Source organism: Chenopodium album, chromosome 3, assembly GCF_948465745.1.
Source record: "Chenopodium album chromosome 3, dcCheAlbu1.1, whole genome shotgun sequence".
Taxonomy (NCBI): domain Eukaryota; kingdom Viridiplantae; phylum Streptophyta; class Magnoliopsida; order Caryophyllales; family Amaranthaceae; genus Chenopodium; species Chenopodium album.
Window position 1 is genome coordinate 84,435,015 of NC_137836.1, and position 72,089 is coordinate 84,507,103.

The 72,089-nt window shown below is 33.4% G+C and overlaps 5 protein-coding genes and 2 non-coding genes across 7 annotated transcripts; 6 read left to right on the forward strand and 1 right to left on the reverse strand.

Annotated features, from left to right (window-relative positions):
• Positions 1–4,753: 4,753 nt before the first annotated feature.
• Positions 4,754–14,044, reverse strand: LOC145620924 (asparagine synthetase [glutamine-hydrolyzing] 1-like). The gene is made up of 12 exons (XM_081675667.1): positions 13,965–14,044; positions 7,667–7,805; positions 7,373–7,468; positions 7,111–7,252; positions 6,819–7,009; positions 6,434–6,676; positions 6,023–6,244; positions 5,780–5,914; positions 5,536–5,616; positions 5,360–5,446; positions 5,118–5,225; positions 4,754–5,005 (listed from the first exon to the last, which is right to left on the reverse strand). Exons 1-12 carry the CDS (start codon positions 14,042–14,044, stop codon positions 4,754–4,756), a joined length of 1,776 nt encoding a protein of 591 aa, XP_081531793.1.
• A 5,481-nt stretch (positions 14,045–19,525) lies between these two features.
• Positions 19,526–24,080, forward strand: LOC145620933 (uncharacterized). The gene is made up of 4 exons (XM_081675677.1): positions 19,526–19,988; positions 20,096–20,193; positions 21,072–21,137; positions 21,764–24,080. Exons 1-4 carry the CDS (start codon positions 19,570–19,572, stop codon positions 23,776–23,778), a joined length of 2,598 nt encoding a protein of 865 aa, XP_081531803.1. The 5' UTR covers positions 19,526–19,569; the 3' UTR covers positions 23,779–24,080.
• Positions 24,081–25,186: 1,106 nt separating this feature from the next.
• LOC145625651 (small nucleolar RNA SNORD25) lies at positions 25,187–25,272 on the forward strand. The gene has a single exon (XR_014110562.1). It is a non-coding gene; the product is annotated as a small nucleolar RNA SNORD25 (small nucleolar RNA).
• Positions 25,273–25,350: 78 nt separating this feature from the next.
• On the forward strand, positions 25,351–25,498 carry LOC145625575 (small nucleolar RNA snoR136). Its single transcript, XR_014110508.1, has one exon. It is a non-coding gene; the product is annotated as a small nucleolar RNA snoR136 (small nucleolar RNA).
• A 3,614-nt stretch (positions 25,499–29,112) lies between these two features.
• On the forward strand, positions 29,113–31,497 carry LOC145620944 (putative protein phosphatase 2C 25). Its single transcript, XM_081675688.1, has 4 exons — positions 29,113–29,602; positions 30,226–30,567; positions 30,678–30,857; positions 31,000–31,497. The coding sequence occupies exons 1-4, from the start codon at positions 29,222–29,224 to the stop codon at positions 31,162–31,164; spliced, it is 1,068 nt and encodes a 355-aa protein (XP_081531814.1). The 5' UTR covers positions 29,113–29,221; the 3' UTR covers positions 31,165–31,497.
• Positions 31,498–48,701: 17,204 nt separating this feature from the next.
• Positions 48,702–50,401, forward strand: LOC145625552 (mitogen-activated protein kinase kinase kinase 18-like). Its single transcript, XM_081678560.1, has one exon. It carries the CDS (start codon positions 48,845–48,847, stop codon positions 50,399–50,401), a length of 1,557 nt encoding a protein of 518 aa, XP_081534686.1. The 5' UTR covers positions 48,702–48,844.
• A 5,468-nt stretch (positions 50,402–55,869) lies between these two features.
• Positions 55,870–67,427, forward strand: LOC145624665 (clathrin heavy chain 1-like). Its single transcript, XM_081677754.1, has 30 exons — positions 55,870–56,168; positions 56,780–56,984; positions 57,424–57,512; positions 57,628–57,706; positions 57,799–57,926; positions 58,392–58,490; positions 58,592–58,700; positions 59,200–59,279; positions 59,365–59,592; positions 59,677–59,742; positions 60,466–60,582; positions 60,855–61,052; positions 61,177–61,293; positions 61,756–61,815; positions 61,907–61,993; positions 62,188–62,271; positions 62,370–62,504; positions 62,588–62,650; positions 62,742–62,846; positions 62,927–63,039; positions 63,130–63,382; positions 63,483–63,619; positions 63,702–63,980; positions 64,100–65,102; positions 65,202–65,687; positions 65,777–65,947; positions 66,034–66,219; positions 66,342–66,464; positions 66,560–66,670; positions 66,803–67,427. The coding sequence occupies exons 1-30, from the start codon at positions 56,121–56,123 to the stop codon at positions 66,962–66,964; spliced, it is 5,121 nt and encodes a 1,706-aa protein (XP_081533880.1). The 5' UTR covers positions 55,870–56,120; the 3' UTR covers positions 66,965–67,427.
• The last annotated feature ends 4,662 nt before the right edge of the window (positions 67,428–72,089 follow it).

The following is a 72,089-nucleotide window of genomic DNA, read 5'->3' on the forward strand; positions in this document are numbered from 1 at the left end:
TAAAATTAAATGAAACTGATCAATTTATATTGTGTGAGATAGAGAGTATGTTTGAAATAGTTTTTTGGTACACCCATCGAGACTCCCTTTATCAGTTTTCACGAGACTTTCTCTCTCCTGGCCATCTTCCTCCGCCATTGAACATAATCGATTCAATTTTTGACGCGATTTTACGAATTTGGTGTACCTGCAAACCCTAGGTATTTGTGAAATTTAGAGATCGAAAAAATGAGTTCAATTTGAAGAGTAAATGCTTCAATTGAGTTTAAGAGCTTAAGGTATAAAAATGGTGGAATTGAATTAATAAGAAGTAACTCTAGGAAGAAGAAGATGAAAGAGAAGATGTTATTTCTTACGGAAATTTCATGAAATGCCCCTGAGTTATTTTTTTATTCACCAAATACCCATCAAAACTTTCAAATTCACCAAATACTCCTGAGTTTAAGAAAAATGTCATCAAATGCCCTTAATGACTAACGGCGGTTAACACCGTTAGTCATAATGACTAATATGCCACGTGGCAGCCTCTAAGTGGTTGTTGTACTATTAATTAATTAATTATTAAAAAAAACTTTAAAAATAAATAAAAAAACTTTAAAAATAGAAAAAAAAAATTATAAAAAAAAAAAAAATTACCCCAACCACCCAAGACCCACCCCACCCCACCCCCAACGGCTGACCACCGGCCACCACCCCCAGACTCTGCGCCGGTGGTCCATTTTCGCCGGCGAGGGCAGCCCCCACCCTCCGACACCCCCCTACCCCTAGCCCCTTCTCCCTCCGTTTCCCCTCCCCTTAAACCCTTCCCCCACCTCGAAAAACCCCCCTCCCTTCACGGTCGGCGCCCAAACCCCCACCCCGGCGAACCAATTTCGCCCCACCCCCTTTCCCTCCTAAACCACCAGCCAAAAAACTAAAAAACCCTTTAATCGAAAAAACCCCAAATCGAAATCTAGGGTTTCGATTTGGGGGTTTTTCGGTTTTTAATGTGGTGGTTTAGGGGGGAAAGGGGGTGGGGATGGCGGGGGGTGGGGCGAAAAAGGTTTGCCGGCGCGCGGGGAGGGGGTTTGGACGCCGGCCGCGAAAGGGGGGGGGGGGTTCGAGGGATGGGGAGGGGTTTAAGGGGAGGGGAAACGGAGGGAGAGGGGGTTGGGGGTAGGGGAGGGGGTGTCGAGGGTGGGGGGGCTGGCGTCGCCGGCGACCGGTTCCGGCTGGGAGATGGCGGCCGGCGCCGGCGCCGTCTGCAGGGGTGGTGGGGCGAGGTGGGTCTAGGGGGTGGTGGCCGGTGGGGGTATTTTTTTAAAAAAAATTTTAAGTTTTTTTTTTTTTAAAAAAAGTTTTTTTAATAATTAATTTATTTATATTACAACAACCAATTGGATGCTGCCACGTGGCGTATTAGTCATTAATGACTAACGGTGTTAACCGCCGTTAGTCATTAAGGGCATTTGGTGAAATTTTTTTAAACTCAGGAGTATTTGGTGAATTTGAAAGTTTTGATGGGTATTTGGTGAATAAAAAAATTACTAAGGGGCATTTCATGAAATTTCCGTATTTCTTATTTAACTGCTCTAACATCGATCAGAGGATTTGTAATGTTACCCATTTATTAATACTGTCAAATTTCAAATCGAAACCGTTTAACTACCTGATACCAACCGACTCAAATAAGAACCGAACTGTTTAAAAACCGATTTTTAAAAATCGAAAACACATCCGAACCGTATTTTAGTAAACCCGAAACCGAACCAATCCGAATAAAATTAAACTGTTTAAGAAAAGAACTCGTTAATGAACCGAACCGTATCTAAACCAAACTGAAATCAAACTGAACCGTTTCTAACCCGAAACCGTTTGAATCGGGGTAAAAATCGTTTAAATCGAAATATTAACAATCCGCAACCCGTTTGAACCGAACCGCTATTTATTTTTTGTTGTTTAGTTGACAAAAAATCACATAGTAAATAAATAAATAAAAATTCACGCAAAAATTATAGCGCCAAAACCAGTATAAATATTATATTACAATTTCTAAAACTATTGAACATGCATCATCCACCATTTTCTCCATTTCCTCTCTCATCCTTCTGCATAATATTTGTATTTTCTCTATCATCTAATTGCGTGTAACAATGACAAATCTAGCATCTTTTATGAGTGGGTTCAAATTATAAAAATTAACTTGATTCAACTAAAATAAATTTAATTATATGAATCATTAAAAAAAATATTTAAATGTATTTTTCTAATGACTTACAAAAACAAATATAATTCAGGGAGAAACAACAGCGTATTTTGTTATGAAAATAAGAGCACCATTTTGTTTTATTAATAATAATTATTTCGGTGTAAATAAATATTTTCTATATTCATATAATCAATACGACAACTATAATATATATTTATATAATATTAGATATATTTAATTTAAGTTTGTGTAATCCATCGGTATTATTGTTGAAATAAAATTAGTTGTTAAAATAATATTAAAATTATTTATGCATTAACAAATTACGTGAAATTATTATAAAATAACAAATTATGTTTAACCGTTTAAATAATATATTTTGAACTTAGATCCGCTCATGCAATTAGGAAGTTTTGATAATTTTCAACACATAAAATTTGTTTCGGTTACAAATCTATTGATTGTTGCCGAAATTGTGAGTTTGGGGATAAAATTTGATATGAAATTTATAATTATATTTGGAATTTATTAAGATTATCGATATTTAGCTAGATACTCGATTTCAATAAATTAGGTATGTGAATACCCTCTAATTCTGTAATGTTGAAACAGACAAATTTTTAGCAAGTATAATCCTAATTAATAACTTCTAAAATTGATTTTAGACTTACATCTCATACTAAACTCCCAATTATAATTCAAGCTCGTGAATTGATTCGAAACGAATCGAGTTCGACCATCGAGATTGTTGATGATGGTATGAGATTCATCGTCAAAATTTTCCTAAATGGCAGTGCTGATCAAGTCAATACAGACGAACAATTGATTTCGTCGTTTGCGGATGGGGACCGTGATCTGATTCACAATGATTAATCGTAGGAAATTAAAACCCACGGGCGATACCCAGGTAGTTTATAGACTTTTAAGATAAAATAATTAACTTTTAAATTGAAAATAAAATTCTAAATTAACTTTTTTTTCTACAAAGTCATTATCCAACGTGGTACAATACTTGGCGAAAAATTAAAACGCTAAATGACATTGTCTGTGCCCTAATTATAAATTTACTATTTGGTATTTTATCAAAAATATAACTCTAAACTAATAATCTTATTCTAGAATTCTATCCTAATTTGATTGAAAATAGAACTTTTTATTTAATTTTTTTTTATCTTATTAAATCTATCTAATGTGGCGCGACACTTAAACGATTTTTTATCATATGAGTCTATTTAAATCTATCTAAGGTGGCGCAACACTTGGCGAAAAGTTGGAATGTCAAGTGTCGCAATTTCGTGACCTGGCTAAAAGTTTAGCTTTATATATTTGTTATATGATATGAATATATGATGAATAGCCAATTAGTGGAGAGAGAATAGAGTATGTACTTGGAGGTATTTGATCATAAGGGATGGAGGAAGATTTTTTAGATCATTCGACGGAAGTATCAGTTTTGGTTTAGGTAGTCGTCCTCACTTATGAGATTAAGGCTTTAATTGATTGATTTATGAGGAATTTCAAACAACCACGTGACATGAAGGTTTATAATTAAATTAGTTAGTAATTTTTGTTTGACTTTCCCAAATAAAATTTATTAGGTACACTATTGTAAAGTTTAATGAGCTAGATGATACCACTCTTTGTGTGATCGATTAGGGGCAACTGAACCGTAAAACATTATGGTTGTTAAGTTGTCATATATTTAAATGGCTTATCTAAACAATTAGATTTTTAACTAATTAGTTTTTTTTTACAATTAAAATATGCATTTTATAAAAGTACAATAACTCTCTCTCTCTATATATAAGTAGTTTTAAAATGAACTTTCAAAATTGTCCACATTTGACTAAAGGTAGTTATACTCCTTATGATACTTTAACAGGCACAAAAGGAATAACTTATCTAAATTAAAGGATGTATTCTCTTCAACGTTATTTGATTTACTGAAATTAAATGAAGTTAGGGCATGTTCTCCTATGTTGAAATTCAGTTCAGTTCAGTTCAGCTCAGCTCAGCTCAGTTCAGCTCAGCTCAGTTCAGCTCAGCTCTACTCAGTTCAGTTCAGTTCAGTTCGGCTCCTCTCCTAATTTCCTTCTCTTATAAAATATTCAGTTCAGTTCAGTTCAGTTCAGCTGAGTTCAGTTCAGCTGAGTTCAGTCAATGAAAACAAGTCCTTAATCAACTTATGTTGTTTGAGCTAGAGAGTGTGTTTGAACTAATTTTTTCTTCAATTAGTCAAAACAAATCAAATCTTTTATGTATATACACATTTTAACAAAAAATTGAAATTGAGGCAGAATTCTTTCGCAATCAATTGAAAATTTGAGCTTTTAACAGATTAACATACTTTAATTTATTTGTTTCGCATGCTCAAACACAAACATTTATAGTAGTACCTAAAACCATAAGGTTGACAATTATTGCTAAAAAGTTTATTCAATATGTACATAAAGTACATTTATTAGACAATGCAACATTATTTGTTCACAAAGCAAAATAGAAACAAAAACTCAAAGCCAAATATACATATGTTACTAATAATAGTAATATGTTCAATATGATCAACTAACTCTTAATGGCATGCTTCGAAGCACTAACACCATTCATATGTGGCATGCCATTGATAATCTTAGGCTTATTAGCCGGGATACTATTCTTTGAGGTAGCAGGTTGTTGCTCATAAGCTGCATTGTGGACTCCTAGGGCAGCCCTACCGGATGGATCAAGGTTCGTCGACCAAGCTTGGTCCCACTCAATGGCCTTGGCTGTGCTGCATGCCACACTAGGGCCTCCAGGAACAGTCATCCTAGCAGAGTTCTGCAAGATTATAACAATAAACTTAATTTAAAGAAGAAATATAACATATTTTGTACAAACATATACTAAAACAAGAAAGATAACATTTTTATTTAAGCACAAAAATTATCACCTGTGGAAATAACCTCTCAAAGATCATCCTGTAATAATAAGCTTCTTTTGTGTTTGGAGTGTTATGTGGGAAAATATATTCAGCATGCTGCATCATCTTATCTGTCACCTGCACAAACCATAAATTAAACCATTTCCAATTGTTAAATTTAAGTATCATTCATTTGACGACATTTTAGTTTGATGCTTTGATCACATAAGAATATAAGTTGTGTATGTATGTTGGACTTCTAGGAAATGTACATGTTGTTCAGCATGCGCTTTGAGTCCGTCGATCCAACTGTATCCTACACCATCACTGAATTGCTCCTTCTGCCGGTACAAAATGTGCTGCACCAAAAATGTCTCAAGTTAAAGGTGTAAGCAGAAAAAAATCAACAATCTTATAGCCATTTTTTGCTTTGAATTAAAATCGTTACCTTTGGCAAGTACGGCTGCCTCTCATCATCAAAAGCTTTCCTAAGGATCCATTTCTCCATACGTCGTTCCTCTGGCTTAATCTTAAACAAAGGCAATAAAAAAAATTAGAATCCCAAATTACAAAAAGTTTGTTTTAGTCATGCTGGATCTCATATTAGTAATTCCATTCTTCGATAGTAACAAATAGTTTTAATCATTAAAATTAAGTCTTGTAGTTTATATGTAAAGTGTGATGCTAAGTACCATCTTCCAATCAGGATCAATAGACATGGCCACATCGATGAATTCCTTATCAAGGAACGGAACCCGAGCCTCCAAACCCCAAGCAGAGGTCGACTTGTTGGCTCTTAAGCAATCATATAGGTGAAGGGCTTTTATCTGGAAACATTATATAGTAGCAGTACTGTTAGATAGGAAACTCTGCTTGCACAAAATATTTTCATTAAGCTAATTCCTAAGGAAAGTTAGAGCACAAATTGTGATTACTTTACGACATGTTTCTTGGTGAAACTCATCCTTGTTTGGTGCCTTGTGAAAGTAGAGGTACCCGCCGAAGATCTCATCAGACCCTTCCCCTGAAATAACCATTTTCACCCCAAGCGACTTGATCTTTCGTGACATGAGGAACATAGGTGTGCTAGCTCTAATGGTTGTGACATCGTAAGTCTCAACGTGGTAGATTACATCGTCAATAGCATCAATACCATCCTGCCATACATTAGTGGTTAATTACTTGATCTAAGAATCTGTTAATTTTAGACAGAATAGAGTGTGTAGTTTGTATTAGCATATGCGCAAGTATATATACAACCTATAGAGAGATTAGGGCTCGTAACATAATAATGGCCCATTAACTATACATATTATATGGCCTAACAGAATTTACATCAATTTTACCTGGACAGTGAAATGAAATTCATGATGGACAGTACCCAAGTAATCAGCTACCTCTCGAGCAGCCACCAAATCGGGTGATCCCTCTAGGCCAACACAGAAGGAATGTAGTTGTGATCCCCATTGCCTAGCACCCTTTGAGTTGGCTAAGTGACGTGAAGTAACCGAGGCAACCAACGATGAATCTAAGCCTCCAGATAACAACACTCCAAAGGGCACGTCAGTCATAAGCCTCTTGATAACAGCCTGCATATATAGTATGTAGGCAAATAGCCACATAAATTAAACAACATATTGTAACAAACCAATTACTTAAGCAAAACATCACTAATAAACTTGGTGAAAAGTCTTATGACAAGTATAGAAATGAAGCTGAAAACAAACTTACATCTTCAAAGGCGCGTCTAAGGACTAGAAGGTCATATGGGGTGGAAGGAGTAGCCTCCGAGAACCAAAGAGGGTTGTACCAACGACGAAAACTACCAGTTTTGCTAGAGTACATATGACCAGGAGGAAATGTTTCAAAATGTTCACAGTCATCATGCAAGCCTTTAAGCTCTGATGAAATCCAAACTGACCCTGAATTCCCAAAAACAAGGCTCAAATTTACTAAAAAAAATAGACAAAAAAAATATAATTTGATTTAATTTGTGTATATTCCGGGAAAATAAATGCATTACCATCAAGACCCCAACCAATATATAGGGATGTAACACCAATTGCATCGCGAGCTGCAATATAACTATTGTCTCGCGTGTCCAACAACACGAAAGAAAACACTCCATCCAACATGTCAATGAAGTTTTCTCCATGCTCCTCGTACTAATCACACACATATATATTTAGCAAAATGTGAATTTACATTATTACTATGTATAACTCTGTATATGATACTTATACGAACAAAAAACAAAAGGAACATAAAATTGTTACGAGACTTACCAGATGTGCAATAACATCACAATCACTCCCAGTTCGAAATTTGTGATTTGGAAGAAGCTTCCTTAATTTCTCATGGTTGTAAATTTCACCATTAACCTGTTTGATCAAAATGACAAATCATTTCTAAGTACGTACCAAAAAAATAAATATTTAATCCGAAAAACATATTAGGATACCATCTTCACAAGGAAGATCAGACACCTAATGAAACACTAAGGACTAACGTTAGCTATCCAATAAGCTTTGTAAAATTGGCTAGTACACGTGACGTATGTTACAATTTGATGGACTTACTGTTACAACAATAGTTTTATTGTGATTGTAAAGAGGCTGATCACCCGAAGCAGGGTCAATAATAGCAAGGCGTTGATGAGATAAATAATAGCCTCCATTTTGATAGATCCCGCTCCAGTCAGGACCACGATGCTTCAATCTAACACGTTTTTGTAACCAAACATACACTATATTATTTATTACACCTTTTGTAAGTACAAAATATATGATATTAGCTGCTTAGATAAATCAGTAAATATTGCGCAATTGTAAACGTAGTAATTTTTTTTTAAAATTACCCTTATTGACTAATGATCCACAATTAAAATGAACTACTCCTTAATAAACATATGACGATATAGTTGCACAAGTAGTATTTAATACGGCAAAAGAAAAAGCACATAAAATGATAAAATTACCCTTTTTGACTCTTGTAAACAAGAATAGCAATTCGGTTTATTATAAGCAAGTAAAATGACTAAAATACCCTTTTGTACTCTAGTTGACGGTTAATAATAAGCTTGTTAAATGACTAAAATACCCTTATTTACCTTTATAATCGAAGCCGTTAGTGTAATGTTTACCTTGTTTATTAGGAGTTTCCATTATATTATATTTTATATTTTTGGTTTCTGCATAAGACCTTGTTGGATAAGATCGAAATTCATCTTATCATATTAAGTAGTGGTACTACATTATGAATGCAATGCAAAGAAATAGATAGGGTACAACATATATGGATAGATTTTCAAAGCTAATTAAAACATGAAAATTTCATAATCGATGAACATTTTTATCTATCAATATTAATAAAAGACTATCATCCAACTAAAGAAATGATATATGCGACAACTAATTCTAAACGGGAGTAATAAGTAATGAGATCGACTAATGAGTAATGAAAACCATAACATGATTACATGAATGAGGTTAAGGAAACGTGAGAAATGGCATACTTTACATTAAACTAAACAAGAGTGTTAGTGTGTTACCTGTTGGAAGTTCTTGATGTTAAACAAAGAAAGTCACATTAATGATTAATTGTGTGTGGCTGTTGAGATTGCTCTTAATAGCCGGTAATTATGCTCCCTTGAATTACCCTTTTATTAGCTCTTTTAATGGCTAGTTAATGTTGATTAAGTATGGCATTTATGCCTTTAATGGCTGATGGTTTTACCCATTGTTGATGGCTTCCGTTTCACACCTTCCCATGCTTTATAAGCTATGCTCCAACCTCTTAAAACATACATACATATATTCATGTTTCTTTGCTTCCATAAGACACACAAAAATCAGCTATCTTTTACCCTCTCTAAATTTATCCCTTCGGTTTTTGGGCAAGTATTCTGGTTCCAGTCGGGTTTGTGAGTGCACACAAATTCCGGCGCTGTGCTTATCCTGGAGGGCGACCGCTTGATGTCTACTGCACCCGGGTAGCGCGGAATCGTCTTTTAGGTCAGTGGTTTACCACGACGCGGCAATTGTCAATTGGTCTACACAACATTGAGATAAGTTTTTCCGTTTAATTTGCTTATATACTAACAATCTAAAAGACGATTTATTTATTCCAATTGTATGATCGCTTATGTGTCGAAATTGCAAATTCTTTATTCTAAGAATTATGAGCTTTCACATGTTAGTTAGGATGCGGTTTTATTTGGATCAATTTTGTGTTGTGTACTTGTGTACTAATTCTATGATGAATAATTTCATGGAATAGAATTTATTAAATTGATGGTTGTCAGTTACTGTGAGAAGGGCTATAATGTGAATAATGTATAATGGAAAGTTTGGTCTTGATTTTGCAGTTGACTAATCTGAAAGAAATTTTCCGTTATTCCTTATTTGTTGAATCATTTAAATTATCATATAAGGTTTTGGTTTTACTTGGACCATATTTTGCTCATTTGTTGCGTATGTGACGAGATGAGTTGCATTGAAAAAATAACCATCTTCTTGTTATTAGTTATCATGTGTTTATAGAGTATTTGTTCTATACTTCGGTTTATAATTTTCTCTGATTTGGTTGATCTTCCTCCAATTTCTAATTAGTGGGTAATGCTAAAGCTTGTAGAGTATATTGCTTTATGTCCATGTGATATTATGAATGTTAATTTTATTTGCAATGAGTAATATAATGGCAAATGTGTTGGTCATTGACTTATTAGTTATTATATATGTCCACTTGGTTACTCATGAGCATGTGAGAGTATACTACGAAGTATATGATAATACCTTATGTTATTTAATTGGACCTTTATATTTTGTTATCAGTTCTCCACTTTTCTTAATGGAAATTTTGTTTGGTTTATTATTATCGTTATTCAATTTTGTAGTTATACTGTATACTATCCTTTGTGAAGATGCATTTTGCAAATAATAGTTTATTGAGGATTGTGAATTTATTGAATGAGAAAATTTTGTAGTTGTACTGTTCTTAGTGTTTTAACACTTGTGATTATTTCGAGTATTTTAGTTTTTACTCATTTGTGAAAATATGACCTTACGAATATAGTAATATGGGTTATTTTAATTTTTTGATTGGCTAATATTATGTTGTTGTATATATGCATAACTTGTTGCATTCTTATATGATAACATGAGGGAGTATTATGATGTTTCCTAAATCTCATTGTTTTGTGGAGTTTTGGTTGAAATTTTCTAATGCTTTTGATTTATATTTTTGAGTTTTAGGACTTGTTCGATATCCGCGGATTTTCGAGAGCAGTCCCAAAGATGACCCCCGATCAAAGGCCGTCCTTGGTCGGTTTGGGTTGAATTTTGGGAGTGAGCTTGGGGCACATGAGGCTTATTTTTCAACGGTTGGATTCTCATTAGCTGCTCAGATTAGTGAGTTATGATGACATCTTGAGGCCCTTATTTACAACAAGGATGGTTGGACATCTCATAGAGGTCTCACACATGTCACTTGATTTAATTCAAGGGAGGTTCATTCTAAACCAAGTCTCATGTTATTATGTTTATCATTTGGTTTAATCCCTAGTAATCATCTTAACAGATATATGCTTTTGTGAGTATTGACAAAGAATGTTCAATTTGTCAACTAAATATTTGTTGAATGATTAGTAGAAAGTAAAAGTTATAATTTCGATATTTATGAGTATGACATTATATTGCATATAATCAGTTACCTCTAATTTGTTGGTTCTACTTTTTGTGGATTGAATTTGGTCTTTAGAGATAACTTTACTGGTTTAAATATTTATTTGGTGGAACGATTTGAGCAATGTAGTTTAACATGTTATTGAGGTGCATGTATGTACTCCAAGTACTACTTTTATCATGATTCATGTATGTGTTGAGCATGGAGTTGAGATGTATTATGTCAATTTCTTAAATTCATGATATGAAATACTCGTATTGAGAAGCTTTGTTCATAACTCATTTGATTCATTACCTTATTTTCGGTATTTCATTAACATGTGTAAAATATATAATTCTCAAACTAGTTGAGTTTTGTAAAGGGAAATTATGTGATAATCTTTCTGCAAGGATATTATATGACTTTCTCTTTGGAGAATTTTCAAGTGAAGTTTTTTTGGGAATTAGACTACATTTTTTCAATTTTTATGATGACACATGTTACCGCCTATGACTCTTTATTGTGTTATAGTTCTTTATGAATATTGCATGAGTAATTTGTAATGGCTTGAATTTCATATATGGTGGCATGAGAATTAATATATTGAAGTGTTATTGAATTATTATTATTTTTTTAATTAATTCAATGTTTCAAATAAAGTTTTCTTCTCTTGTCCACTTTATATGGTATTAGTTTATTACACCATGACACACTTATGAATTTTCTTCCCAACCATGTATTTGACTATGCTTTATTTTGAGATTTGGACCTTATGTTTTCATGTGGGGGTTATAAGTTTTTGAACTTATAAAATTTCTATATAAGGAGTTTATGTCATTACAGACCCCATATGAATTTTGGAGGGTGTTTCATTCATTGAGAAACGTGGGTTTTAGGCGTGTTGCTAAGGGCTTTGAATAGGACTTTGTCGTCCAATGTGGGGGGAGTAATAAAGTATTAGTGTTGGACTCAAAGTCTTGGCTCTATTTTTGCTTGATATTTGCATTTCGTTCATGACTTTGTAGGCGAGTCTTGGAGTAATTTTGTCTTGAGTCTTTCTTAATTATTGATTCTTTATTGAATAAATTGTCTTTGAGCATATATGTGTATTATTACTCATGACTTTAGAATTTTCAATTGTTTAATGCAAAGCCTTAAAGTGATTAATTGTGCTAAAGACGGTTTTTGATGGTGTTTGCCTTACAAGTTTGTTTTGGTATCTTTATGTCTTTAGAGTATCAACTTTAAACTAGTGAAATGTCATGAGTGATTGTTTCCGTGGAAGAAGTCGTTGACTATGAGTTAGGTTATGTCTAACTATGTGTAGAATTCTACAATCTTTTTCTTGGGATTGTAATGCATGATATTTCTTCTATGGATTTTTGTTGCTATTTCATTGAGTTTTGTTGAAAGTTTGTATGGCTAAACTTGGGATGGATGAGTCATTGCTACAATATAAAGATTTTGAATTTTCTTGATCATATGTGAGCATTTAATTTGTGTCTATTTGGTATTGCTATGTTTCTTGGGAGCTATTCTTAGTTTGACATTGCTTATTATGTAAGTAGATTAAGAAAGTATACTCTTAACTCGAGCAATGATCTTTATATCGTTTTGAGGAGGTTGCATAGGTACTTGAAAAGTACACAAGATTAGAGTTTGCACTATTGCAAGTTTCCATGAGTGATTGGAGTTCGACGATGAGTTCAAACTCAAGCGGTTATGTCTGCACCACTAAGTGGTGGAGCTATGTTTTGAATTTGTGCTAAGCAACCTTGTTTTGCTATGTTTGTTTTGGAATAATCTAAATTTATTGCTCTTGAATTGACAGGTTATTATGAGGCAAGATGGTCAAGAGTATATGGCTCTTATGAGCAAATGTGCTTGCAAATATCCCATTGTAGGGGAATTCGTTGTCATTTGCAAGTTGAAGTTACTTTTGATTGAACCATGCCTATAATGGTTGATGTTAGAGATAAATTGTCGAATAGGGTGATATCACTAGACTAGAAAAAGTCTAAAAGGAATGTTACGGATCCGTTAACTAATAAAGGCCTTGTACAAAACTAGTTTTGGTAACATCGGAAGGGATGGGACTAAAGCCCAAAGTATGAATTACAAGTAATCAACTCCTACTCATCATGAGTTCAAAGGGGAACATTATGGAATAATTCGGAAGCACAAAATTTTATTTTGTCCATCCCTAGATGTTTGATGTGTGCTTGCTACAAATGGAAAGAGGTTGAGCACATGGCTCTTAATGAACCCATATCCATATTTTTGGTGGTGTGATGTAGCTCACACTTGATGGGATTCACCTACTTAGGTGTGGAAGTGTGGCCGCTTCCTATGAGTATTGGGTGGGCTAATACTCTAGAGCACCTATGAGCATCCAGGCTGGACGTATGGCCAGTATAATGCGTCACTTTTATTCGCGGAATTTCAGAATATTATACATGTTCAATTGTGTGGCTCAATGTGACGGATCCCTAACTCCCTATTAAGTTCAAGACGAAGGTCACTTGGTAGGTGAGGGATCATAGCTTGATGTCCACTATGTGTTAATTCAAGTCGCGAGACATTGACACTTATGCAATTGTTTTGTTTTGCCCAAAACCAATTTTCTTTCTTTCTTTTCACATCTTCGAACCTGTGGGGGATTGTTGGAAGTTCTTGATGTTAAACAAAGAAAGTCACATTAATGATTAATTGTGTGTGGCTGTTGAGATTGCTCTTAATAGCCGGTAATTATGCTCCCTTGAATTACCCTTTTATTAGCTCTTTTAATGGCTAGTTAATGTTGATTAAGTATGGCATTTATGCCTTTAATGGCTGATGGTTTTACCCATTGTTGATGGCTTCCGTTTCACACCTTCCCATGCTTTATAAGCTATGCTCCAACCTCTTAAAACATACATACATATATTCATGTTTCTTTGCTTCCATAAGACACACAAAAATCAGCTATCTTTTACCCTCTCTAAATTTATCCCTTCGGTTTTTGGGCAAGTATTCTGGTTCCAGTCGGGTTTGTGAGTGCACACAAATTCCGGCGCTGTGCTTATCCTGGAGGGCGACCGCTTGATGTCTACTGCACCCGGGTAGCGCGGAATCGTCTTTTAGGTCAGTGGTTTACCACGACGCGGCAATTGTCAATTGGTCTACACAACATTGAGATAAGTTTTTCCGTTTAATTTGCTTATATACTAACATTACCTGCGAGAAAGCTCAAGAACACGGCTTCTCTTAGCCTGAGAATCATCAGAACAACCAAGAACTGCAAGTATTCCGCACATTTTATAAATATATTAAGAAATGTAGATGAAATAATTCAAGGATTTTTTTTTTTTTTTTTTATATTAAGAAATGTAGATGAAATAATTCAAGGATTTTTTTTTAGGAATAACTTTGTTGGAATAAGGTACGTATTTATAAGAACTTTACTTGGGGTGACGTGGTTCCCATAATAAAGGAGATCACTATCTCCAACCGAATACCGAATAGACGACGTCGTTTTTACTCATTTCGTACGTGTATTTATTTATGATTTTTTTTAAGATTGTAGATGCGTAGGTATGATTTTACGTAAATGCATGATAATTTAGTTTTAACAAATTATATATTTCCAATCTTACCCCTATTTTAATCTATCCTCGTTTCACTCCATACCTATTTAGAGCGTGTTCGACAAAATATAGTTGTAAAGCTAGTTACTAGCTGTGTAAGTAGCTTTTAGCTGTCAATAAGTTGTAGCTGTGAAGATAGATAATTTAGGTATGAGTGTTTGGTAAAGTAGCGGTTGACTAGCTGTTACATATAAAAATCAATATTTTATATTAAAAACTATTGATTAAATTTTCAGCCGCCACCTCAAAAACTACCTTTACTTTCAAAAGCTAATATTTCTAATTTTTCATAAAAGCTACATACCTCTACCACTAAAAGTCATGCTAATCACTACTTTGCCAAACACTCACATTTTTACCACTAAAAGCTACGAGTACCTAAAACCTAATCAAACACTAGCATCGAACACGCCCTTAATCACCCCTTATATTTTACTTGTAAACATATTTCAAATCTGTTTGAACTTTGTAAGGTTTGATAGACGACGATGCTGAACGTCATTTTAACGATTTTCTAAGGTACTTGCTTTTATAAGGCTATTGGACAAATCTAACTTCCGTAAAATATTTTTGGAGACCTTCATTTTTTTTTTATCTTGATTTAATTTCTATAAAATATTGTCGAGATATGGCGTTCATCATACTATGATTTTCGGGACCTTCAGTTTACTACCGGATTAAATTTTCAAGGCCCTTTACTGAATTACCGGTTATAGTTTTGGGGGCTCTTCATTTTTTACCGATTGAATTTCAGCTTCACTGTATTGCATGACAATAAAATCAAATTCATTGTTCAATACTTCAAAGTTCCAACCTTAAAAATCCAAAACACAAAGAAGATGCACATAGTTTTGGGGGTTAAATATGTCTTTTCCATTCATAAAAGAAACGCATGTAACCCTTCATTGATATTTGTTTAACTGAGGAATTAACTGAAGTGTCCTTTTATGAATGCTGTATTTAGATTATTTTGTATTAGATTTAGTACTTGTGTTAAAAAATTATAATAACCTTCTCAAAATAGTTGCTACCACTCCTCATATTGATAATAAAAATTTAAATAAAAATCTACTTCGTATAATTACATTTATTATTTCTCTGCTTTAAGCTTGTTTCATATATCCTAGTAATCCTACATGAAATTGTTTTAGACATGAACCTTTTTTAAAAAACCTCAGATTAATCAGTGTGTTTTCACTACTCACTTCTAAGGATTTCTTCTTTCCTTTATTCTTTTGATGTGAACTTGGATTGAATTGTTTACCTCAACACCCGTTAGAAACATAGCATAGGTAACCCCCTCCCCCCACAACTACCATCATTTTTTATACTACGTACGTTGTTCTTCAAAATTTAGAAATAATACATAATTACTCATTTTAGTAGAGTGTAAATTAATGTATCGTATTTCTAATTTTACACTTTTCATATACTCGTATACAGATACACTTTCTTTTGATTATCTTTTGTCAAACATTTGTATTAGTTACTCTTATACAAGTTATATCTATTGACTAATGATCTACATAGCTTGTTTCTAATGTTCTCTTATGTTTACCTTATTTACAAAAATAAAAAAATAAAAAAAAAAACCTATCGAACCACCGACGATCATTACAAGTTTAATTACAACGTGGTCAATGTGTTCCAAAGGTAAATGGTTAATAATCTCTTACTTGTCATCCTATACAAGTGTACTCACTCAATCAAGGCCTCACAAACTTCTTTTGTTAGCTAGTTCAAGCATGGCATTTAGCATGTTTCTCCCATTCGTACCTTTCTTTCACCAAAGTTATGTAGGCGTATTAGTTCAAATTAAAAAAAAAAAAAAAAAAAAAAAAAAAAAAAAAAAACGTTTGGTATATTAGATCATTAGATAAATATATAGATGCACTTTCTTAAAAAAAAAGTTGAATAGATGCACATACTTGTTTCCATTATTATTATGTTACTACTAAATTTAGCAATGCACTTTTTCGGTTTTTATGTAACTAATGACGTTGAAAGTGAGACTTAAAACTTTATTCTTTTACATCAATGTGACAATGTTCACTTACTAGATAACTAATCCATCAATCTCTGGCAAAATCTCATTAACTTAAGAAAAAGACTATCTAAGCGACTTTCTAGCTATCAACGTTAATATGTTGTATACAGAATTGGACATGCCATTGGATGCCATATCATGTCATGTCCACTATTGAAGTATAAAGCTATGTCCTACTTCTTTTTTTTTTTTTTTTTTTTAATCCCTTTAGTCAACTCTACAACTCTATAATTTTCAAACTCTAGAGGATCTCAACTCGATAATTAATATCCTAGCTAGCTAGTAACCATATACTCCGTAATTTAGTAATTTAATAATTAATATACATATATTCGTATGTAAGTTGTCTAACATATTGATAATATTTGAAAATTCAACAATTTTGTTAATTTAAAATTGATTTCTTTAATCACCCAATTTCATGGTAGCATCACCCTGTCCAAGCTCAATGCTCATTGTATCATTTGTATGTTACAAAAAGGTGTAAATTTTTAAACAACTTTTAGTCAAAGAATTAACTGACAAATCTTTATTAGTATATGTATGAATGAAACACATTGCTAGTTATAAAATATGTCCCATCTGATAGAACATAACATATGATGGGAATCGTGGCTTTACAATGATATGAAAGGGTGATTTTAATTTGCAACATATAGTCCACAAATATTTTCCATGTGATTTAAATGTTTTATTCACATTGATAATGACTATATTTTGACCTGCATTACATTAAATATTTTACATTACCCTAATACTGCATTCACAATTATATTCTATGGAACGAACCTATAATAATAGTTAGGCATATATTTTGACAGTTTACTCACCTTATTTCATACTTCCTCCGTTTCTATTTGGTTGACGCGTTTGATTTAGGCACACATATTAAGGAGAGAGAGAGAGAGTGAGAGAGAATGAAAAAGCAAGTGGAGTAGCTTGTAAGTTGTAAATGCAATGTTAAAAATTTACCCTAAAAGGAAACGTGTCAACTAAAATAAAAACTTCTTAAAAAGGAATACGTGTCAACTAAAAAGAAACGGAAGTAGTATAATATATATGGTCAAACACTCAAACCCAACACTATACCTACACATATATATATTTATATTATTATTATATATTGAGATAGGAAAGGAGTTGGGTCTGGGTCACCCTCTTTGTCGGGCTGCATGCACACTCTACATTAGTATGATATTGTCCGCTTTAGGCTTAGTCCGCACAGATTTGTTTTGGAACACCTTCTCAAAATACCTCATATTATTGGAATATGCTCTCACTTATAACTTTAAGGAGTTCTTCACTTCCTTAATTAATCTTTCCATGTGAGACTTGAGATAAACACCCCAGAAGAGGATAGATCATTTGATCCATTGTCGACATTCTACTCTTCTAGAACTCTAATAAGGGTTCGAATCTAACCATAACGTAGCCAAGCTAATTACTCCGTACTCATCTGATAACGCGTATGACACGCAAGAAAGACATGTCTTTACCATCCTACAATAATCATAGGGAAGTGACATGTGACTCGAAATGCTTGTGGAGACTCGTGAAGCATAAGGATATAGGATATTGCTAGATCTTGGACCATATCAAGATTGTCTGCCTAAAAACGTCGATGCGAGTAAGAACTCATCACTCGCTAGATTAGTACGAGTAGTCACAGAGTCACGTACCTACTGCTGCCAAATATGAAGCACACAATGTTATAGGTCATATTTAACGCCTTTCGTCCGGAAACTAAGAAATTAATAGGTAATGCTGCCAAATAATCTTCCTTTACGTACAATGAAAGGGACTTTATGCTTATCGTTCAACATCCACGTAGTATTTTGGATATGTAAACTTCTTGTACTCTTAACATTTTGGTTGTCGTTTCAAAACATTCAAATTACGGAGTATATGGAATTCTAATTTCCAAGGCTTGCTTTGATTTTTAGTTGCGCAAGAAGCCAATAAGAGGAGAGAGTTGCATTAGTTGATTTTTTGGGTTAATTTTGTTACCATTTGAGAGTTTGTAATTTGAGACTTGAGAGTTTGATGAATTGTTCATAGTCATTTTTTAAAAAGGCAAATAAGTTTTCTCCTTTTATAAGCAAACATATGGTATACCTTCTTATTTTATCTCTTTAATACCATATTGATAGGAGTATAATTTATACTTGGCCTTATAAATGTAATTTAATTTAGAGATAGATTGATAGTACTACATTTTTTTTTATGAGTTGGATTAGAGAAGGGTAATAAGCTCATGTGTTTCTTTGAAAATGATTTTCCCATTTCCTTTGTTTAATTTGTGAAGGGGTGAATAGAAAATTTCATCCCTAGTGGTGGAAAATATTCTCCTTCACAAAACAAAAAAAGCCACAAGCCATATTTATTTTCCTCTCTTCTTCTAATCTCCTTTTTTACTTTCAGTAACAAGGATTGATCTCACGACCTCCACCACATGCCAACAAACACTATCATAACCTACTAAAACCAATTAAGCAACCCAACTTAATTGTTTATTTGAGTTGACATTTACATTTATTGAGAAACTTATGGGTGCCAACAATATAAAAATCAAGGCTGCCATGATGGGCCGAGGAGGTAGGCCCTCCACCAGCCCCCCCCCCCCCCCCCCCCCCCCCCCCCCCCGCGGTACCTCCACCCTTGCAAGTGTGGTTTTTCTTAAGAATGTTTTACATCAAATCATTATGGACCTTACAAGAAAACAGAGAAAGTATAATTCTATCATAATTCACCCAACTTTTACCTTCCCCATATACTGTATAATTATCTTACACAATCAAGATTTTGAGACAATTGCTTTTAAATTGGACTTTATTATTACCTCTATTAATTTTAGTTGCAATACAAGAGTTTTTTTTTTTTATTTTTTTTTATTTTTTTTTATTTATGTATCACAAATAATATCCATTGTTGCAACTAAAAATTAACGAGATAGTATAATCGAGAAAGAACTTGTGGATAGGGCCATATTGGATGGGTCAGCCCAAACCAACGTAGTGAACTACGAGTACCAAATTCCAATCTCCCAAATCCGTCAAAACCCAACTACAATCCCTTCATTTTCAACTTCCAGGTTTATGCAGGGTTTTAGGGAGGAGAGAGAAACTAGAGAGAGAAAGTATAATCAACAATGGCGATTTACTCTCATAGACGCCTAATTCTCTCTCTTCGTCAACCATTTCATTCCAATTTCAATTTCAATTCCTCCACTTCTCGTTTCAATTCATCTTCTCTTCATACCTATAACCTAAATTTTCGATCATCTCCATTTTCTTCAACCTCGGTACTTCGGAAATTCCTGTCGTCTTTCAATTCGTCTCCATTGATAAACAATTTGAGCTTCAGAAGTAGCTTTAATGGCGTTCGAAGCTTCTCCACTCGGTTTTCCGAGTCGTCTTCGAGAAATAATGGACAGCCGAAGGAGACGATTATGCTCGAAGGTTGCGATTTTGAGCATTGGCTTGTTGTTGTGGAACCTCCTGATCCTCAGCTCACTCGCGATGATATTATCGATGTTTATATCAAAACCCTAGCTCACATTATTGGAAGGTTTCTCTTCAATCTCTTTTACTCTAATTTGATTTCTGTGTATTTCGTTGAATTTAGGTTTACATTTCTGGAATTTTGTGAGTTTGATTGATTTTTTATTTGTGCAGTGAAGAAGAAGCTAGAATGAAGATTTATTCGGTTTCTACACGCCATTATTTTGCTTTTGGTGCTTTAGTTTCAGAGGAGCTTAGTTATAAGCTTAAAGGTGTGTCAAATTATGCTATTTGTTTTGATGATGTCATAATTGCTTAATCTTTGTCTAATTATTTGAATAATTGAAGAATGTTAAGTTCACAGAACTCTTAAAAGTTGATATTATTTTTAGTATGCACATTTTCCAGAAATTTGCCTGTCATTACACTTTGCATATTCTATTTTGAGATGTCGAAGATAGTTGTTACCTTTACTAGAATAATAATCAATCACGGTTGGTTTCCTCGAATATGCCATACAGAATTGAGTGAATAAGGATGAGAGGCGAAGAGGTACATAACTATTAACTACTGTAATGTATAAAGTTTATGAGCAAATGATATTGTGATCATGTCGAATACTTGAAAATGAGTGTGATGTGATTTACATTATCAACTCCACATTCTTTGATCACTTCATATTTTATAATTTCTTATGTCACTTGGTGGTCTAAAATGAGGACGATTTATTGAATTATAGTTAGAAATTAAGAGCGAATTATAGCTTTGTTTTGCTATTTTCATCATTGGTTTAACTGCTTTTATGTACTTTTCAAATATATGTGTTTGACAATTTGTTTATTTCTTATGTTATTTCTTCAAAACTTTCATCATTATTTTCTTTGGATTATGTTTCTCTTGCAGATATATGGTTATTCTATTGCATTCAAATATTCAATGATAAATTGATGGAAACTAACTTGTATTCAGTTATAGTGGAGGCTACTCTTTTAATTGCACATCCTCTGATTATTTCACTTTTGTAGCACCTGGCAATGCAATAGGAGTCGTGTTTGCTAGTTTCTTTGAAATATCTAGTTTGTGTGTGTGTGTGTGTGTGTTTTGTATGACTGCTAAATGCTAATGCTGTGTTAAATTTCATTTGGATCAGAGCTACCAAATGTTCGATGGGTTCTCCCAGATTCCTACATGGATGTTAAGAACAAAACCTATGCTGGTAAGATTAGATTTTGTTGTTGTGGAGTTTTATGTCATGTAATGATAGTATCTTTATTTCTTGTTTTCATTGTTTGTTTTATTGCCCCTTTGCTTGTTGTTTAGAGTGTAGGACTATATGTCATGGTATTGCCCTAGGGAATTTTATTTGATCAAATTGTTTTGTAAACTGGTGTGTAGAATTATTGGATGCAGTTAATGCATTAGGTAGTCATTTATATCCACTGCATATGCCAATGTATGCCCTGTAACTCACTCGTTGCCTGGGATGCTGGGACCTTAGGCCACCCTTTGGTCCCTGGTTATGTAATATTTTCTCGTTGGAAGGTCTCTGTTTCCTACCTAAATCTGTACGTTGTTCTTGTGGACAATGTCTGCTTTCCACCCCTATCTGCCTCTTCGGGGGCCTAGTGTATTGCCATGATAAACTTATGATTCCACATGGTTTTGACTTTTGACACAGTTCATAAGTATGGCATCAACTTCTCTAACCCTGTTCCCACAAAACCAAACCAAAAGAGCCTAAACAAGGGGATTGTTGCTCTAGAGATGAAGTCGTTAGTATAATAGTATCTTTTATGTTACATGGTTTTTCCCTTTCTTTCTCTTCTGATTTGCTATTTACAGGCGAGCCTTTCATCAATGGACAGCCAGTTCCGTATGACCCAAAATATCATGAGATATGGGTTCGAAACCATGCAGAATCCCAGCGAAGTAGAAACAGAAGTTCAAGAAGGCAAAAGGATCCAATCTCACGATCAAAACAACTTAAATCTTCATCAGTATGTGATGATTCGAATCAAAACTGGATATCTACACCTAATCATCTTAATCCGGCCCTACAGACATCAACCACGCAAAATCAGCCTTCTCAGCCTTCATCTTTTTCAGATCCTGGTAACTACAAGCAGAGTCAGATACGTTCGACTGATTCTTCAAATGAAGCTGTACAATCCTCTCAAATGCAGATACCTTACCACTTGCGAAACCAGGATCAGGCTCCTCCAGCATATTCTCAGGATCAGGCTCCTCCAACCTTTACTAAGAAAAATGCTCCTCCAGCCAATAATCAAAATCAGGGTCCACCAACTTATTCTCAGAATCATACTCCTCCAACCTACTCTCAAAATCAAGCTCCTCCAAGCTACTCTCAAAATCAGGCTCTTCCAAACTACTCTCAAAATCAAGATCCTCCAACCTATTCTCAGAATCAAGCTCCTCCAACCTACTCCCAAAATCAAGTGCGTCCAAACTATTCTCAAAACCAGGCCCCTCCAAGGGATCTAACCTACTCTCAGAATCAGCCGCCTCCAACCTACACTCCAAATCAAGCGCGTCCAAACTATTCTCAAGATCAAGCTCCTCTAACCTACTTTCAGAATCAGGCTCCTCCAACCTACTCACAAAATCAAATGTATCCAAACTATTATCAAAATCAAGCTCTTCCGACATATTCACAAAATCAAGCTCCTCCAACCTACTCTCAGAGTCAGGCTCCCCCATCATACTCTCAAAATCAATCGCATCCAAACTACTCTCAGTATCAGGCTCCTCCAACCTACTTTCAAAATCAAGCACGTCCAAAAGGTTATCAAAATGAAGCTCCTCCAACCTACTCTCAGAATATGGCTCCTCAACCCCCCCACATGCAAAATCATTCAACGCCCTGGACCCCAACTCCTCCACCTCAGCATTCAGGTACAATGGATCCCAATTCCCAAGGCTGGGGAAGCCGAAGCCATAGCTGGGCGCCTCCCGGAGGATCTGAAAATCAAGCCCACCCTCCACCCACAACCCGAAACAACAATTTCTCATATAACAATATGTCACCTTCAGCTCATGCAAGTAATGTTCCATATCAAGGCCAGGCCTGGGGCTCTTCCTCACAATACCAAAGTCGGCCCTCACAGCCCCAAATTTCAAATAATTACTCATACGGCAATTTTCAACCCTCAGCCCCAGCCAGGGACATGCCATCGCACTTGCAAAACACGAACTTCCGTGGAGGAAGCATGCCATCTCACGCTCAACAAAATGAGAACCTTTACAAGGATAGTCCACATCATGTTCAAAGTGCCGGTACCTCAAATGACTATCCTTCAGAGTCTTTACAACAGCTACAATACCAGGACAGTTACAGAACTTACATAGACATGCAGAGTTCAACGTCAATGGTAACTCCTCAAAGTACACAAAACTTTCAAAATGCGAATGTGGTAGCTCCAGCTCTTGCACAGGACATGGCCTCTCACACTTGTAACCCAAATTTCTCAAGACGGGATGCTTATACATATGAAAATCAACAGTACCAGAACAGCACTAGAGGACTCCAAAGTTCAAGTGCCACAGAAATATCTCAGAATTGGAACCACCAGAGCATACCCCCGTCCATGCAGAACAGTGTCTCCCCTGACGTGCTGATGTCTCATGGAGCTCTGACTCATCAGTACCAGAATAAAGATATGCCTAGGGTAAACCAGAACAGCGAATCTCAGCAGAACATGGGATCAGCTTCTCAAAATTTTGATCAAATTGGTGGAGGGAAAATGCCTAATGACACAAGCATGGATACTGTGCAGACTAGAGACTACCAGGAACGTGACAATCCCACCGATGATTATGTTTATGCATCAAAAGGGTAGTAAAATCTCGGTTGCTCTCGGGTGGACAACAAGCATAGATAGAAATAGAGTACTGATGTAAAATTATTGTGTATGATATGAAAGTGCTTTTTTTGTACTTGTATAAAGGTGTATTTTCATTGAGGCTTTACTAAGCTGCCTTATTTATCACTCATCAGTGCTAAATGTAGATTCCGGTTGTTAATTCTCACCTTCGAAATAGGATAAACACTAAACAGGGTACTGGGAAAATTAGACTAGAATGTGATATCAGAAAGAAATAAAATTGCAATGCAATGCCTTCAAGTTGGCTTTTTAATTTACTTTTTCTGTTTTTTATCAATTTACTCAATTCCTTTCTCTTATCTAATATATTGATGTGCTATGAAATAGTCTTGGTTTTATGATGGTAATGATAACAAAAAAAATGGATCATTGTTTCTCTAAGAAGGATTATTGCAAAAAGGAAAGAGCAACTTACACTAATTTGGGGTCGAGTACAAATTTTATTTGGATTTTATACAAATTGTTCCAAATTCAAACATCTTTTAACTACAATTTTTATCAGTATGGAGAAAGGAAGTATTTATGACATGAATTCAAAATCTGCTCTCATCATACTTTTTAATAAACGCCAAGTAATATTTAGTTTAATGGTAAACATTTGAAATTTTGAATCACATAATCTTCGAATCCTAGTTTTTATGAGATTGACATTCTATAAACTTGCAATGTACCACTTTAACCATTAATAATATTAATAATTATAACACCTTAGTCTCACACGCTTATCTTGTTTTATATTTATAATCACAGAAGTCAAAATGGAATGATGTAAACAAAAATGTCCAAATTATAGTATACAACACAGCTAAATAAACCGGGGAATTGACCATTAATTAGGGCTTTTTTTTTGTTAGATTGGAGTTCATATACATCTCCAAAAAAAAAAAAAAAAAAAAAAAACGGGATTGGACTTGAATCGACAAAGGCCCTTTTTAAGCCCAACTGATAAAACCCAATAACCTAATTGATTTAGAAGCGGCGATCCAACTCAACTAAAAACCCCTAATTTTACCAACCTTATATAAACTCATCAATCTCTTTCTCTCAATCATAAGTCGCCTTTCTCTCTTCTCCCTTCCCCAATTTCCAATCTAGGGTTCATCTTTATCCCCAATTTCCTTTGTTTTTGTTTTGTTTTTGTTTTTTTAATTCTGAAAAATTGATCTAAAATTTTTGAAGGCTTCATTTGTTGGTTGATGCGGATAATATATATTCCCTTTGACTCGTTCCCTTGAAGCAACATCAATTTGTGCTGTTTTCTCTTTTTTTTCTTGTTCGATTATTTTTCATCGATTAAGATTTAACTGAAAACAGCTAAATTTCTCCTATAATTTATGTAATTTTTTCATTTTGTGGCAAGGAAATTTGCGGTGATGAGTCAATACAGACCTGTAATGATATGCGGAAATGATCGCAATTCATTGTGAACATCTAAGGGACTGAGTTCTTTTCTTGCCGTTTTGTTAACAAAAATTTCTGTTTTTTGGTTTGATTAATGGTTAATTAAGTAATTAATTTATTAATAATTAGGGTTCACTTTGGTTAGGCCTAAAAATGGTGCTAATTATATAAATGGGCATTGTTTTGTAAATGTGAATCCTAAATTAATTTGTTCCCCTCGCTATCCGGTGTAGATTTTTTCCGTGCTACATTTGGACGTTGGGTAACTACATTTTTTTTACCAATTTGTATTTATAAAAAAAATTAAAATTGTTTAATAACAAGAATTTGGATTAGGTAAAATAAATTATCATTTCAAAAAAAAAATTATAAATAATAAATGAATTTGTATGTGAAAAACATAAATGAGTTTGGGCTTTTTTTAAAGGTCTCATGATGAGGCTAATTGGAAACAGATGTTTTGGCCCATATACATTAGGACTGTGTTACATTGTTAGTTGTTACCCATCATAGCGAAAATCGATTGGACACTTTAATCATTTCAACATTATATAATGACGTTAATCCTAATTCATTACTAATTTATACGGAGTAATAATTTATTAATCTTTTACTACGTAAATAATATGGCTAGAGAATTGAGTTCTTTGCTCCTTTGGAAAATGGCCAAAGGCCCAAAACCACTGATGATATCACACTTCGTAGTCTAATACATTGAACGACTTACGAGTTACGAAGTTACGAAGGAGTACATCTTCATGAAAAGTCGATATTTATGAGCATCTAGGGGTGTAAATGAGCCAAATAGTTTGCAAACATAAATAAATGAGCTGTTTATGAATTTATTTAAACGAGCATGTTTATTTTCGCGTTCAAACTCGTACCGTTTATCAAATAAACGAATATGAACAAGCTTCAATTGAGTTTGAAGCCGAGTATTTTATTGATCGGCTTACTTTATCTTTATGATAAATTAATCCGACCGAAGAATCCCTCGAGTAACCTCGATCACACACATGGAAGCAAATTGAACCCTTGTTGCTAGCCTTGTTGAGTAAAATCACTTTTTTCTACTAAACTTGTGCTCCAACACTTAAACATTATTAATTATGACAATGGGAATACACAACTACTACGTAGTATATGTCTACATCGACTCGGTTTGAAGTCAAATTAACATAGGTAAACTCCAAAATTTATTAGTTTTGCAATTGCAAAAGTGGGTGAAGATGGGCCTCAACTAAGGTCTCTAACAACTTTTAAAAAAATAATTCTCAAATAATTGATGGAGCCAAAAATAATGACATGTTTTACTAAGATTTTGCGGCCCAATGTCTTATTTTAATCTTGAGTTGAACAAATTGAGTACGTTTTATGATTTTAATCCAAACCCTTCGATACTTCAGTACTCAACAGCTAACATGCTATAGCCAAGAAATTTCCTATGCAATAAAACCTTAGCTACCAAGTACCAAGTACCAAGTACGGAGTACTAAGTCTTATTATGTCATATACAATTTGTACACTTTAGTTAGTTATATATTACCTCCGTTACATATTATTTGCAACGATTAGACATTTTTTTTCTCTACTTTATGTCAAATCGTTGCAAATAATATGTAACGGATGTAGTAATTGTATTTCATTAAATTAGAAATCTATGATTATAGATAATTATTAATGTTTGACTTGACCTAAAATACATATGAACCTTTAATCATTATTCCAAATTTCTTACTTGTTTGTCTGTTTTATCAGGTCTGGTTAACTACCACAATAACTCTGTTTGATAATTAGCTGGTAGCTGATTGATATAGTTGATTGTATTAGCTGATTTAACTAACTAATTATGTTAGTTGGTTTGAGTAGCGGATTATAATTAGCTTATTGTGTAAAAGTATTTGGTAAATAGCTGTAAGTTATTAGCTGTTTTAGTGTATTTAAGATATAAAAGGCTAATTGTTCAATTAGTTAATTTTAAAAAGCTCTTATAATGAGCTTTTTAGGCTCAAAAAACTCTTTTAGAAAAATCTCTTTTAATAAGCTATTTGTCAAATACCCAAGTTTGCTTTCTTTTTTAGTTGGTTAAACTTCTAGTTGGGAAAAAAAAAAGTTAAAAACTCTTTGAAAAACTCTTTATCAAACAAGGCCAATATCAAAATAAATGTACGAAAACATGCCCTTAGTCATTACTAATTCACTCGTTTACCATTCTTCAAATAATCAGTCTCCAAAGTCCTATTTATATCAACTAATCCCGTGTTAGGGGTTAAGCCCATATACAAAGACAAATTAGTAAAGATGTAAACGCAACGGTCAATAAAATATCAACCCAAAAAGGATAACACAAAAGCTTAGGCAGAGTCTGAATTTTATAACGGTAAGTTCGTAGCAATTTCTAGGACTTAGTCCAATCATAATCATGGAGGAATCTAATAAAAACAAAAAACATAAATTTGACAACAGGTTTTTGCCAGCAAACAAACAATAATTTGTTTATATTCTCTCTCCTACTACAAGTATTATTCTTACTCGTATTTGTATATCTTCACTCTTTCTTTAAGACTTTAGTTTCCTAGGATGTGTGTTCACTACACTATTTAACGTGTTTGACCCTCTATTTTAGCCGTTGCTTTCAAAGTGTTGTCATTTAACTACCTTATTTTTGTTGCTTATTATTATGCCTCTCCTCTTTCTTCTCATTTAGCCCTTATTTATGAAATTATGATATATTGGCTTTGTTTAATTTGATTAAATTATTTTGAAGGCAAAGAAAACCAATGTACGGCTGTGATTTTAGTGTTTTTTAGTTTCAATGTACGGAGTATAAAAAGAAATTAATTAGTAATTGTCGACTTATTGTGACTATTGAAGATAATTTAAACATTGATGATGGTTATTTGCCACTTGATAGAAGGACAATTTATCAAGTTGTACGAGTATCTGTATCCAAGTGTGATTCTTAAAGAATTTTAACATTTCGTGTAACATAGTATTGTTGAAATTGATCTCTTAAAATTATCATGTTTTGAGGGTATGTTTCTTCTACCAAATCTCAAATCTAATGTGATATGAAAATATATTGTCTATTCCATAAATAATTGTATAATTGATGAATCTAAAGGTAAGGAATCATACAATGACATAAAGCAATTTGTAATGTAGATTATGCAAGCAGAGGAAAGAGTTTGTGACAAAGCAATCTATAATGATATAAAAAATTGAGCACACTTAGGGTCTGTTCACATTTACTGAATTGAGCTGAAATGAAGTGAAATGAATATTTTATGAGAGAGGGAAATTAAGAGTTGGACTGAATTGATTGGAGCTGAACGGAACTGAAATTAAGTAAACGCGAACAGGTCCTTAACAATAAAAAAAAATCTATAACATACACTTCAAATTTAAACAACTTGAAAAGTTGTCCAAGTAATTTAGTTGAGGCATATACAACATCAAAAGATTCATTAAATCTAGCTAAATCCATTTAGATATAAAGACGATGGAGTTCATACTTCAAAACAACATCCACAATATGATGTTAAATACTACTACAATTGCTCATCATCATAGAAGTCAATTACCAAAGATACACTTGATAAAATATAAATCTTTTACTTAATCCTTAAACCCCCTTATACACTTTCCTAAGTTATTAGTCATATATCCAAGAACAAATAGAGGAAACTTCATACACCCAAACAAAATAGGTGTTGATATTTAATTAATCAATCAATAAATTTTGGTCAAATTTTCAAAATCAGCATCTTAAAACACACCATCAACACGGACACAATTACAACTTGACCCCACTATTGACTTCCTTTATTCTTCTTTCCCTTAAATACACCCTTAATTCTCTCACTTCTTTTTCTCACACAACAATTACATTCATTTTCTCTCTCAAACAACAACCATTTTACAACATTATTTGAGTATTATCATTAAAACAACAAAAAAATTAAAACCCCAATTCCCCAAAAAAATAAAATCAATAATGTCAGTAGTAGTGTCAAATTCCCCTGTTTTTTCATCATCCCATCACAAATCAATCTTCTCAAGCTCAACACTTTCTCCTCGATCTCGTGTTTCTCCATCATCGAACAGTTTCAGGCAGAGTTATGGCGGAGATGGGGCGGCGTCGACGTCGGGATCTTCGCCGGCGACGGCCGTTATGAAGAGGAAAAGGCCGGCGAGATTGGATATTCCGATGATGAATATGGGTTTTGGAGCTCCGGCAACCCCTAGACCTGTGCAGGAATCAATGGTTGAAGATGATTTTGATGGGTTTTACTCTGTTTGTTGTAAGAAAGGTAGGAGAGCTGTTATGGAGGATCGATTTTCTGCTGTGCTTGATATTCAGGGTGATTCTAAACAGGTAATTATTTGATTTAATTTGTGGGATTTTTTGGGGATTAATTGGGATTTTTTTAAAAAATATATTTTTTATAGTGATTAATTGATGGGATATGATGTATTTTATTATGGAACATAATTGGGAAAATCTGGGTTTACATGATTTTGGGTGGAAAATTTTGATTTTTGGACTTGTATGCTAAAAATATTTAATTTTCTTGGTATTGTGGAACTTAATTGAAATCTGGGTTTATATGAATTTGGATGGAAAACCCTGAAATTTTGGATGTTTATTGATTAAAACTTATCAAAGTTTGTGACTTTCTGAATTTTGGGTGCTGGGTGTTAGGAATTTGGTAAAGTTTTTGAGGAAAAATATGGAAGAAAAACTCAGTTTGTAAATTTGATGATAAATTAAGATAAATAGGAATTTATGAAAATTTTGATTGTTTATGAACATGAATTGATTCCTTGAATTAATAATTCTAAGAAAAGTATAATACAGCACCTTAATTATTTATGGTATATTGTAATCTTTTAGATGGATGCTAAGTTAGTTATTTGAATCATGGCTTGTTATTAAGCTCTTGAATTAGTAATTGAGTAAAATCTGACATGTTTTGCTGCATTTTATGTGTTGTGTAGGCATTCTTTGGTGTATTTGATGGTCATGGTGGTGTTAAAGCTGCTGAATATGTAGCAGAAAACCTAAACAAAAATATAATGGCAGAAGTAGTTAGGAAGGACGAGGAGAACACCGTTGAGGAGGCTGTTAAACACGGCTACTTGAAAACAGATTCCGACTTTTTGGAACAAGAGTTACTCGGTGGTTCGTGCTGTGTAACCGCCTTGATCACCAAGGGTGACCTTATTGTGTCTAATGCTGGTGATTGTCGGGCTGTCTTAAGCCGCGGTGGTGTGGCTGAGGCGCTCACTACTGACCATAGACCCTCGAGGCAAGACGAGAAGGATAGAATTGAAGCCTTGGTAAGAATTCTTAATCCATTCAATCATTACTTTGCTTGAATTTATCTCCTTGGCACTAAACTTTATGTGAATAATTGACTTATGGATGTGAAATTGATTGTGTTTGATAGGGTGGATACATTGATTCTTACAATGGTGTTTGGAGAATCCAAGGATCCCTTGCCGTGTCTAGAGGAATCGGAGACAGGCAGCTCAAGCAATGGGTGATTGCTGAACCTGAAACGAAGGTTCTCAAAATCAAATCCGATGATGAGTTCTTGATCCTAGCATCCGACGGTTTATGGGATAAGGTACTGCGTCTCAAACTTATTACTCATGTCAAATTCTGCGTTGTCAATCAATCAGGCTGGTTCTTTTTTGATAATTTATCTGGCTTTAAGAACTATTGTTGTTTCATTTACTAATATCTCGTTCTTTATTCAATTGTTACAGGTTACTAATCAAGAAGCTGTAGACCTTGCCCGACCTTTGTGCACTGCAAGTGACAAAATTCAGCCACTAGCAGCTTGTAAGAAACTGATTGAGTTATCTGTTTCGCGAGGCTCTTTAGATGACATTAGCGTAATGATAATCCAATTGCCGCAATACATGAACTAGCTCACTAGCTCACCCTGACTAGAATAACAAGGCAAGCAAACTCGATAACAAAGTTGAGATATACAAATAGCTGGATTATACGTTGCTTATAGACTTGTAGTATAGCTTTGTAGCAAGATTTCACAATCTGTTTCTCAGTTGAGATTATATAGATAATGCTTTTATAAGTGATTAGTAGGTAGGAAGTTCATAGTTAATCTAATTACAGTACTATTCTTTAGGGGAATTCATGCCCTTCCAGATGTAGGCATAAATTACCATATTCTTTGCATAATTCATTGTAATAACAACTTAATAAAGTTGCACTAACAGATTCTTTTGACACATACAAAATTCTGCTTCTCCTGAACTATCTTTTATTATGTTCTGTCAATATATATTGTCATTGTATTACCTTCCATCCATGCACGGCGATGGCTTATCTTTATTTCTCAGCAATATTCATATACCAAATCGAGGTGTACAACTCTAGTATGATGGATTGTACCATAGAATCCCGAGGTGTTTCTCGGTGTTATAAAGTGAACACTCTGCATTGTACTTCCATAGTTTTTTTTTTTGTAATGAGTGTATATTTTGACAGCTTACCTGTGTTATTAAGCTCCCAATCAAATATAGGCTTGTTGTGAGCAAATTTATACAAGGAAATATTATACTGCAAGATCTTAAACAATAAGCTGGTGTAAGAAAAATTAAAAGCAATAAAAGAGCAACAGGAAGAATGAACATGGATAACGAATATTCACGATATAAGATAAAGCAAATTCATTGTGGACGAATATGAACATGGATAACATCTATGTCTTTTTTGAATGTTAATGCTACTAACCCTGCAGTAAGTCAGCTAAATTGGTAGAATCAACATGGATAACGAATATTAATGATATAAGATAAAGCACGTTCATTGTGGACGAATATGGGTTGATCTGAGCACGAGTGAAGTGGGATTGTGCATTACAGAGCGCAGGACCAAAGAGCTAGCTAAAACTCAAATGGTAACTCTCTCTCTGCCCTTTTTTTTACTCTAATCCTAAGCACGCTGCAGATGGCTATAAGAGTCTGTCTCTGTCTTTGTTTAGAGGCTTGTTTTGATTAACTTTTCTTAGTTCTTAAGGGTGTTGAGGACATTAAGCACTGATATGACAATTGTATATCAGTAATCCCGTGTTTTCTTGTGTCTTTGTTTAGAGGCTTGTTTTGATTAACTTTTCTTAGTTCTTAAGGGTGTTGAGGACATTAAGCACTGATATGACAATTGTATATCAGTAATCCCGTGTTTTCTTGTAGTGTATATGCTATCTTGCTCAAGGATAGCATAGGTGTGCTGCACCACACAAGCTGAATTGTAAGTTTTGCACAATAGGATTGATATTGCTTTTAACTTCTCCATCAAATGTTATGGAAACCTTGTCGCTTTAGTATAGCAGCCTTGAGTACTCAACTTATGATAAAAGATAATATCAGACTGTAATGTATGAGATTGATTCAGATAATCCAGTGATGATGTGATGCTGACAGAAGATGGTTCGTAAACTCTATCAAAATTTCTTGTTTCTGTGCCTTTAGTATGCTCTCAGCTCTTATGATCGAGTATACTTAAATTGTTGATGACAACTTTCATCCAAAACCAAGTGTTACTCTGTTAGTTTTGATGCTTTGCAGCCTTGCAGGGTACCAGGAGTTTGAGGAAGATTTTAGGATTGATCGCTGTATCCGTTACATGGCAGGTTTGGCAGACAAGCTTACCTAGTCCAGGTAGGGTGAATCTGTATTATCATCATATTATGAAATTCAAAGTATTTCATATGTAATTGTTTTGAATTGTTAGTCACTTATATCTTTAGTACGAAGTATATGTTTCAATATTAATGATGTTCTATTTGTTAATCATGTATTCATGTCTATATACATTTTGTTTCAAATTCAAAGCAGACTTAGCTGTTGTTGATTTATCGATGATAACTTACTTGTACTAGGCATTGGTGTAGCTGAGTTGCAGGGCAGGGCTGAGTTTAATGATATAACAGTCAAGCTTCTAAGGTATTTAGTAGGCGATTATTTGTTACATCATCCAAGTACATAACTGATAGTCTGATAGATACATGGCTTAGGCTTTAGTGATCCGAGCTGAGCTTTTGGTACTACCTCTTTAAGCTGAATGGTTTTTTCTCAGTTAGTTGTACACAAGGGAAAGTTGCGTTGTACTGCGTATATATCATACGAGTTTGAGTCATCGAACACAGTAGGATGTTGGTTAGAATGAAGTCATGAACCATGTCCCTAGATTATGAAGCACCCAACCAAATGAACCTATTATCAACAACTGAAGATAAGTTGCTTTACTTGATTTCCAATTATATTAGTATTTGAGGGTCTACTATTGCAAGTTTTACTATATAATCTGTTGCCAAACCTTAGCGCAGACTATGAGTACATTTTAAGGGCTGGTCATCTTTGAGACGGAGTATAAAAAAAGAACGTCACAAACTCTACCAAGCGTAAAATCTACATCTTACTTTACAACGCATAATTCAAGTTGATTACTTCTCCTAATGTCTTATATGCTTAAGAAAGAAATCTTATTATGAACGTGTTGGAATTACTATGAAGCCAATAGCTTAGAGTACTCTCTAGGCCAACAATAAGAGTTACGGAGTATTTTAAAGTTTTCCGTCTATCCTACCCTCGACACAAATTATTATTTTTATTTTCGTTCTCACAAACATATCAATTATATACATAGTATTAGCTTTGATTTATCCTTCTTTTATCTTTTTTTATTAAGCCTAGAATCCTAAATTAACAATATAATTATTCCCAAATGAGTAGTTAAAATATAATAATTTATTAAAATTCCCCAATAAGTAAGTTAACGAGTTAAAATAATTTCTCAATCTAACTTCCAGATATTTGGAAAGTTCTATTTTAGTAATAGTATGTTTTCTCTAGACATTAAGACACATGCTATAATGAAATTGCAACAAGTGTCATAAATAAGAAAATTAAATTATACACTAATGAAATTACAACAAGTGTCACAATAATGTCATCATTGGTGCCAATACATGACATAATACAGTAGCTTATCTTCTTAGAGGAGTAAAGATGTTACGGTGTACACGTTTATCATTCCAAAATGTTGTTGAAGATTATGATTATGTTCACATCACCCTTTTAGATGTTTCTGGAAATTTTAGGTTAGCTGTTCTCAAGGGAAAACCATTTATTTGGTGCACAATAATTGGTATCATATGAAGTATGATCGGGTCAACTTCTTTTATTTCATGAATGTTTTTTCGTCTACAAATACATTACGAGATATACAAACTACACATGCCTCATTATTTATAGAATTATAGAAATAGTATACGTATGTGTACACATTAGAGCGGACGGTCAATTTGACTTTGTAATATATTGTACTTGATGATTGTTCTACACATGACGTGACCCTCATGCACCTACATTTATGGTAATGTGTGTATTAAATTGCAAGTATAATTCTAATTTTATAAAGAAGATTGGTCTGATTTTTAAAATTTTATTTAGATGATTGTATTAACTAATTAATTGAATTGTCATATTATATATATTGGTTGTTATATGATTTTGTCAAAGTAAATGGTAAATAACTAGTGTAATTAGCTGGTGCCTTTCAAAAAAAATGTAATTAGTTGGTAAAAACATTATCATGTACAAAGTAAAATGAACAGTATATATATTTAACTTAACGATAAAATAGTTACCACTACCTTAAAAATGGGACAATTTGTATACATTGACTAAATTTTTTATATTTTGTCCTATATTAAATCAATAATGTAAATTTAAACTTGATTACGTATAAACTTAAAATTATAGTGTCATGGTGTGAGGTGTCCTTCAAAAGTGTGAAAGCGTTAATAGAGGAGAGCATAGTCATAATTTGACTGATGACTGAATTCTAAATACAAGTTTAACAATAAGCTAAGTAAATAAGTTTGGTGCAATTAATCAACGGATACAAATTAAATAAATTAAGTTTTAGACATTCGTTAACACATTCATACCAAACCAACTAACGGGTTTGTTGATGAATTGATTATGAATTACGTTGCAAGAATCACAAGTCACATTTTCAATAATATATACTTTCTTTGTTCCATAAATATTGCAATAAGAATGAAATTACGCTATTTATTACATATTTTATATGTTAAATATTTATAATTATATATTAGTAAAAATTAAGTATAAAAAAGTTGACATATACATGACTATATATATTTTACTTTACGTATAAATCATAATATGTGGTCAAACAAGCATGATGATTGATGAATAGTGTAAAAATCCATTTGTTGCAATATTACTATAACGAAGCAAAGTATATGTTTGAAAATCTTAAATACAGTATTTGATTTATATTCTTGTTAATTAGAAAAAAAAAAATGATCAACCTATATGCTTGTTATGTGCTGGAGGTAGATTTATTTTATTTTATTTTGCAATGTTTTTGGAAGATCATGTAGGTCTATCCGTCTATGTGTTATACAACCTTTTTTTTCAACAACATAATAGGTCACATTTTATTTTAGTTTTTTCTCAATAAATTTGCCAACAACTTTGTCCCCTTTCATAATAATAACCTTCAACTTCTAGAACGAACATAAAGACCGAAAATTAACTACAAACTTGGAGATATAATAAACTTCTTTATTTTGGTAGTCATTTGTCAATGCTATGTACTTTTTTTTTTTTTTGAATAGCTCAGTGCTACGTACTTAATAACGTCAAATTCATACTTAAATTATTCTCTCCATCTATTAATTAATAATCTATTTAATATTTATGATATTTAATATTTGGTATTAAAATGAGAAAATAATCTTTAAAATACACTGGATTAGAATAATTGACACTTATATCAAAAGTAAAGATAGATGGGGCATGTGCTAATAACTTGTAGAAATGCATAATAACTGATATTTTGAGAAGTCAAACACAAAAAAGGTCGATATAAAGAATTGATCAACAACTCAATAGCCAATGAGAAGCTATTATTATCGAGATAAGAGTAGGAAGATAAGGTAAGCTATACATAACCAATAATTCAAAGTTACTTTATTTTGAAAAACAATTTAATAAAACTCAAAAGTCAAAATAAATAATTTAATAATAAAAGTCAAAGTTGACCTTAACCAATCTTATACTTGTAGTAGACCATATCAACCGCACTGTTAATGGAAGCTAATAAGGATTCCTCACCTTTCGTCCTCTTTTGCATGTTTGGTGGTTAGTTGTTTTTATTGACCTTTTCTAATAATTTAATTAGTTAAGCAACTTTCTTTTTATATTAACATATAATCATTAACGTAATTGATATGATGATTACTTTCTATGGATTAGAGTGAACTTCTACTCTGATTTTTTCAAGATGAAATTGAGTCTCTTGGGTGAGGAATGAGTATAAGTAAGAGGAACCATTCATCAACCCTACATCGTTAAGTCGTTAGTTAGTCATTACTCGTAAACTCAATATCGAGTTTATTATCCCTAATAATAATATACTAAGTAGTTAGTAATTTTTCACCGAATTGTCATAGTATTTTAATATAAATTCCCTTTAATTTTAAAAAGTATGACACATATATGTATTGTACGCAGGTTACAATGTTGCATTAATAATATAATTCGAGTAGTGTTACTAATTATTACTATTGAATAATACCAATATAAAATATAATGTATGGATTTCATCATCATTAATTTCAATATATTTTAATGTAAAAGGTTTATGAAAATACTTTTAAGTTTTAAAGTTTTGAAAGGTCAAGTATAAATATAGAACATGCAATTTAAGGACAAGTAAGGTCATTATGTTAAGGAAGTGTTGAATGTATAAATGGCCCACATGTATAAGGTCTCTTCTCTTTCAGTTGGTCCATTGGCAGCCCATGTGATGAAATTGGTGGTGCCTCCTTGGCTCTATCGAAATTAAACAAGTATGTTTAGCCACCAAATGACCATATTTTGCTCATGTTTATTGGCTTTGAGTCACTCTCACTCAGTTACTAGCTACTTACCTATTGTACTACTTGTATTATTTTAGTACTTTAGTTGTTATTTGCTTTGATTTTGTGTTTATTGGTACACCAAACCTTGCATACTCTATACATCTACCATTTTGAAATAGTGAGACATGAAGGCGTAAGAAGAATATTTTTTATCGGATCAGATTTGTGTAAATGTGTTATTTTTTTCCATTCTTTCAATATAGGGATCAGATAGACGGTAATTTTTTTTAAAAAAAAAAAATATTACAATATTAAATACTTGTATTAAACCTTAAAGATGGAAGGTGCAATTCTTAGTTTCTTACCAATGGGGTCGGACTGAAGTTGGATTTTCTCATGGAGCGCCTTAGGGCCTGTTCATATTTACTGAACTGAGCTGAACTGAATTGAACTGAACTGAACTGAACTGATTGGAGCTGAACTGAACTGAACTAAGCTGAAATGAATATTTTATGAGAGAGGGAAATTAAGAGCTGAACTGAACTGATTGAAGCTGAACTGAACTGAACTGAACTGATTGGAGCTGAATTGAACTGAACTGAACTGAAAATAAGTAAATATGAACGGGCCCTTAATTGCAAGTGTCAAACATGGTCAAGGCTAATTGCCTTAGACTAGATATTTACTTGTTCCAGGAGATCACTATATTGCTGTCCATATTAATAACAAGATTCATAATTTTAGTGTACAGCTATTGTGGAATATGCTGTCATCAATGTGTCATAACTCATAATAAGTGCTCCATAACTTAGCTAATTAACAAAGATGGCTTTAGTAATTAAGGAACAAGGAAAAAAAAATTAAAAACATTGTTAATTAATGGCTTTTATCATTGTATATGCATCCATATAATAAATTAATAAGTTAAATAATTCGGAGTAGATCAAGCACACTTAAACAAATTAATAATAAAAATTTTTTAAAAAAAATGACCAACATTTTGGTAATTTTAATTATAATAATAATAATAATAATAATAATAATAATAATAATAATAATAATAATAATAATAAATAAATAAATAAATAAATAAAAGAAAGAAAGAAAGAAAAAGAGAGAAATGAGATGGAAAATGGTGGAGGCTGCTGGTTGCCTACTTTCAATTCGTCCCCACAGATCCAGGAATCGAATCTCAAAGATCACATTTTTTTAATATCATTATTCCTCATCTTCACATTTTATCTTTGGGCCCCATTTTACACAATTTATAAACTTCACTACTCCACAAATTAAATCTCTTGTATTTCTATCATTATTTCAACAATTAGATGCCGTACAATTCAAGTATATTACCTAAAATTACATAATTCAAATAAATAAAATATAAAGTGTTATAGTATATAGTATATACTACTAATAATAGTATAGTATATTACAGCTATCTCGATTGAGTGATGTTCTTTAATATGATACGTATTTTTACAACTAGCAAAAAAGATTCTATTAGACCAAACTACGTGAAAGAGTGGTGAACAAATTACAATTACAATTACAATTTTTAAGGAGGTGTGTTTTGCATGTCATTTCTTGTTTTTTGCCATGCTTTAAGTTTCTCACGTTTACATTGTCGGTCTTTTGTTTCTTCTTCTTCCTTTTGTGTTTTTTCTCTAGGGGTGTTATATGCATGTTATAGGATTAGGTGTCGTCGTGTCGATCTTACCGTCAAATGCTACCTGCTATCTTAAATGCTATTGTCGAATAAAGTATATATCAAATGAGTTTGAAAAACTAAATTAACGATATTATCTATATAATATGTTTGAATAAAACGGTAAGTATATAGTACTTGAGGTATGATTTATTTATACATTATTGTCACCAGCTTGACCTAAATTTTCAATTTATCATAGATATATATTATATAGGGAGAGACTAAGAAGTAAGAAACCTGGGTCGGGTTGGAATTTGAGTTGAGATCAGATAAGGTATAATCCGAACACCCAATTAATTACATGGTCACGTATGTTTAATTCTTTGATGTGAAACATCATTATTTTAGAGTTAGATCTTGTGAACCATACAATTCATTAGTTAAAAATCATAGTATAATTAATACTTGATAATTAATTTCAATCCATGTGGGGCAGCTCATGTACAAAGTGAAAGTTTTACTCTTGTTCATGAAAATTATGTTTTTCCAATAATCTGTTATATTTATAGTAATTTAGGTAGCAAAATCATTGTAAGCTTGTCATTCTTGCACGGGACAACAAACAAATCTATTGGAACAGACCCCTAACTTCTTGCTTAATCATCTAACCTCACTTGAATTTAATTAATTAATTGCCTTGTTTTAATTTATTTTTTCTTCTTAACTTTGGGACCAAATTTTGTTGAACATGATATGGTCCCACTACCCCTATATATTAGTCCAATTTTTATGAATGCCCACTAAATAAAGTCACTAACATACTAGTAGTAAAGTTAATTGTGGTAGGTAATAATTTGAGTATATATGGTCTTTAATTAATTTTCAAGCCACTGAATTTTGTATCTATTCATGTTGATTTAAAGCTTAATTGACGGTTGGATCAAATGTTAGCATCTAATTAATTAGTGGTTTGTTGTCTATGAGATAAAGTGGATGGGATTCGTTGCAAGTTAGTGAATTCATGTTGGTGAGTTAGTATGGATGTTAACCACAATTTAAGCTAGATTGTTGACAAATGTTAATTCTTGTGTATGCTTTGGGTGGGTTCGGAAATTATATATGTATAACTATATGCATGACACGTACGATGTGTCATCATGTGGTAAATATCTAGTCGATACACAGTGGCGGATCCAGGAATCTGAACTAGGGATAGCACTAGATAATAATAATAATAATAATAATAATAATAATAATAATAATAACAACATTGTTGTAACGTATCATAATATATAATCAGCCAAACATGGATATAATGCGTTGTGTAGTCGTATAATAATTAACAATCAAGTTTAGACATTTATATTGACAAGTTCAATTATATTGTGTCTCGTCAAAAAAAAAAAAGTTCAATTATATTGTGGATATCGATTATAATATTATAAACTTTCTACCTGTTTATTTTTTATTTTGTCAAAGTTACATATGAATTTATAACGAAAACTTTGGTATAAATTTTTCCTTGTGCACATATGCTAACGTAAAACTTTGAATGAAAATATCTTTAATAATTAATCTTATAATAATTGAATATTAAAGTAATAAATTTGACGATTCCAACAAGTACCCACATGAATTTATTTATTGTTATGTATAAATCACAAAATATTAGCTAAACTGAATTAGATAAATTGTACAAAAAGTCAAAAAGTTTCATTTATTTAAACACAGTTGGAGTATGATTTTTTATATTTATTTCAGTGTAAATTTTCATACGATTATAAATAACATTTAATAATGGCCAAATAAATGCAATAATATTATGTAATGAATATGAGAAGAATATAACAGAGAGAGTATTTCATCTCAAACCCTGAACTTCTTAAACAAAGATTGTTCACCCATCCAACTCCCTAACCACTGAAGCAATGCTAGAGTCATTTAACATTATTACAAATTATAATATATATACAGATGTAAGGGACACTTTTCCAGTTTTTTTTTTTTTTTTTTTTTCGTGGGGGTAGCACGTGCCCCCCCGGGCGTCAACGTGGATCCGCCACTGTAGATACATGTAGAATTGTAGACTTAAGTGTGTATATAAATAAGACGGAGGAAGATGAATGAATTACCAACCTAATACGTACAGAAAAATGAGAGTCGTAAAGTTAATTAAAATATAATAAATTTGAGATCAATGTAAATGTAAACAATATAAGTATATGGAAATTAAATATATAAAAACACTTTGTATGAGCATATGATTTATGTTTCACACTTACAACAAATGCTTGCTTAAAGCGATAAATACGAACATTCAAATGAAAAGTGTAGCGCTTTTCATGCTTTAATTTCACTTTTGATGAATACGTAGCATCAATTTATATTTTAGTATCATCCCATGTTGATTGTGATAAAATTCCTTTGCCAAGAACACTTGACCTAGAGAAATTAAAGTGTACAAATCAAGCAATCTAATGTGCTAAGGAATATACTGTAATAAATTTTGTGGTAGCAAATTAAAGAGTGTTGAGTGTATTTTGTACAATCTAATCCATTGCGAAGAGGAATTAATGTGCATCTTCGCGTGCCATGTACAATACACACATTGATTTTTGTGATGCTTGTTTCATTCCATAATTGTATATTCATGCATTATAATGTGTGCTTGTATTAAGCTGCAAAGAGGAAAAATAATATGTAACTTAGGACTTGTTCTCTTCAACTTAATTTCAGTTCAGTTCAGTTCAGTATTTCCTTCTCGATCTCATAAACAATTCAGTTCAACTGAGTTCCGTTCAGCTCTGTTTAGTAAACCAGAACATACCCTTAGTAAAATTGTCGTAACATAACAACCATCGATCATTTTATCAATCAACTAATTAAATCTTACGGAGTAACATCTTTACCTGTGTATCAATTTATCATCAATCATTAATGATGTTACTATTTTCCATTTAATAAGATGGAATATGAACGTAAAATCAAATTAAATAATAGATGATATTTGATTGTTCTTTTTTTTTTTTTTTTTTTTTTTTTTTTTTTTTTTTTTTTTTTTTGGATTAGAATATATGATATTTGTGTAATGACCCACCAAATGATTATTTTAGAATAAGACCAACTTGGACTTATATATTGTCCATATTTACCACACCGAAATTCCCTAAATTTAGCTAAGCTCCACAGAAATTTCGCAATTCCGATAAGTCGATAACAACAAACGAAAAATAAGAAGAAGGAAATTAAAATAGAAAATGTGATACGTCAATAGTTTTGTGGTTGTAGAGCATCTGAGATCTCATAACTTGAGTTTTCATGTGCTCTTGAATGTGACTCTTCATAATTTTTGAGATTTTTTTTTATAAAAACAAAAACAAAAAATCTTTTCATAAATGTTGTTAGACAAAAAAAATGTCAGAAACTTATTGTTTTGTTGGTTGCTCTTAAAGCCAATTGCATGTGTTTTAGTTTCCAATCTTGGCTGTCCAAAGCTTCAAAAATTGTGGCTATATTTCACCATATATGTGGAGAATTGAATCATCTAAATTTCGCCCATCACTTTCTCTATAATTCTCCCTATCAAATGATTTATATTCATACAATCATACCTATCTCAAACTTTTCTCATTACATACTTTCAACAACATATTATAATACACTTTTACATAACACAGGTCTGACAAAATAAAACCAACATATGCTTAATGGTGTCCTGAAAAACTTCTATACATGTTGCGTGCGTATTACTGAATAATTGGCGTGGATAGATAGATAATATAAATTCTTATTCGTATCCTAGGAAAGACAAATGTGTGGATATATAATAAGAACATAAAAATCATAATCTATCTATATAAGTTAATCTTTATTATGGATGAGAAAAATTCCTTAAAAAGGTAAAATCTCCAAATATATATATAATGTTCATTTAAAAAGTTAGATAGCTAAGTAAGCTAACCCTTTGAAGTTTGAAGTATCAAAAGATCGAACAATTTGTCCGATCCACAAGTGATGGAGAGGACTAAAATGGCCCCTTATCCAATTATCAACAACTTTTAATTTTGTTGCTTGCTTTTTGGTTGGCGTACGAGCTCACCCTTTTGGTATTATTGTTCTAGATAAAATATACGTATGTACCATTAATTCTTTCATGATAAATTGGAGGAAAAACAAAAACAAAAAAGAGGAAATTTCTTGTTTGCTAAGGTTTACGAAGTATTATTTAGTTTTTTGTTAGGTACGGAAAATTAGATACGGTATATAGTGTATGTCGATGTTAATGGTCCATTTTTTGTATAAGAACGAATATCTTTCCATTCCTTTTTAATATAATCCATAGTAGTAATTTCAAAAACAAAATAAAACTGTCCTAATTATACATAATAGTTTGTTTAGCTAACAAGTGTCACAACGTCTTGAATGACAACACGCGGAAACTTGTTCAAATATGATGATTTTGACTATTAGAAAAATTTCCAAGAAACTAACACATATTAATTTTTGCCGACTGTTATACCACTAGCTTTATTTCTTTCGATATGTTCATACGGCGTTAATAGCTAAAGGCACCATGAACTATGACCTAGCTTCCTATTTTTGTCAACTACAAGTTGGCTCTTCCAAAACTCTCTGATGTTGACAAAAGAATGAAGTCTATTTTTTGCTTCAATTTCCTTGACATAAGTCACATACGTGTCCAATGTCTTACCTTGGGGAAATATTGATTTGTCCGTGTGGAAACTAGCTACGAATCCTAAAATAGATCACGACCTTTAATTGAAAATGTGCAAAATCTTGATTATGTATTTCCAATCTAGGTTGAAGTGTAGTTTTTTTTTTTTCTTCATATTCGTTCCACGTACTTGCACCAAACAAGTTCTTGCATGTATTTTTGTTGATTGTATCTGATTTTTACAAATTGAAATTGAATATTTCCTTAACTAATTGAAAATTGTTTATAACGAATTTATTGTTTCTCAAAGCGAAATGATCAAAGAATGCCTAATCCTTGGATGACATACCAAATATTGCATCATTACTCATACAATAAATGACGCAATTATGTGCGCTATCATGAAAGGTATGGTAGTCCTTTAAACAGTTCGGTATATGCAAAATCATAAGTTGAATAACACACAAATATAATTAAATTCAAATTATCCTGAAAAAAAAGCTAAACCTCAAAAACAATGCAAATTTGGTAAGCTTCACCATAGTGTGATCCTTCACATGCCTTATCCACATAAGTAGTGGGCAATTAGGCAAAGGTCCTGCCAATTGCCACCACCAAGTGTCACGCTTCCCTAGGCTTACACTAAAAAACAAATCATTAAATTTAGTTTTAGTTCCTGTAATTTTTTTTTAAAAAAAATAAAAATATTGATTTTATTTGCAAACTTCTAATGATTAATTATACTGGGGGCCATATTCTGATAGATTGAATTGAGCTGAACTGAATTTATTAGAGCTGAGCTGAGCTGAATTGAACTAAATATTTTATAAGAGAAGGAAATTAGGAGCTGAACTGAACTAAACTTATTAGAGTTAAACTGCACTGAATTGAACTTATTAGAACTGAAATGAACTGGAAATAATCGTATCAGAACAGGCCCTAGGTTCATTTTATAATTTATGAATAAGTGAATAATTGACACATTTTGACCAGTTATATTTATCGATGTGTAAATTACAGAGATTATATGAAATATAACAATATTTTACTTGATTATGTATCAGTAAAATAATTAGTTAAAGTTAATAAATAAATAGTGTAAAAGTCACACTGTGTTAATAATAATAAAAAAAAAAAAAATACGAAAGTAGTTTGATTTGAATATTCTATGGAATTCTAGGACATGTCATGAAACCGCATGTTTACGACAAGGTAAGCCACATCCACGCAACCAAACACCCAAGCACATAACATTTGATTTTGATATTAATTATTACTTTGTATTTGTATCGTTTCTGGTTGGTGTTAATCTTAATACTTAATTAATTAGTTAATTAGGTTTAGTGGCCAAGTACTTTGAACAGTGACTTAATTTTTTTTGTTTACTACCTGAGCTTAATTTGTCGTGCATGCATACATACATTCATGCTTTATTCGTATACTATTAATTTAACCTTCAAGTTTAATTGTTTAATTAATAATCTAATATAAATGTTATGCTATGGTACAAAGTATAATATTTTTCATATAATGTATCACCAAATAATTGGTACAACCGTACAAGGGAAGGGGAGAAGTGCTTGAGCAATAATTATAGTAAGATGATCAAAGATGTCCTATTTTATGAAAGTAGAAAAAGGAAAACTTTCTTTCTAATATAAGCAATATCGAAACCAATAATATGTTGTTCACAACTTTTCACCACCGGCTACTTTTGTTTTCTCCAAATTTTCTATATGTCGTAATCACTTGGTTTATTTGATCTTACCGTAATTTATTAGAGGTTACTTAAATACTCTTAAGTTCATTATGTATAGTACTCTGTACAATAAAGATTAGTTCGAGACACAAAGCAACTTATACAAAATTAGATAAAAATACAGAGTAACACATTCTGCTCTAGATGTTTTAACTTCTTTGTCAAGTATGTCACACCCAGTCCATCAGAGCTTAGTTTCGACTATACTCGAATTCAACCAAGGTCGCACATTTAGCTTATATCGATTGAGCTCGAACTCGAGACCCGTTTAAGTGACATCAATCAATCTACTTAGTACTTACTCCGTACCAACTTAAGCCAGAGTGTTTTAACTTACAAGTACGGCTTATTGGCATAAGAGAATATAAATTGACAGATGTGAGATAAGTATATAAAATAAATGTATTAAGCCAGAGTGTAAAAATGTGAGTGTGACAAATGTTATTAATCATATTTAAATTTAGGCAGGGTGGAAGGGGATTATGTGGTAGTATAAGGAAGTGACAAATGGCAAAAGATAAAAAAGATTAAAAAAGAAATAAGGTAATGAAGTGGTGCACGTCAACGGCAGCGTAGAAGTACTCACTACGAGCTCACTTCCCAACCAATCACATTTTTCAGATACTTTCTCTCTCCTCTTCTTAGCCTCGTATTTTGTGCTACTCCTCTTTAACCAATCATATTCTTCCACCTCATCTTTTTTTCTACCCTTTAAAATAAAAAATGAAATTATGAAAAAAATGACCTTTGCTTTAGTATAATTTGCCCCTATGCTGTGGTTTATGTCAACCCGTTTATGTGGACCCCATTATTTAGTTTTATGAGCTGCTGTTTTTCCAGATCAGATTAAACTTGTTGGATCTACTTGCCGTTTTATTTTTAATTTTCCAGCCAAAAAGATTTATTAAAGTAAATTTGACAAGTGGCTAACTACTTGCTTATTTACTGCGTAATGGATGAACGCATCCTAAAGTTTGAGGGTTCCATTTCCTTCCTACTTGAACCCCTCTCAATTTTCAATACTAGTACTCCCGTCTCGTTCTACTGAGAAGTGTCAAAAACTAATCTGATATATTCTACATATTCTGAACTAATCTTAAAATAAAGATTTTATTTTTATATATGTGAGCACAATTAACAATCTCAGACTCATATTTTATGTAGGCCTGACCAAATTTGACTCGGTGACTCTAATAATTGATACTTCTATTGTCTTCGTCTCAGTATCGCTTTGTTACTCTTAAAGAATTGTAAGTAAATTTGTTTCGTGTAATAGAACATGTTAGATAGGATAACGTTTGACAACGTGAAAAATATAGTGAACCGGCTCATATGTTACTACAAGCCATCTTTTTGTGTTAAATTCTTGGGGAATTGGACTACTGTTGACTGTTGAGCATTGTGGATGTGTATGTGGCGTAATGGGTGACAAATTCAAGTAATCTAAGTCACTCAAATGTGATAAGCTTCAATTATGCATGGTTATCACCATTCTGTTCCTAGTTTTGATTCCTTGACGCATTTGTAATGCATGCATCTTCAGGTTATAGTGTATATTATGATCTTGTCTTGCTACCTAGTACTACTACTACGTATAGATCATTGGTTGGGCACTCCAAGTAATTAATAAAAGCCTTTAACCTTTTCTTTTAAAAAATATGTTAATGGTTATGAACGAATCCGATCTAAAATTGAATCGGTTACATATTTTGACTAAAATTGAATCGGTGACTGAAATTTTTGGCTCTATTTATGTTAGATATCCTTTAATTCTTTAATTTAACTTGTCAAATAAATATAATTCATTAATTTGTTTATAAAACACGATCAATCCAAACTAAATCTTAAACCATGTACGCCATACATTTATTTTTGCTAGTCCCCACTGGTCTAGTTTAAATGCTTTATTAAACTAGTTCAAAATAGACTGTATTGTAAATAAAATACTGAGAGGATATCAATCCGCTCCATTGTGTTAATTATGAAATATTTATTTACTAACGAAAAAGCATCTTTATTAATGAAAAAGGCATATGGTGTCAAGCTTAAGATCAAGATCCATTTTGTTTTTAAAAAAATATCTTTATTGACTTATCTATAGAGATTAAAAATGTAAACAAATCTTATGAACAATTAGTTTAGCAAAATATTCAAACAAAAAGGACAAAATAGAGGAGTAATGACATGTAGTGTATAACATATCATTCACCATAATTTCACGTTTCAAAACTACTCATCCCAAATAGGAATCCTAACCTTATAATTGCGATATATAATTCAATGTTTTAGAAGATATGCGATCTCTTTCGTGCTTGTAGTAAATCTTTTATATTACAACCCTCAAGATCATATTCTTGTTGCTTCTCAACAAGCAATAACATGATCTAATATTATATTCGAAAATATGATTACATGCATTCAATATTTAATAGTACTCGTAGACTTGGTATTAGTATAAAGATTATAATAATCTCATATTGTTAAATAATTATAGTTTTAAATTTTAATTGTACGGTATTAATGAGAAACAGAGGATGAACAGAGCAAAGATTTATAATTATGTCACTCAAAATATTCATACAATCTCAAAAAAATTGTATTTGTTTGCAAACAAAAAAAAATTGACATAAATATCTTCTAGTAAATCCGAAGTGATTTTGCTAGCTTGGTTGTTGTTCGAGAACCTATCTAACTTTCCTAGAACCATCCCCTTTCAACCCACGTGTCCAATTTTATTCAAGAAATGTTAACTAAAGTTTACCAACCAACCAATATTGACTTCCTCTAATTCTCCTTATACTTCCGGTAAAAACCCTCATCTACATACTCTAGAAACAAATCTAATTAATTAAGTTCATACAATTCCACTACTTAATTATGGAGTATTCCGTAATATCTAATGTAATCTGACATATCTGATGTAGATATCATATGAGATATTAGAGATTAGGAAAAGATACTCTATGAATCCCATAAGATAATATGAGTAGTTCATATCATATCAGATATACTTAAGTTTAAGATATTTTATTTTTTTTAGAAATTAACCACGAGTAGTGAATTTTACTAGTGACATTTGGCCTATCCGAAATATTTAGTGATATATTTACGGTGATTTTAGGAAACTAATACATTGAATAAAATTTTATCTTATCTAAAATTAACTAACATTTAGAATCTTATCGAGCTAAAACTAGGGTTACATCGCTAATGTGATATAGTCGTAGTCCAAGTGTACAACAGTTATTTGACAAGTAGGCAGATGCAACTAATGAAACAACAGTAGAAATACCGAGTCGGTTAATAATAAGGGGATTTACGAGTATGATTTTCCTTTTACGTCAACGAAAGTTCTTAACCAACTTTGGTGAGAAATTTCCTTACGTCATATCTCAATAAACTTTCCTTTTTTTTAATTTCCTTAATTTTCACACCTCTATATATACCACACGCCTTTCTCTCTCTTTTTGGTCCATGTCAATAATCCACAACTTTCAAGAAAAAAAAAAAAAAAACCCTTCAGAAAAAACAGAGCAAAAAAACAGAGGAAATTTAATCAATTCAAAAATTAAATAGCAAAGCTTAAGATCGAAGCTAAAATGGAAGTCGAAAACTCGAAGTGGGTTCGAGGCAAGATGATCGGAAAGGGAAGCTACGGCTCAGTTAGCGTTGGTTTAAGGGAATCCGACGGCAGTCGTTTCGCGGTGAAATCAGCTTCAAAACAATCTCTTCAAAGCTTGGAATGTTTAGAGAACGAGATTAAAATCCTCCGTTCTCTATCCTTGTCTTCTCCGTTTATCGTCGAGTATTACGGAGACGACGAAACGACGTCGCACAGGAATCTACACTTGGAGTATCTCCCAGAAGGTGACGTGGCAAGAATCGGCGGTGTCGACGTGGAGTTAATCCGATCGTACGCGTGGTGCTTGGTGAAGGCGTTGATGGAGGTTCATTCAAAAGGTGTTGTTCATTGTGATATCAAGGGTAGTAACGTTTTAGTGGGGTCCACTCATGGTGTCGTGAAACTCGCTGATTTTGGCTCGTCAAAATTTGTCAATGATCAAGATCAAAGTTGTAAGATTGTGCCACGTGGGAGTCCGCTCTGGATGGCACCCGAGGCCGTCCGGGGAGAAGCGCAAGGGTTCGAGTCTGACATATGGTCAATTGGCTGTACTGTGATTGAGATGTTCACCGGAGTGCCAGCGTGGCAAGATAATGGCGCCCGTACTTTGTTCAAAATCGGGTATTCGAACGAATTACCCGAATATCCGAAGAACATCTCCGAACTCGGAAGGGATTTCTTGGATAAATGCTTGAATCGCAACCCGGAACAACGCTGGAGCTGTGATCAGCTACTCCAACACCCATTTTTAGTCCCTGTAACTGTTTCCAAGGTTACAGAGTCTACTCCTAGAAGTATTCTTGATTGGAACAATCTTGATTTCTCTGATGATGATGAAGTATCAACACCTTCGTCATCAACACCTTTGTCGCCGTTGTCGTCTTGGTGTGATGGATTATTCGAAGGGGTATCATCGGCGAGGGATAGGGTGGGTAAATTAGCGGGCACGATGAGGGTAAATTGGGAAAGTGACGGTTGGGAGGAGGTAAGATGTTTAAGGAGCAAGAAAGAAGAGGAGGTTTCGGAAGGGACAAGTTCGGAATATTCTGATTTTGAAGGGGCAAATTGGACAATTCCAACGTGGGTAAATTTAAGTTCAAGTAGTTCTAATGATGATAATGATGAGAAAATTAGTAGTGTTAGCGGTGCGGACGGCGGCGGTGGACGGTGCGGTCACGGTGATTCATGTGGTGGTGGGGATATGATTGAGAATAATAATATTCATGAAAGAGTAGAAATATTGTTATTTTTAAAGTCACTATTATTTTTATTAGTTGTATTGTATTCTTTTACAAGAAATAATAAAATTATGAGTAAATATGATTACTTGTTTGTTATTTTTATTTTCTTGTCAAGTTGGAATAATGGCCCAAGTAGTAGTAATATTTTTTGTTATAATTTTAACATGGTTTACTTTGAATGCTTAAATGAGTTTACTAATCAAAAAGTCAATACCAAGTCAAAGTCTATCATATTGGTGTGCTGCATATTGCCTCATTTGGATAATTCCTACCTTCTATTTACAACGTGTTGATTTTCTTTATTGAAGAGAAAAAAAAAGACTTATGTGTTAATTTAACTAGTCAACTCAAAGCAATATAATTAGAATTCAACAAACTCTTGTTGTACGGAATATTAACGACATATTAAAATCACGTAGTTTGATTATTGATACTCATCTTAAAGGATTACTTTGTTCGGGTATTTAATATATATATTGATGAGCTGAAAATTACCCATTTTATATTAACGACCTGAAATATATGTATGGCAAAGATTTATCAACTTTGATTGAGAAATAAGGATCCATGGGGGTAATAAGTTTCATGATTTGATTAGTATGTGTAAATTTGAAATTAAGTGATGATTAGAGAAGTTCAAACCCAATAACTTCTCATGACACGACACATTAGTTGAGTTAGTTCATTGCCTTAAAAAAGTAAAGGGTAAGTATTAAGTTGGCAATAATATAAATTTTAAAAAGATAACAGTTATTTGATTAAGATGGCATCAATTAGGTGTGCATGTATAAGATGTGGGTTGCTACTAATATGGATATTAGGTATGCTACTACTCTAAAAGAAGCCATGTAATATTATAAGTACTATTTATTTATCTTTTATTAAAATGGAATTATGAAAATGAATGGTACAACGAACCTACCTAAGCCAAGTCAAACAACAATGAACTTGACCAAGTTGGATATTTATCTAGTTGCCCAAATTGCATGTAATCAAATACTTGGTACTAGGTTAATTAGGAATATTTTTAAGTGACAAAGAAAGCAACGAGTAGCCATTTATGACCATTAATTAAGATAAGCTTAAGAGAAAGTTGGAAAAAAACAATTTTGTAGAATTAAGGCCAAGGGAGTAAGCTATGTACATATAGTATCCTATCGACTTATTTGTCCTTATTTAACTTTAACTTTTTTTTTTTATTTTTTATTTTTCTGATTTATTGTGCATGCACTAATCATTCCCAATTGCGTCGATTTAAAAAGTTATTCTTCTATATTTTACTATACTGTATATTAAGATGAAACGAATACCAGCTAAGTCATACACTATATAATGTTTTGATGCGATATTTACGATTTTGATTTATGGTCAAAACTCTATAAATTTTAGGTTAAAATAAAGTCAGACAAGTTAATTATTCTGAAACGGATAAAGTATTTAAGTAAGGATTAAGTATATTATACTATAATCTTTTATACTCCGTATTATTTATATTTTTGAGGCAACAAGTTTATCAATCGATCTTTCTTGAAATTATGCGGTTGACAAATAATAAAATAAGTAATTTACATAAAATAAGTGGATAATGTAAAAAAAAAAAAAAGACTTTAGGAGCGAAGTAAAGGCGTTGGGCTATTGGGAAGAACGAGAAGGTCCGAGGCAAAGACGGCAAGTGCACAGGCAAAGAGGAAAGAGCACAAGTAGGCATGAAAAAGACGGGTTCAATAAACAACCACACAATAAGAAATTGGTATGATATGATCTGACTTGGATTTTATCTCTTTATTATTTACATAAACTTTGAATTCTATTCAATTTTATCTCAATGTTATGGCTAATCACGTGTAGTGTAGTGTAGTCAAGTGTAGATAATAGTTACGATATACTCGGTTGTCTTACAGTTAAATATGGTTCATCAACAGCTAGCCACTTTTAATATATGGAAGTTTTTGCTTCATATATTTCACATGCTTTTGGTTCCCTTCTAATTCCTTATCTCACATGCTTTGCTTTCTTACTATCTTTTGTCAAATCCAACTCGGTTCTTTCCTTTTTTTGTTACCTTTAAAGAATTAATAATGACAAGTTTTTTTGTTTTTTACATTTATGTTTTGTTCTTTCTTACTGATTTTTACTTGATTGCAGCCACTAAACAGAAGGATATTGAAATCTTATATGATTAATATGAGTGAGATTGAGTAACACAGGTTAGAATATAAAAGGAATTGTAAACTATTATTTGAATTCGGAAACCAATTCAATGTTTAAACTTGGTAAGTGGGCTAAAAATTGAGCCAAGGGCTAATTTATTTTAGATTGATAATTGGGTAGAGTCAATGTAATCGAGTAAAAGAATTATTGTTGATAGACCGTGGATTATAACATATCAAAGAGGTCCAATATGATGTTAGTGCGTATCATTTTAGATCAAATAGTTAAATAAAAAGTCGATCACATAATATGTTACGAATGAACTTATTAAGGATTAGTATACTAGTAGAGACAACGAACCCGGACAATCTTTGACATGCCTTAAAGTGGGTATGTTTTTCCAATTGGGGTCTCAACAATTCCATCACAACCCTCATTGATGAACAATATAGTTTGAAGAAACAAAGGATTATTGCTTGATTTGGATGGTTGCTTCTTTGTTGGGATATAGTCAAGAAACAAAGAAACACTTGGTTGGTCGTATCTTCGGCTGGTTTCCTAAGCATACACATATTCTTATCCTATCTCCTAATCCATACTAATTCTTTGTATATATATCTCCTTAATTACTTATGCAAATTGCAACTTAGGTTATAAATATATTCCATTCATATCAAAAACTTTACCCAATTGCGTCTTTATATTGATGTGCATTGTTTCATTAAGAAGATATTTGTTTTAGGCGGGTATAAAGGTTCTTGTAAAAGTAATTTACATCATGGTGGTTGATCTGTTGGATTATAACTTATAAAGCTAGTGAAAACATAAAAGTTAGATTAGAAAAGTGGTTAGTCCTAGTACTCTAGCAGTAGTTTGAATACTTTATTTTTATGTAATGAGGATTAATTTTATAATTAGCTTTTAACTTTGTCATGTTGTCTAGAATAATAGATCCCTATATGCATGAGAATATGCCATATTTGATCTATTTAGAGTTGAAATTATCTAGATCAACTTGATTGGCTATTGTTCACATAAATGATAAACAACTTGTATTCATATATGCAATCTTCTTGGGGTGATAACAAATAGTACATGTGATTGAATTCGATAATATCATTTCCCTTTGCGACCTTATTGTTTCTACTAATTATTTCAATAAATAAATAATTAAATAAATATTACGACCATTAGTAAGAAACATTTCGATCAATTTAACCCGAGTTTATATATTGTATGTGTATACATGTCGGTACTTTTTCAAGGTGGATAAGCCGGTGTCATTTATATCCTTTTATGCATTGAGAAGTTGTATCAAAATTCTTTTTCAGACAGGTTATACTTTTTTTGATAGTCATGTTGGACGAAATTGATTACACAATGTTTAGGACTACTATATATAGTTGACCAGCTAGACTACATGAAATCCACTCGCAAGGATCGAGAATAGTTTAGAACTACGTGCTATAGTCCTATAGTGACCAATGTATTGTGTATTATGACTGAGAATATCATAAACACTTTGATATACTTAACAATTAACTCTGAGCATTTGTCAAATAAGATATTCATCACATATAAAAGGAAGCCAATAGAGCCGCAAGTTGGATAGCAAATGTAGCATATTGATCGTTGTAGTAGCTTGTAACTGCTCTCGATTCTAACTAGTACGAGTATGTCGTTAGGTGTAACCCCTTGAGGAGAACGTTCAATGTATACTCTTCTTACCTCTATTAATTTTTTTCAAAAAAATACTCATTTCTATAGTTCTGAGCTCAAATATGTTGTTTCCTTGAAAACAAAAGAAGAAGCTCAAATATGTTGGGCCGCATGGAATGTGATGGATTTGGAGACTTGGTGTGTTTGTATTAAAGCATTTTGAGCTAATTTTCTTTTTAATTTAATGGGCCTGTGTAGCAAAACATGGATTATACAACTCACAAATTGATATGGGCCTTTTTCCAATGGACAGCAAGAAAGCAATGCTTTTTAGCTGTTGGCAGCTTGGCAGAAGGAAGGCAGAATTTATAAGCTAGACCCATTAACATACAACAAATAAAATGTCCCGTCAAAAAAAAAAAAAACAAATAAAATGAACATATTGTTGCAACATGATGAAAAAAAATATATCTTCATGTTCTCACTAATCCATTTGATGAACTACTTGAAGTATATTCAAAAAAAAAAACTACTTGAAGTATATAATATATTAGTATTGTTCATCGAAATATTCTAATACGAAGTACTATGTTAATGTATACATTTAGATAATATTCGAAATACTATTTTCGTTTTAAATCAAATGTCCCGTTTTGATTTTTTGCATATTCACACACCATTTTGACCTCTGTTTGTGCTTTTAAGTTTTTATAGTCGTACATAATAATGTTGATATTTATTATAATCGTCTCAATACATACTTTTCATATATTAACTTTATATTCTTAGAGATAGTTAAATACTAAGTATATCATTAGTCAAAGTTCCACAAATGTGCCGATTAAAGTGGGGTATTTATTCCGAAGCAATGGACTATAATATGTGTTTTTCTTAATATAAGATACCGTGATTAATGTTATTCAACTTAAAAATTTGATTTTAGGAAGTTTAAATTTGGTCATTAAACTTTCAAAATGTAATTTGTAACTTATATATGTTGTGCGATCTAGATAAAGTTTGTATTAAAAAAAAAAGGTGAGATTTAACCTTGCTTAATTTTTGTCGAATATAGGAAGACCTTTCAATTTCTATGAGCATTATTTCATTTCCAACAAATATTACTCTAAAATTACACTATTTAAATTTTGTTAAGACATAGAGATCAAACACTCCCTTCTCTTACAAAAACTGCATTACATAAAACGTCAAAGTAATCACAGTATAATAACCAATCTAAGCTTGGTTTAGTGGGATTGGAAGATTGTCACCTTCTACCCTTGAGGTTGGGGTTTTAATCCCCACTAGAGACACTTTGAGGGTGAGGATCCGTTACCCTTCCCCCTCACTCTTAAAGTGTTTGACCCGCAATATCGGACCAATAAAAAAATAATAAGGGTATTCAAACGACAAATATTGCAAATAAAGGTGTAAAAATTGTTTTTTATTTTTTAAATAAAAAAGAAGAAAAGGAAAAAAAAAAAAACATGTTTACAAAATCCTCTCAGTACATCTGAAAAAGAATCCTAAACCAAAGTTATTACAAGAATAATATCCGTATCTTTTTTTGACGAAACAAAAATAATATCCATATCATTGCTTACTAAATGACCTACGCTTGCTATCTAATCTGTTGTTGTGTTCGCTTCTTGATAGATATGGTAAACGCTCAAATTATACATATCCAATAATATCCGTACGAGGCACACATTAGATATACTACCATTTTAGAGTATAGTCGCGCATGGTATAAATTTCATATCATACTAATAGTGAAGTTAATTATAAATTTCATATCATATCTAAAATTAATGTTGCGTAATCTTTATTTTCCTACGGAGTACATTTATTTAGTCGCAACAGTTTGATTTCGAACAACCCCCATAAAACAACAAGAGATACGATTACTCCGTAGAATTTTACTCGCTCACATTTTAAGACAGTCACAAAATTGAGACTAGTACACTCGTATTTTTATCCAACAGATCTCCTCACTTTCTTCTCCTTTCTTTCACCTCTCTTCTTCACTCTCTCTCTCTAACACACACAGATCTTTCTCTCTCCTCTGGTTTCTCATCATCCAAGAACCCTCGCTTTCACAAGGGAGGGTTCGCACTTCCATTCTTCGCAACTCACAACAATCAAATCAAATCAAATCAAATCCCTAATTTTCGATTCACTCTGAGATCTACTTAATCTTCAGCCATGGCTGCCGCCGCTAATGCTCCTATTGTCATGAAGGAAGTTCTAACGGTAAACTCTATTGCCTCTTCATTTTCAAATTCAGCTTTGATTTTGAGATTTTTTGGTGCTTTTTTGTTAATTTGTTTGATGTTTTGAGTTATTTGAGTTGAAAACCCTAGTGATTTTGGTGTTGTTTGTATGTTTGGTTGCGTTATCGGATCTGCTCAGATCTTTGTTGTAATTGAGCTTTTTAGTTGATTTGGACTTTGATTGATGTGCTTTGTTACAGATTTGATTGGAAATTCTGTATAATTGAGTCGATGTAATTGAGTGAAGTTGAATTTGGTTGATTCACTGGAAATATACGATTTTTAGGGTTGCTAATTATGCTTGGTTATTGATTTTGATTAGTAGTTAAGTTGAGTTGGTGGAATTTATTGGAATTTGCGAATTTGAAGTAGTTTAGTGTAATTGCCACTAAATTATGATCTGTAAATTCAGTGGAATTAGGACGAATTTCACCTGTGTCTGAGATTAGACTGAAGTTGAGTCAGTGCTATTCATTTGAACTTGCCACTTTAGAATCTTAATTCTAAATTTTGTAAAATTAAGATGTTTTGTTGGATTTTATAAGTTTGGAGTGAAGCTGGCCTTTTATGTTTTTTTACTGGGATTTGCAGCTTCCAAGCGTAGGAATCGGGGCACAGTTCATTACTTTCACTCATGTAACGATGGAATCAGACAAGTACATTTGTGTGAGAGAGACCTCGCCTCAGAACAGCGTTGTTATTATTGACATGAACATGCCTAATCAGCCTTTGAGGCGTCCAATCACGGCTGATTCTGCTTTGATGAACCCTAACTCGAGAATTCTTGCTCTTAAAGGTAGGATTGCATTTCTCATGCTCTCCTTTTTCTTCAATGTGAAAGAGTACTTGCATAGTTAGATGCTAGTGAACAGTTTCAGTGAATTTGGGGCTGTTATGCTGTCACATTTGCCTATAAATTTTTTCATTTCTTTGTGGTAGCTGTTGCTGCTATTGATGACACATTTCGTGTTTGGCTTCGTACAGTACTGTTAGACTGTTAGGTTTAAATTTTAGGTTGTAATTTTTTTTACGTGTTCTCAAAGATGTTTTATTATTGTACATTAACCCAAGTTCTAGTCATCTGCTCTAGAATTTTGTTATTTCTGTGGTACAGAGTATGATTGCATAAGCTACAAGTGTTAAGTTGAATTACAGTTCTATTGGCGCATTGGGGATTGGGGGTGGAGTAGGGCAGGGGTTTGGATGTTGTCTGATTTGTGATTTTTGATATGAAGCTCAACTTCCGGGGACTACTCAGGATCACCTTCAGATTTTCAATATTGAAGCAAAAGCAAAGATAAAGTCCTACCAAATGCCTGAGATGGTATGCTGCATATTGGACTTTCATTGAGCATAATTTGGTCATGCTGTTGGTTGCTTGCTTTCCTGATCTGGAAATTTACATTAGTCTATTGTCTCTTTTTTTTGCCTCCCTGTAGGTTGTCTTCTGGAAATGGGTTACCCCTAAAATGTTGGGCCTTGTAACACAGACATCAGTATACCACTGGTCAATTGAAGGTAAGTTTCTTTGCCCACAATAATAATATTTTCTTCTTTTGATCGTCTTCCCCTGAATGCAAGTTTTAAGAAACTATGCTTACCGTGTTTAGGTGATACCGAGCCTGTGAAAATGTTTGAGCGGACTGCAAATCTGGCAAACAATCAAATAATCAATTACCGTTGTGATCCTTCAGAGAAATGGTTGGTTTTGATCGGAATTGCTCCTGGCGCTCCTGAGGTTTGACTTTACCTAATTTATATAGTCTAGGGGTTGGTGGAGCTTGATAAATTACTATTTTATCTCACTACCGCTTATTCTTTGAATATGTATGATGTGCTGTTTATAAATCTTAAGCAGGAAATTCATATATGTTTTTAGATTTTACTAAAGTCAGTGAAATAATTTTGCCAATGTTGTCAAGTTTAGTCATTGAGGTTATACAACCCAAATATCATTCTAGGCATATGCATTTTAAACTTCATTTTGAAAAGACTGAGCTGTTGTTAAAACATTAGTCATATATTATTGATGATCTCCACCAAGAGTTAGGTCATTGGGATATACCTTTTCTTAATTATTATGAAGTAATATCAGAGTATTTCATTCAGTACTTAACATGTATGTTAAAAGAAAAATATGGTATGGACTCTCTCTCCTCTTTGCCTGATGATATAACTCAGGATTTGTCTTATAACATTGCAGAGACCACAATTGGTTAAGGGAAATATGCAGCTGTTTTCAGTGGATCAACAACGCAGTCAAGCTCTTGAAGCTCATGCAGCTTCATTTGCTCAATTTAAGGTTCATATCCCAATAATGCTCCTACCCATACTTGTAGTTTGTTACTTATAATGATGTTTTCTCCCTACTTGTTAATCACTGATGATTATATTTGTGTGTAGGTTCCTGGAAATGAAAATCCTTCGACTCTTATTGCCTTTGCCAGCAAGACCTCCAATGCTGGTCAAGTTACTTCAAAGTTGCATGTCATTGAACTTGGTGCTCAGGCTGGTATGATATTTTGCAGTTTCTTTTGTTTTATCACAAAAATTTTCATGCTGACAATTATGAATTTTTGATCTTGAATTTTACTGGATATATATGTTTTTTCCATCTTATGGTCGACATGCTTTATGTATTGTAGCTTTTTTTTTTTTTTTAATTTTTTTTTTTTATATATATATATATATATATATATATATATATATATATATATATATATATATATATATATATATATATATATATATATATATATATATATATATATATATATATATATTTTATAGCAGAAGTTAGATAAATGATTTTGCATTGTTGTTTGGACATTAGCCAAACTCCTTGTTTCCTTTGCTGTCAGAATGCTATTTCTCGATTGTCTGCTTTTGTCGCATTACTCACATATAATAGTTCGTATTGCCAGTCTTTGAAGAGCAATTCGTGTACTACTTGTAGATTTGGAATATTCATTTTATTCTTACTGATATACATATTCCCTCAAATTTCTCAGGGAAACCTGGATTTAGTAAGAAACAAGCTGATCTATTCTTCCCACCTGATTTTGCGGACGATTTTCCTGTTGCAATGCAGGTAACTTCAGTGTTTCACATAATTTTGCTGCAACTTTGGAAGTCATTAAGTAAATTTATCAAACAATTGTGTTTGTATTTTGCAGATATCCCAGAAGTATGGCTTGATATATGTTATCACAAAGCTTGGGCTTCTGTTTGTATATGATTTGGAAACAGCTAGTGCAGTTTACAGAAACAGAATTAGTCCTGATCCAATATTTTTGACATCTGAAGCTTCATCAGTTGGTGGATTTTATGCTATAAACAGACGAGGACAGGTGTTGTTAGCCACTGTAAACGAAGCTTCAATTGTGACATTTGTTAGTGGCCAGGTTAGTATTGGAAACTAAATACTTTATCTGTGTAATTTGCCAATACATGAATTTGTATATCGACGTTTTCCTGGTGTTTGGCAGCTTAACAATTTGGAGCTTGCAGTTAACCTTGCAAAACGAGGAAACCTTCCTGGTGCAGAAAACTTGGTTAGTGTTATACTTTAATTTTTTCACTACAACTAATGTGTTTTTTATTTTATTTTATTTTATTTTATTTATTTATTTTTTTTAAATTTATTTGCTTAGATACAATTGATCAACTCTGATCGCCAATTTGTATTTATTTGATTATTTCCTTCGTTTTTGGCTTAGGAAATATTTTTATCAGCGTGTTTCTCGATACGGCATACATTTAGAATAACCTTTCCTTTTAACTTTTTTTGAGGTTATTCAGGTGACATTTTAGTCATTCTGTTGATATTTATGTAACGAAATGCAGCATACTTAATTGCATTTACTATATTAATACCAGGAAGGAATTAATTGCTGCAAATTTGGCTTATGGGGTGAGATGGGAGAATAGGATAGGCTTTATTATTCGTTATTATTTTTATTAAACATTTAGCAAGGGTTTTGCTCGTTTGTTATGAAAATTGGATAGTTGGGCAATGTTTCTGAATTGTTGAATAATTTTCCCGATTTGAACAGTGACCTTAAACTTGTTTTCTTCTTGTGGACTGTCAAGAATTGACTATAAATCTATAAGGTTCTAAAATCTATAGTAATATTACATTGTATTTTTCTGTTTTTGTTTATGTGAAAAATTTCATTCATTTTTATAGCATAGAGAAATCTACTCAGGTTGAATGTTATGCTCTTTTTTTCCTCCTATTTTGAAATAATCTAATCTATTTTCGCTTCTTTGTTTAGGTTGTCCAACGATTCCAGGAATTATTTGCCCAAACAAAGTACAAGGAGGCAGCTGAGCTTGCTGCTGAATCTCCACAAGGAATTTTGCGTACTCCTGATACTGTTGCCAAGTTCCAGGTATATATATATTTCTTAGTTGCAGTCATTTCCTTTCTTTCACCATTTGCATTTTTTTTTTCCATTTCGGTAGTAAATATTATAGGTGGGGTGGGGTGGGGTGGGGGGGGGGGGTAATGCAGTCAATCATTTGTGGTTTCTCTCATTGGAATTTTTCATAGGTGCATGTCACTATCAATTCCTCAGAGTGAGCGGTCTCATTTTTATGAGTTTCTCTTGATTGCTTGACATTTCGTGATTTCTCATCTTCTTGCTATGCTTGCCTTTTGCAGAGTGTTCCTGTTCAATCTGGGCAAACACCTCCGTTATTGCAGTACTTTGGAACATTGCTAACTAGAGGAAAACTCAATGCCTTTGAATCACTGGAACTATCTAGACTGGTTGTTAATCAGAACAAAAAGAATCTGTTAGAGAATTGGTTGGCAGAGGACAAGCTTGAATGCAGTGAGGAGCTTGGAGATCTTGTGAAGGTTAGTTTGAGACTTTTATACTACTGTCTTAGGTCTTCAAGTTTGTCATCAGATGCCTGTTTGCTGTCTCTAAGGAAGTTCCTTATGTCTCTCTGATTTCGCATTTTTTTTTCTTTGTATGCAGACAGTCGATACTGACCTTGCTCTCAAAATATACATTAAAGCTAGGGCAACTCCAAAGGTTGTTGCAGCATTTGCTGAGAGGAGGGAGTTTGATAAGATTTTGATTTATTCCAAGCAGGTTGGTGCATTCTTGACCAATTAATTTGGAAAAAAGCAGTAATGATTGAGAGTTTCTGAACTAGATTCTTGTAGGAAATCTGTTTCAGGTCCTTTATATTCTCTGTTCGGCTTTCTCTTATCTTGTCACATTTTTGTTAGGGCTTTTGCCAGATTTAGACTGTTTGTAACCTGGAACTGAGGTTACCGATTCCATTCACAAAGATGGTTACTTTACCTTTTACCTGCTTGCTATATATAGAATAGATATATACGAAGTACAAGTTATGGACCTTTTGCATTTACTCTATTACTACTATTTATAAGCTGAGTTGTTTTTGTTTTTGCGCTTCAAAATGTAATTTTTTGTGAACAGAATCTCTTATATCTTATTTGGTTCTCCATGTATGCTTTTTTAACATGTACTTATTAAAATTACTGGTATATTGTATTTAGATGCTGAATATCAGTTTCATCGGTGCAGGTTGGGTACACACCTGATTATTTGTTCCTCTTGCAAACTATTTTGCGAACTGACCCACAGGTAATTTTCTACTGCGAGTTTAATTGCTGACTGTGTAACAGAGTGATGAATAAAGTTCAATGTGTGATCTAACATTTGAAATTAATTGCAGGGAGCTGTTAATTTTGCTTTGATGATGTCTCAAATGGAGGGAGGATGCCCTATTGATTACAATACAATCACAGACCTGTTTCTTCAGGTGCCGTATGTGTATTAATTATGGGAAGCATTAGTGGTTTATTCTGATTATCAGTTAATGATTTACACTTGTTTCAGAATGTGTTGGACTTTTCTATCTGTGCGATAGTTAACTAATCTGATTGTGTTATCTAATTGTCAAAATCTATAGTGCCAACTGCCTAGAGTATGACAAGATTTTCTTTGTTTTATCAGAGAAATTTGATTAGAGAGGCAACAGCATTTTTGTTGGATGTGCTCAAGCCTAATTTACCAGAACATGGTCATCTCCAAACTAAAGTGAGACCTTGTTCTTTGAGCTTATTCTTGATATTTTTATTTTTTTTTATTTTATTTTTTGCATCCATCACTTCCCTGACACAATCTGAATTTCACAGGTTTTGGAAATTAATCTTGTGACATTTCCCAATGTTGCGGATGCAATCTTAGCTAATGGCATGTTTAGCCATTATGATCGTCCTCGAATTGCACAACTCTGTGAAAAGGCTGGCTTGTATTTGCAGGCTTTGAAGGTAATATCTGTTCTTATTTATGGGCAGTATTTTTTTGTGTCTTTTGAAACTTTCTTGGACTAACTGTCTTCTCTAATATGCAGCATTACACTGAATTGCCAGATGTGAAGCGTGTCATAGTCAACACACATGCAATTGAGCCACAGGTTCGGTAGCCTTGGTTTTGAGTGACTATGTCTTGATGGTTGTGAGCTTGTGACAGTGCCTCTAAGTAATGCACTAATGTTTTTGATTCAGGCACTTGTAGAGTTCTTTGGAACCCTTTCTAAGGAGTGGGCCCTTGAATGCATGAAAGATCTTTTGATGGTTAATCTCAGAGGCAATTTGCAGATAATTGTGCAGGTACTGTTCAAGTGTTCATTTATTTCTCAATTTTGGATCCTTGGATTTTTAAAGGGTCTGACTTGTTGTGCACTGTACAGGTTGCCAAAGAATATTGTGAGCAGTTGGGTATTGATGGCTGCATAAAGCTTTTTGAGCAGTTCAAATCTTATGAAGGACTATATTTCTTCTTGGGCTCATACTTGAGCTCCAGGTAAAGTGTAGCTAAATAAATTCTGGATCAATCCAATTTAGTACTATTTTATTAAACGTTATTTTCTAATGTTTTCTTTTGTTATGACAGTGAGGATCCAGAAATTCATTTCAAGTACATTGAAGCTGCCGCTAAAACCGGGCAAATTAAGGAAGTGGAGCGGGTAACTCGTGAATCGAATTTCTATGATCCTGAAAAAACCAAGAATTTCTTGATGGAAGCAAAGCTTCCCGATGCTAGACCTTTGATAAACGTGTGTGACCGGTTTGGGTTTGTTCCGGATCTTACCCACTATCTCTACAGGAACAACATGCTCCGCTATATTGAAGGCTATGTTCAGAAGGTACTCTTTTGACTCAAAAGTTACGGACACCTACTTGTAACTATTTGCAATCTTTTTAAGTATGCTGGATCTATAATTACTTTTGACTTCTGCTCAATAGGTCAACCCTGCCAATGCTCCGCTAGTTGTAGGACAGCTGCTAGATGATGAATGTCCTGAAGATTTTATCAAAGGCCTCATTCTCTCTGTGCGATCTCTTCTTCCTGTTGAACCTCTCGTGGAGGAATGTGAAAAGAGGTGGGCATACCTTTTCTTATTTCTTAACCCTTTTCTTTGAAAGTATTTGTGTTAGGTCTGCTAATTTTTTCTTTTTAAACAGAAATCGGTTACGCTTGCTCACACAGTTCTTGGAGCACCTTGTCAGTGAGGGAAGCACTGATGTGCATGTTCACAATGCTCTTGGTAAAATCATCATTGACAGCAATAACAATCCAGAGCATTTTCTCACAACAAATCCTTACTACGATTCCCGTGTTGTGGGTAAATATTGTGAGAAAAGGGATCCTACTCTTGCTGTTGTTGCATATAGGCGGGGACAATGTGACGATGAGCTTATTAGTGTCACAGCTAAGAATTCCTTGTTTAAATTGCAGGCTAGGTAAGTCCCAGCGTGAGACATTGCAAGAATGATTATTCCTATCTCTATAGAGAAGAATGTTGGTTACTTCTTTGTTGTTGGTGTTTGTTTATTAATCCGCAATTTAATGTCATATTCAGATATGTTGTGGAAAGAATGGACGGTGAACTCTGGGACAAGGTCTTAACTCCTGAAAATGAGTACAGAAGGCAATTGATAGATCAAGTTGTTTCAACTGCATTGCCAGAGAGTAAGAGCCCTGAGCAGGTTTCTGCTGCTGTTAAGGCCTTCATGACTGCTGATCTTCCCCATGAGCTGATTGAGCTTCTTGAAAAGATTGTCCTTCAAAACTCTGCATTCAGTGGAAACTTTAATTTGCAAAATCTACTTATCTTAACTGCTATTAAGGCAGATTCTTCTAGAGTTATGGATTACATTAATAGGTTGGACAACTTTGATGGACCTGCGGTTGGTGAAGTGGCAGTGGAAGCCCAGTTGTATGAGGAAGCTTTTGCGATCTTCAAAAAATTCAACCTAAATGTCCAGGCTGTGAATGTGTTGCTTGACAATATTCGCAACATTGACCGAGCTGTAGAGTTTGCATTCCGTGTTGAAGAGGATGCTGTGTGGAGCCAGGTTGCAAAGGCCCAACTCAGAGAAGGTCTTGTCAGTGATGCAATCGAGTCATTTATTCGGGCTGAGGATTCAACCCATTTCTTGGAAGTTATCAAAGCCTCTGAGGATGCAGATGTTTACCATGACTTGGTGAAGTATCTGCTGATGGTTAGGGAGAAGGTAAAGGAGCCCAAGGTTGACAGTGAGCTTATATACGCGTACGCAAAGATTGATAGACTCAGTGAAATTGAAGAATTCATTCTAATGCCCAATGTTGCCAATCTTCAACTTGTTGGTGATCGCCTATATGATGAAGCCTTATATGAAGCGGCAAAGATCATATATGCATTCATTTCCAACTGGGCTAAGCTTGCTGTCACTCTTGTGAAATTGAAACAGTTCCAAGGTGCTGTTGACGCAGCTCGCAAGGCTAACAGTGCAAAGACATGGAAGGAAGTTTGTTTTGCCTGTGTAGATGCTGAGGAATTTCGATTGGCTCAGATATGTGGTCTTAATGTCATCATACAGGTAATTTAGCTGTTCTCGGTTCAATTATGTTTTCTTTGGGAGATTTTTCTACTTGATCTTTACATTTACTATCATCTCAATTGTGAATCTTTTCTGTAGGTGGATGATCTCGAAGAGGTCAGTGAATACTATCAAAACAGGGGATGCTTTAACGAGCTCATTTCCCTTATGGAAAGTGGTTTGGGGCTGGAACGTGCACACATGGGTATCTTCACCGAGTTGGGAGTTCTCTATGCGAGATACCGCCCAGAGAAGCTCATGGAGCATATCAAACTGTTCTCTACCCGTCTCAACATACCCAAGCTGATTAGGGCTTGTGATGAGCAACAGCATTGGAAGGAGCTTACTTATTTGTACATTCAATATGATGAGTATGACAATGCTGCCACTACTGTGATGAATCATTCTCCAGAAGCATGGGATCACATGCAGTTTAAAGACATTATTGTCAAGGTTGCAAATGTGGAGCATTACTACAAGGCAGTACACTTCTACTTGCAAGAGCATCCCGATCTGATTAATGATGTACTTAACGTTCTTGCACTTCGTGTGGACCATACACGTGTTGTGGACATCATGAGAAAGGTGTCGCCTCTTGCTCTTGTCCTGTATTTCGATCAAAATTCCCATTTGTGTTATATTAACTTAATATCAATTACTACCATATATATCAGGCCGGTCAACTTCCTCTTGTGAAACCATACATGGTTGCTGTCCAAAGCAACAATGTATCTGCTGTGAATGAAGCGCTGAATGAAATCTATCTTGAGGAAGAAGACTATGACAGGCTTCGTGAGTCCATTGACTTGCACGATAACTTTGATCAGATTGGTCTTGCCCAGAAGGTAGAATGTTTACTTTTCCTTTACTTCTTATAATATCTTTATTCTGTAGATAATGCTTTAACAACCGGTTTGATCAATGTAAACAGGTGGAGAAACACGAGTTGCTAGAAATGAGGCGTATTGCAGCTTATATATACAAGAAGGCCGGCAGATGGAAGCAATCCATCGCATTGTCAAAGAAAGATAGTCTTTACAAGGATGCGATGGAAACTGCTTCTCAGTCAGGTGATCGTGAGCTTGCTGAGGAGTTGCTTGTGTACTTTATTGAGCAGGTATTATTTTTTTGCTGCTTTTTCAATGATGAGCCTTCCTGGGAAGAAAGCTAAAGTGACTTTTTGTTGAATTTTAATTGCTCTTTTGACATGTTTTTGTTATTATTATTTTTTTTTTGTAGGGAAAGAAGGAATGCTTTGCTTCATGTCTCTTTGTTTGTTACGATTTGATAAGAGCCGATGTTGCATTGGAGCTTGCTTGGCTAAACAATATGATCGACTTTGCCTTCCCATATCTCTTACAGGTCAATAAAGACTCCTGTTTTGTGACTTCTTTAGTGATTTATGTTGACTTTGATTTCACTCCTTAAGTTCTGTGTCTGTTATTTCTCTTCCACAGTTTATTCGAGAGTACACGGGCAAAGTGGATGAGTTGATTAAAGCTAAACTTGAAGCTCAAAAAGAGGTTAAAGCAACAGAAGAAGAAGAGAAAGACATGGTTGCGCAACAGGTAAGATTCTTGAAGTTGCCCTTGATGTTTTAATGAATTCTCGGTTTATATCTGCTTCATTTTTTCTCTTTTGTTTGTTCCAATTCCTATCATTTATGTTTCACTTTGTCATGCCCTTGAAATCTTGTGCAGAACATGTATGCACAGTTACTCCCTCTTGCTCTACCAGCACCACCAATGCCAGGAATGGGAGGAGGTGCAATGGGTGGCGGATATGGTCCTCCACCTCCTATGGGCACCATGGGCATGCCTCCAATGCCTGCTTTTGGGATGCCGCCAATGGGTTCGTACTAAAAATGGTCAATTCATACAAGTAATATGTGACATTAGGTGCTAGAAATTTTTGTAAACTTGCTGTTAGATGTGTTGCGGCATTATCAAATTTTCTAGTAGCTGGGTTATCGAGGTGAAGTTTCAGGCGTCTTGCATTTGGAGGATCTTTGCGGTTTGTGAATGCACCTAGTAGCTGTAGGAGTTGTGGATATGCCTTTAATTATTCTTTGTTAGCTGAGTCGAAATTTTCTCACTTTGGGTAGTCCGGGTTGGTCCTTAGGTTACCTCGCTGTAAGTTTATAGTGCTGGCTTGTTGAATCTTTCAAATCTTGTGGATTTTGAAGTGCAAGTGGCGGATTTGCCATTGTGTATAGGTTATAGGTTATGGAATTTAATGTCGAACAATTTGTTTTGTAATGTTGGACGTATTTGAAACTATTTGTAAGTTGAATACATAAGATAAGTAAATTTTCTGCAACTTGTATTTCCTTTTTTGAGTAATCAGAGGCAACAGTTTATTTCAATAACCAAGTATCAACTAATGGGCTCTAGTGCTCTACTAGCACAGCACTATAGCAAGCAAGATTACTATAAATACCAAAAGAAAATCAGCCTAGTAAACAAACTTTTACATCATGTACTTGGATAGTTGGAACTTGGAACCATATACTTTGCTTATGTATCTGTTTAGCTGATTACGAACATGACTCCGGTCCTTGCCATTACAACCCTTTATTTTGCCTCGTACTGGCTGGTTGCTGTATATGGACTAAACAACATTTTATGGTTGGCTGGTTGCCGTATATGGATTCAAACAACATTTTATGGTTTGCGATGCAATTTCCATTATTACTTGAATTTTTAACATCGGGTCCAAAAATCTCCGAAAATCAATCGTGTATTATAGCTGATAATGAACATTATAGGACTTGCTAAAGTTGGACATTGAGAAACTTCTCATGACAGTACTCCGAAAGATGGGTCCATGTGGTGTCTGAAACCTTCAAATTCATAACTCAACTCATAACATTGCACTCTTCATAATCATGTCTTAAGTCACCTTTGCTTATGCAATCTCTTGACCCTTACCCTTGTATAGGATATTATTTTCAGATTAGTTTAATAAAATATATAAAAGTACTCATTCTTGTTTAAGCTTTCACTTTAAAATAATTCTAGAGCTAAGGGCCTGTTCACATTTACTGAATTGAGCTGAACTGAACTGAACTGAACTGAACTGATTGAAGCTGAACTGAACTGAACTGAACTGATTGGAGCTGAAATGAATATTTTATGAGAGAGGGAAATTAAGAGCTGAACTGATTGGAGCTGAACTGATTGGAGCTGAAATGAACTAAACTGAAATTAAGTAAATGTGAACAGGCCCTAAATGATCAAAGTTATACATTGTCAAATGTAGTTATATGTCAAATGATAACAAATACTTCTTGTTATTATTATCCTTCTCCATGACATCATTTGGTAATGAATCAAATCATGATTTCCTTCCTTTTTTACATCAAAATTACTATAAAAGTGTTCACAAGATTTAATATATATAGTAATAATAATAATAATTAAGAGATTAATTAACCATCATTATTCACATTATTTTCATACCAACCACAAACAAATGGCTCAGTTTTCCCTCTCTCATTTGAGTCATTTCACCCTTCTATTAGCCATCCTCTTAATCACCCTTCTAAATCACCTCAGCTTCATACAACCAGCAGTAGCTTCACCTTCCATCAACGAAACACAACAACTTGAAGCGATTTGTAACAAAACATTGGAGCCATACGAGTGTTTCGACTGTTTAAGTGCAGACACAAGTAGAGATTCCAATGATTATTCAGAGCTTATACATTCCCTTTTGTACTGCATGTATTCTGAAGCCAATTATGCTCATGTTAATGCTGACCTTTTATCTCAGAATGTATCAGATCCAAGCCTTAAAAATGCACTAACTCATTGTTCATCCTTATTGTTTGATGCTGCAAATCGTGCGGTGGATGCAATGATATCCATCGAGAGTCAGAAGAACCTGCAAGCGTGGAATTACTCGAAAACAGCGAGAAGATTATTGTTTGAATGTGTAAAAGTGTTTCTTGCAGAGTCTAGTAACAACCTCACTATTCCATCTTTAGTACTTGGCAATATGATTCATGCTAAACGTCTCTATGATTCTATGCATGTTTTGTTTCAGCTTATTGTTCGTTAGTTTATTCTTATATCAACCTGTTTATTTCTGAATAAAACTTAAGTACTCCGTATTCAATGTTTGTAATGTTTAATTGATATTTATATATCCTGTGTTTTTTTTCGAGAAGCCCTAGTGTATCATTATGATTAATGAAAAAAAAAATCTAGTGGCTAATACCCTAGCATAAGTCTTCAATTTTGGAATTTGTTGACTTTTTTTTACCCGAAAATAAAAATTGCCGATATATTTATAATGGTCCCCAAAATCCTCTGGGAGTCCAATTAGGTGGGTGGAACCATCCAATTTGCCTTTAAACGGTCAATTTAGCGGTTTACAACTTGCACCGATTTCATTAACTCAAACCTACCACGAACATTTATGACAACAAATAATGATCATATATGGTTCCAAACGACATTATATGATCCCGTGATGTATTCCCCAGAATCTCAAGGCTTTTTGATACCGGGCTTTGAAACCTTCAAAATTTCTCAAAAAGCGTGGATATTAAATTAGCCTTTATTTTTGGAATTTTTGATTTTTTTTGCCCGGAAAATAATAATAATCGAAATGTTTACCATGGTCCCTAATATCCTTCGGGAATCATATTGGGTGGGTGGAACCATCCAATTTGCCTTTAAACGGCCTATTTACCAGATTATAACTTGCACCGATTTCATTAAATCAAGCCTACCACTAACATTTATGACTACATATAATGATCATATATGGTTTCAAACGTCCTAATATGACCCCGAGATGTATTCCTTAAAAACTCAAGGATTTTGGACACCGTGCCCCGAAACCTCCAAAATTTCTCAAAAAGCGGGGATATAAGCATTCAATTTGGAATTTTTTGACATTTTTTCGCACGGAAATAAAAATTGCCCAAATTATTACCATGGTCCCTAAAACCCTTGAGGTGTCCAATTGGGTGGGCTGAACTATCCAATTTGCCATTAAACGGCCAATTTACCGGTTTACAACTTACACCGATTTCGATAAATCAAGCCTACCGCGAACATTTATGACAACATATAATGATCATAAATGGTTCCAAATGGCATTATATGACCCCAAGATGTATCCCCTAGAATTTCAACACTTTTCGACACCGGGCTCCGAATCCTTCAAAATTTCTCAAAAATCGTGGATATTAGCCTACAATTTTGAAATTTTTGACTTTTTTCCGCCCGGAAATAAAAATTGCTGAAATGTTTATCATGATCACTAATACCGTCCGGGATTTTCATTGGGTGGGTGGAACCATCCAATTTGCATTTAACCGACCAATTTACCGATTTACAATTTGCACCGATTTTATTTACTCAAGCCTACCACGAACATTTATGACAACAAAAAATGATCATATATATTTCCAAACAGCATTATATGACCCAATATGTATCCTTTAAAATTTTAAGACTTTTCGACACCGAGCGCCGAAACCTCCAAAATTTCTCAAAAAGCGTGGATATTAGTCTTCAATTTTGGAATTTTTTGACTTTTTTTCGCCCGAAAATAAAATTTGCTGACATATTTACCAAGGTCCTTAATACCCTTTATGTTTCCAATTGGGTTGGTATAACAATCCAATTTTCCTTTAAACGGCCAATTTACCGGTTTATAACTTGTACGAATTTCATTAACTCAAACATGTTACGAACATTTATGACAACATATAATGATCATAAATGGTTCCAAACGACATTATATGACCCCAAGATGTATCCCCTTGAATTTCAAGACTTTTCGACACCAGGCCTCGAATCCTAAAAATTTTCTCAAAAATCATGGATATTAGCCTTCAATTTTGAAATTTTTTACTTTTTTTCGCTCGGAAATAAAAATTGCTGAAATTTTTAACATAAGCCCTAATACCGTCCGGGAGTCCCATTGGGTGGGTGGAGACATCCAATTTGCATTTAAACAACTAATTTACCAATTTACAACTTGCACGGATTTCATTAACTCAAGCATACTACAAACATTTATGACAACATATAATAATTTTAAATGGTTCAAAACAGCATTATATGACCCCAAGATGTATCCCCTAGAATTTCAAGACTTTTCGACACCGGGCCCCGAAACCTCCAAATTTCTCATAAAACGTGGATATTAGCCTTCAATTTTGGAATTTTTTGACTTTTTTCGCCCAGATTTAAAAATTGCCGAAATGTTTACCATGGTCCCTAATACTCTCAGGGAGTCCAATTAGGTTGGTGGAACCATCCAATTTGCGTTAAAACGGCCAATTTACCGGTTTACAACTTGCAAGCTAAGGATTTCATTAAATCAAGCATACTACAAACATTTATGACAACATATAATGATCATAAATGGTTCCAATCGGCATTATATTACCCCGAGATGTATCCTCCAGAATTTCAAGACTTTTCGACACAGGGCCACGAAACCTCCAAAATTTCTCAAAAAGCGTGGATATTAACCTTCAATTTTTGAATTTTGTAACTTTTTTCGCCAAAAAATAAAAATTGCCTATATATTTACTATGGTCCCTAATACCCTCCGGGAGTCCAATTGCGTGGGAGGAACCATCCAATTTGCGTTTAAACGACCAATTTACCGGTTTACAATTTGCACGGATTTCATAAAATCAAGCATACTACAAACATTTATATATGACAACATATTATGATCATAAATGGTTCCAATCGTCATTATATGACCCCGAGATGTATCCCTTAAAATTTCAAGACTTTTCGAAACCGGGCCCCGAGACCTCAAAAAATTTTCAAAAAAACGTTAATATTAGTCTTCAATTTTAGAATTTTTTGACTTTTTACTCACGGAAATAAAAATTGCTGAAATGTTAACCGTGGTCCCTAATACTATCCGGGAGTCCAATTCGGTGGATGGAACCATCCAATTTTCCTTTAAACGACCAATTTACCGGTTTACAACTTGCACCGATTTCAT

Coding starts and splice junctions, on each gene's coding strand:
- LOC145620924 (XM_081675667.1), bottom strand. CDS start 14,044: ATGTGCGGAATACTTGCAGTTCTTGGTTGTTCTGATGATTCTCAGGCT. Junction 5,915..6,022: donor ACCAAGAAACATGTCGTAAA/GTAATCACAATT, acceptor TAATGTTTCCAG/ATAAAAGCCCTTCACCTATA. Junction 5,617..5,779: donor TTGATCCTGATTGGAAGATG/GTACTTAGCATC, acceptor CCTTTGTTTAAG/ATTAAGCCAGAGGAACGACG.
- LOC145625552 (XM_081678560.1), top strand. CDS start 48,845: ATGGAAGTCGAAAACTCGAAGTGGGTTCGAGGCAAGATGATCGGAAAG.
- LOC145624665 (XM_081677754.1), top strand. CDS start 56,121: ATGGCTGCCGCCGCTAATGCTCCTATTGTCATGAAGGAAGTTCTAACG. Junction 62,651..62,741: donor CACATGCAATTGAGCCACAG/GTTCGGTAGCCT, acceptor TTTTTGATTCAG/GCACTTGTAGAGTTCTTTGG. Junction 63,981..64,099: donor TTGTTTAAATTGCAGGCTAG/GTAAGTCCCAGC, acceptor TGTCATATTCAG/ATATGTTGTGGAAAGAATGG.
- LOC145620933 (XM_081675677.1), top strand. CDS start 19,570: ATGGCGATTTACTCTCATAGACGCCTAATTCTCTCTCTTCGTCAACCA. Junction 19,989..20,095: donor CTAGCTCACATTATTGGAAG/GTTTCTCTTCAA, acceptor TTATTTGTGCAG/TGAAGAAGAAGCTAGAATGA. Junction 20,194..21,071: donor GCTTAGTTATAAGCTTAAAG/GTGTGTCAAATT, acceptor CATTTGGATCAG/AGCTACCAAATGTTCGATGG.
- LOC145620944 (XM_081675688.1), top strand. CDS start 29,222: ATGTCAGTAGTAGTGTCAAATTCCCCTGTTTTTTCATCATCCCATCAC. Junction 29,603..30,225: donor TTCAGGGTGATTCTAAACAG/GTAATTATTTGA, acceptor TGTGTTGTGTAG/GCATTCTTTGGTGTATTTGA. Junction 30,858..30,999: donor CCGACGGTTTATGGGATAAG/GTACTGCGTCTC, acceptor CAATTGTTACAG/GTTACTAATCAAGAAGCTGT.